At 44.8% G+C, this 64,082-nt stretch overlaps 3 long non-coding RNA genes across 3 annotated transcripts; 1 reads left to right on the top strand and 2 right to left on the bottom strand.

Moving 5' to 3' along the window:
* Positions 1–24,943: 24,943 nt before the first annotated feature.
* LOC143270215 (uncharacterized) lies at positions 24,944–31,363 on the bottom strand. The gene is made up of 3 exons (XR_013047245.1): positions 29,767–31,363; positions 26,457–26,614; positions 24,944–25,102 (listed from the first exon to the last, which is right to left on the bottom strand). It is a non-coding gene; the product is annotated as an uncharacterized LOC143270215 (long non-coding RNA).
* A 1,505-nt stretch (positions 31,364–32,868) lies between these two features.
* On the bottom strand, positions 32,869–35,996 carry LOC121825139 (uncharacterized). The gene is made up of 4 exons (XR_013047049.1): positions 35,847–35,996; positions 34,630–34,763; positions 33,022–33,268; positions 32,869–32,941 (listed from the first exon to the last, which is right to left on the bottom strand). It is a non-coding gene; the product is annotated as an uncharacterized LOC121825139 (long non-coding RNA).
* Positions 35,997–36,091: 95 nt separating this feature from the next.
* On the top strand, positions 36,092–38,958 carry LOC143270177 (uncharacterized). The gene is made up of 2 exons (XR_013047167.1): positions 36,092–36,236; positions 38,647–38,958. It is a non-coding gene; the product is annotated as an uncharacterized LOC143270177 (long non-coding RNA).
* Positions 38,959–64,082: the final 25,124 nt, after the last annotated feature.

The raw sequence follows: 64,082 nt of genomic DNA, 5'->3' as shown, positions 1-64,082 counted from the left end.
GGGTAGCACACGCCTTTAATCCCAGCACTTGGGAGGCAGAGGCAGGTTGATCTCTGTGAGTTTGAGGCCAGCCTGGGCTACAGAGTGAGTTCCAGGAAAGGCGCAAAGCTACACAGAGAAACCATGTCTCGAAAAACCAAAAAAAAAAAAGCCTGAGGAGAAATCCACTAAGCAATGTCCCACCATGGCCTCTGCTTCAGTTCCTGCCTCCAGGTCCCTGCCTTGAGTCCTTCCCTGACTTCCCTCAAGGATGAACCTGGGAAGTGTAAGCCAAATGAACCCTCCCCTGTCTGTGTAGCTTTGTTCATAGTGTTTATCAAAGCAATAGAAACTTCACTAACTTGGGTCAGTGAGGGAGAAGAGAGAGGCAGAGGCGGGAGTGAACTTTGACCGTGGCTTCATTTTGCATTTTGAGATAAAGTCTCCCTATGTATCTCAGGCTAGCTTTGAACTTGTGATCCTCCTGCCCCAGCTTCTGTTTCATCGGGATTGCAGTCATGAGCCCCCTTGCCTGGCATCGTTGTATACTCTTGTGTCTGTCTGTTTTCTGCAGCACTGGGATTAAACACAAGGTTCCTGGTGCTAGGGTGCTGGGCGGGTGCTACCCCAAGTGACACTCCACCAAGACACGCCCATCTAAAAAGTTAACAGCTGTACCTCCTTGGGGCAGGGAGGGGGGCTGGCATGAGAACAAATGAGTTGATGTTTGTGAACCCCTGGATCAGGATAAGCAGGCCAGCACTGCTGAGTGTGGCTTCACAAACCAACACGTGGATATGCTTTCCACACCCCACCGAGATACTGTTCCCCACGGGGTGGGTCACACACTCCAACTCTCAGGGGCCAAGACACAGAAACAGCACCATCTTGTAACCATTGTAGAGATCGCAAATCATGAAGAGGAGAGACCAGTGTACACGAAAAGGTTCTAGCGGGGAGATTTGGTGTCTTAAAGGATTGATCATTTGAAATACTGCAAAACTGATCAAACGAATGTTCACACTACACTTACACAAATGGGGGACACTGGTGAGCACTGGGGTGTGTGTGAAAAGCTGAGCTGTTGGTTAAAGGGGACACAGATCTTCCTCCTTGGTCACCAAGCAGGGCCAGCTGTCTTATCAGAGGCCACCCTGTCACCATTTACCAACCAAGCTCCAGGAGCCCATTCCTTTACCCACACACAGTGCAGGATGGGGAAGGGTTGGGGGGAAGTGCTTTCATCTTAATTTCAGATAGAATTTATCATAGGAAAATTGGAAAGCTCACATAGTCAGTGAGCTGAGACAGGAAGTGGTGTGTTCGAATACAGCATTTAGGATTCATATTTCCATGCTAGAGTCCATCAAACTCAATAATCACAGTGCTGGAATTCTAGATTCTGGCATCATTGAACCCATGGTTTCTTCATGTTAGGGTAATGATAGATGATAGGTAGATGGACGATAAATATATAGATAATGGGTAAATGATAGAAAAAGATAGTTGGCAGACAATAAATGAGATAACAACAGATAGTAGGGAGGTACGTGATAGAGGGATAATGGATAAAGACATTATATATATATATATATATATATATATATATATGTATATACATATATCATATATAATATATTACATATCATTATATATGATAGGTAGATAGGTAATAGGTAATAGATTATAGATAGGTAGATAATAAAAACATTATAGAAGATAGATGGGTGGCAGATAATATAGGTAGATGACAGACACCAATATAGACAAAGCTAGACAGATATACCAAACTGTATTACTTTGCACTTCCTTGAAGGAGCAGGCCTATATAGTTCATAGTGCATTTGCTGGTGTATGTGGCATCCAGATGATGCTCAGCATTCATGACAATCCCTGTGTCTGCCCCGAGCCTGCTCAGGGCCAGGGCCTCGTCCCCTCACCTCTCTACCCACGGGATTGCCATGTACAAACTCACCACTTACATATTCACTTTCGTTTCTCTTTGTCTTACCTGCCTCATTCAGAGGATGCAAGGAGCAAGGCATATCTGAAGGCAGAGCTGCAAAGATGGACAGGATAAGAGATGTAAAACACTCACTGTGTGCCTGGATAAAACGTGCGGGGGAGTCCTGGCATCGTGGCTCAGTTTCAGTGTGGCTTATGGGCTCAAGAGGACATCACAGACACATGAAAGCAGTAAGACAAGATTAGGGGTTACCTAACCTCTAGTGAACTGGCTCATAATGTTCAACTGCTATAAGAGTGTGTTTGGAGGCCGAGTCACATGCTTTATTTCTGTTGATTTGAGTCTAACCGTTCAGGATATGTCTATAAACCAGTCTTGCAATCTCAGACCAGAATGTTATATAAGTATATATTTGTAAAAATTTAATGACAAATTCAAGCAAGCTGATAATCCAAGTCTAATAATTACACTACAATTTACCCAAACCCCTAGTCAAACACAAACCATCCCAGGAGACTCTCACCCACTGGTGAACAGACGCACTCTACTTTCTAAGCACAGCCTCTGACTGGCACTGGTCACGTGAGCCCGGACCCCATGTGCGCTGGTATATGTCTGTGCTCAGGAGCTCTTGTCTTTCTGTAGACACACTTCCTCCACCTGCTAGAGCAAGAGGAGGTCAGGGGACTTTGTTTCTGATCCAAAGTTCTTGATGTCCAGGCCAGAAGGGATTCCAAGGCAAGTGAATGCTTCCCTGGGGAACAATTGCTTGGTGTTAGCTAGACTGGACACTAGATGTCACTGCGTTGCAACAAAATTCAGGTGATTGGTGCATCTTATGTGGCTGTAAATAAGGGACTCAGCAGGCAGGGGAAGGTGAGTCCTCTACAGAATGTACCCTCTACAGGGTCTCTTAGTTGCTCCCTTGAGGAGTTTTATTTTAAATAAATACACATAAGAGATATTTTATGTATGGCCGGTCATATTCAGTCGTTTTGGCATGGTTTTGCTCTGTGGGGTGGAGACCAAGGGCTGAAAGGGGCCCACCCCAGGGCTTCTCTCCTGAGCTCTCCCCAGCTCCCAGTCCCCTCATCCCACCTGGGGTTCCTAAGGGCATCCTAAACCTGTCAATCATGGTGTCTTCTCACAGCTTCCGGGAAGGGGTTATACATCAATTTGTGGTGTGTGTGTTTGTGTGTGTGTGTGTGTGTGTGTGTGTGTGTATGTATATAGTTGATTTTTTGTACCCCCATTTATATCCAACAAATCACTGTGCCCTGATTTTCATTCCATTTTCTCTGAATAAAAGCCCTGTAGAAGCTGCTCTTCTGCCTTCACTTGGAAGTGCAGGCTTTTCCATTTCATCATCTAGGATTATCACTCTGCTAACTGGTCACTTGAGCTGAAAGTTTCCTCTCTCTGTAAAAGAAACAAAAGAGTGAAACATCAGCCATAACTATGACATTCTGAGTCATGAATGCCAAACACACACACACACACACACACACACACACACACACACACACACACACGCACTCACGCACGCACGCATGCACGCACGCGTACATACACACACTGTTGGCCGGGGAACAAGAGGCCCCTTCTCAACACCTAGAAAGTGAAGCGTCACTGTCACCCTTTGTCTCTGGCACATTCCCCTACTTTATAGCCCCGAGTCTTTAGGGCAGCGCCCCCCGCCCCCAAGCTGGGTGTCTTGACTCACGACCTTACTGCTTATTTTCTAGCTGGCTGGTTTGTTGTGCAAAACCCAGCTCTAACTTTCTGTGTCTCCATTGTTGCATCTTCCTGCGAAGTTCTGCCTAGGCCACTCAGTTTCTCCTCCTTGAGTCACGTGTACATCATGGAAAAGGGTGACATCTCTTCCTCTTCACTGCCTTCATAGTGTGCCATACACAGTACAGAAACGGACATGCAACTGACGTTTTCTGTAACATAGAATCCTGCCCCACTCTCTAGTTTATTAACTAAGTGGTGAGTTGTAAAGTTCAGTTGAGACACTCACAAATGGGTATGTGTCCTATTCTAGAACCAGGCACGAGTTCTCCATGCTGGCTTTCAGGTGGATGTCGGCTTATGGCCACAAGAAGCATCCTGCCTAGGCTCTGGGGGAGGCTATAAGAGACTACCAGGCAAGCAACTGAGCCGCAGTTCCAAATCCCACTCTGTGCTTGGCTTTGTGACCCTTGGGAGGATTGAGACCGGAAACACCCCTCTCCTTCTCTGAGGCTTCCTGGTCAGTTCTGCCTTCCTGTGTCACTGTGAGGCTGGGGGGGAATAAAAGGATGGGTTTGTCTGCTCTCGTGGGCAGCATCGTTACCCCCCCACACACACACACCGCCCCCCGAAAGGACCTGCTGGAAACTGCTCCTTCAGCACTGAGGGTCTTCCCATCTCTACAGTCAAGTGCATCATCTTCCTCCTGAGAATCATAACCCCGTCACATGGCACTCTTCCTTCTGGCTTAGATGCTCCTCAGGTCCCCATCCCAGGGCCTGAGCTCTAGCTCTCCAAGAACCGCATTTTCTTCTCCCCATTTTTGTCCAGTGTTTCCCACACCTGGAGTTGAGTAGTCATTCTTGGGGCCGGAGGATGCCAATGCCTTCAAACTACCGTTCTCTAAATTCCACTCTGTTTGAAAAAGAACAACCAGTCTGTTTCTACTTTCCTGTCCGAATTTCATTGGTAAAATGAGTTACATTCCCAAGAGGACTGCAGATGTGGCCCCTCTGGGGTGCACAGACATTGTAAAGACCCTAAGGGCCTTTCAAGGGAGGGCAGGTCTGCTTTGCAGACCTGACGTGCTGAGCATGTGGTCCTCAGCTCAGCGGGGATGGGTGACAGATCTCTGCTCCCCCCTTTCCTCCTGAATGCCAGCCTTTCAGGGTGAGATATGTAAGTAAAGTCTGGAAGTGACAGGTAGCTCCAGGTAGAGAAGGATGAAGACGGATGCCCAACCCTGGGAATAGCTGAGGGTAGGCAGGGTCTCCATTCTGGGGGAATAGTGAGGGGTCTGATGGCTTTTTGTTTGTTTATTTTTTTTGATAAAAAGAAACCTGATTATTCACACACAGCAGCAAAGCCCCCAAAGGCAAAGAGGTTTGCTTTGGTTTCCATGTAGGAACAGAAGGAAGACTAACTCACCAAGCAAGCAGGCTGCAAGTGCAGACAAGTCCATCAAAGGTATCAAGAGAACCTGCCATCGAAAGCTAACTTGTGAGGGCACATCTCAGGGTTTCCTCTGCTAAGTCCGTTCAGGTGATTCTAGGGACCAGAAACCTGGGGTAGAAGATGTAAGCATAGCTGCATTTGGTGTTCATCACCTGCCCGCACTGGGCCTGGGAACTCACTAGATTTGTCAGTTCTATCCATTTCTAGCCGATGGCATAAGGGTGCCGGCAGGGTAGTTAATATGTAGTTTTTAAGTGCTAAGAACTGCCCATCTAAGCAAGACTATTCTGTGCTCTGTGCTGTGTGACCTGTGATAGCAAGGAAGGGTCTTGGACCCCCAAGCTTGCTTTGAGGGCTGCCCAGAGGACAGGGGAAGCTAAGGGGAGAAGTAAGAGTGACCCAGAGACAGGAAGGGGAAGTGGGGAGACGGCAGTATAGGTTGACACCCCAAGTGGTGCTTTGGGTCCCAGCCTCACAGGGAAAACAGACTGGGAATGTGGAGTGTGATGCCGGAGCAGGTGTCCTGCAGAGGATCCACCCGGTCGGTCGGTAGGAAGGGAGCAACCCAGTGGGGTCCAGGAAATGCCATCTGTCCTTCAGCAGGACTGTCCCCACTGGGGCTGAGGCAATCTGAGCAGCTTCCAGCCCCGGCTGGCTCTTGCCACCCTGAGCCTCTGGCGGCTCTGCCCTCTCCGGAACTGTCTTACTCCTCTGACTCTGAGGCCTTATTGATTGCTCAAAGTGAACTCTCAGCCCACGGCTTCCTCCACCCCTGGGCAGCTTGCATTTCCTCTGACGTGGTCTCTGTCTTCTCCCTTCCCCCAGTGCCCTGGGCTTTTTACATTTCAAATATTTGACAGCTGGGTGAACTTCTGCTTCCGCCCAAAGAAGGACTCTTTGCAGTTCACAATGGCCGGCCAGTGGCGCAGGGGCAACTGTCGCTCCAGCTGTGAGAGAGGCTTTTGCAAATGCTCGGGAGAAGCTGCTGTCCAGCTGCGCGCCTCGCCCTCTGGCAGCGGGCTGCATTTTAATCAGCGGGCTCTCACTCTCTGGGAGAAGGACTCATTTGTGGGGCTGGAGCAGATGGCCCCCGCCCCCAGTGCCTCAAGATCCTCAGGCCTTCCGCTGGGGCAGGTGAGGCCTGGTGATGTCAACGCAGGTGTGGACTGGAGGTCCCAGCTCCAATCCAGACACCCAGTGCCTATGTTACACTGCCTTATTCAGCCCACAGCTCTCTAGAGTGCGCTCTAAGGTACATGGCCATGGACCTGTAATACTGGAAGCTAGAATCCTGTAGATAGTGGAAGATAGCACCAGATTTGATGAGAGGTTCCCCATTCTGCCCAGATGACTTGAAGTAATCCAGCTTCTCCTTGGGCATCTCAGTGCATTCCCAGAGAGATCTGTGCACCCCCACCCCTGTGCGTGGAAAACTCCATGACATCATGAGTGTTCCTGCCTGTGGATATCTTATTTATTTCCTCGGGGCTGGTCTGCAGGGCCTGAGCTGTCCAGCCTTGCAGCCTAGATGTCTTCTCTTTGGATATCTATGACATTCCTCTGTGATGTCTTGCCTGCCTTTAAAAGGTGTTCAGTAAATGTCGGGTACCTTAATTTTACATACTCCCCTCAATAACAGATGGATCTAATCCCTGCTTTCATGCAAGGAGCCAGGGTGCAGGCACTTCCCACTGTGGATGATGCTGGTAGGGCAATGCTTGGTGCCAGGTAACCTGCCCCCTCACCTCACACTCACTATTGTGCATACTTGTCTGAGATGTACCCTTGGTCCTCCTTCTGTGATGAGAATTCCTGTGGAGACTGGACCCTGGTATTTATAATAGAACTTGTTTGTAATAGACAAGTAGATGTATAATAGAACTCAATTGTAATAGACAAGGAGATATTTAATAGCACTCAGTTGTAATAGACAAGTAGATGTATAGTAGAACTTGGCTTTAATAGACAAGGAGATATCTAATAGCACTCGGTTGTAATAGACAAGTAGATGTATAGTAGAACTTGGCTGTAATAGACAAGGAGATAATTGTAATAGACAAGTAGATGTATAGTAGAACTTGGCTGTAATAGACAAGGAGATATATAATAGCACTCGGTTGTAATAGACAAGTAGATGTATAGTAGAACTTGGCTATAATAGAAAAAGAGATAATAGGACTTGGTTGTAATAGACAAGTAGATGTATAGTAGAACTTGGCTGTAATAGACAAGGAGATATATAATAGCACTCGGTTGTAATAGACAAGTAGATGTATAGTAGAACTTGGCTATAATAGAAAAAGAGATAATAGGACTTGGTTGTAATAGACAAGTAGATGTATAGTTGAACTTGGCTGTAATAGACAAGGAGATATATAATAGCACTCGGTTGTAATAGACAGTGAGGGGGCATAAAATGAAGCAAAGCTCCCACTCACTAGGGTGTTACTTGCATTGATCTAGTTCATGGTCTGTCTTCACAGCTGACCTCTTCCAGGCTCTGTGGACTTGCACTCAGTTGTCACCCTTACCTTCTCCTCTTCTCTAGAATGATGTGGCCATGGGTGGTATCAAAGTTTCAACGTGGCTCAGCAGAGCAACCAGAAATTGATATGAAGAAATTAAAATGCACAGAGAAAACACAAGCTCATTTTCTTGTTCCAATGACTGCAAACTCATAGTCCTTACCTGGCCTGGAGATGTTTTATTTAGAGCCAGTAAGATCTCCTTTCTTGGCTAATTTGAATTAATTAAAAACATTTAATATTGGACTATTTAACATTTTAAAATCCAGGTTGTCAGTCTCTCTGGATGAAGGCTGGGTAATCTGGAACACAGGAAGTTGATTCCCACAGGGTTATAGCCATTCATGAGGTTTTCCTTGTGCACACCTCCACCCTCACCCTGTTCACTCATTCACAGTCTCTCTCTGGTTTCTGCAGTCCTTGACTTGGCCTGGTTCAGCTTCTGGGGTCACCACCAGCCCTGCCCATAGAGCAGCGTTGATGCCAACACAGCTAGTTCCTCACAGTACTCACAGGGCTGCCTTACATGTGGAGGCAACGTCCTGTCATGCACGAGCTCTGTGTTCTGACAGAGATTTCAAACACAAGACGATTATTACGAAGCTCTGAGAATGGCCAGGCATCAGAAATATCATTAACTGTGAGGAAGTCTCATAACATTTCCATAGATACAGAAAGTTAACTTCTAAAATGTTAGGAACAGTGAGGAGGATGGTGGAGATTTATGGGCTGGTGGGGGTGAGGTGGGGGAGGTAACACTGTCTGGATCTCATGTTGCTTTGCCACTCCATGGGGTATTTGGCTTTTCTTCAGAGTGAGATGGTGTCAGGGAGCAGAGTGCTGTGGACAGAAAATGCTGGAAATGTCTAAGAAATGGTTGCAATAATCTGGGAGAGAGATGTCCGTGGCTTGGGCCAGGAGTGATGCTGAGGAGACAATTAGCTCATGACTCCAGTCTGAAGGGGGAGCTTAAGTTATTTGTGATAGAGGTGGATGTCATGTGACTTTTTAAACTATTAGCTGGATGAATGGAATCTCCAGTTGTTCAGGTCCTGAAGACTGGGGAAAGGTTCAGAGGAGTATGGAGCAAATGTCAGGCTTTGCAGATATTGGTCTCACCTGTGGGTGTCTTCAAGGAGATAGTAGGTGAGCAAGTGTTTCTATGAATGTGACTGCCAAGGCTAAGTCTAGGATGGAGACAGGAACCCACATAATTCTCCTTGAGTAGAGACAAAGAAGAGAAGCCATGTAAGGACTGGGCCATAGGACACACCATCATTCAGAAATCTAGGGGATGAGAAAGAGCCAAACAAGCAAGCTGAAATTAAAGACACTCTCATGCTCTATAGTAGCCATGCTTGCATAAATATCCTGAGACTCTCTAACTTGTGCACAAGGTAATGAGACTCCTTAACTTGTACACAGGTAATGTATATGAATGTCCATTATTTATTGGCAGAACATCTTTTGCTAGAATACACTATGTTCAAAATGAACCAGATGTCTTGTGATGTATGATAGGATAGCATTTGTCATAATTATAAGTTGTAAAATATGACGAAAATGGATGGACTTGTGTTGCAAGTGTGTTAATTATGAATGTATTTCAATAATATAACCTTGAGCATAAACAGTCTGCTCCTCCATCATGCATTTAATAGGGTCCAAATTAAATGGAATTTGAAACAATTCAAAACAATATCATATATTGCTTATGGGCATGTGCCTGTGTGATACCAGTATGACTTGCATGTGGGATGCAATGTGCTCTCGTGTGGAAAAGAACTTGGAGTATGTGTACATACTGCTACACAAGATCCCTCTGCTCTTATTCTTAATGCCTGAAATAGCTGATATTAAATAACATCTTGCCATTTGTGGTGGTTTGAATAAGAATGGCCCTATTGGCTTGTATATTAGAATGCTTTGTCACTAGGAAGTGGAACTCTTTAAAAGGATGAGAAGCATTGTCCTTGTTGGAATAGGCGTGGCCTTGTTGGAGGAAGGGTGTCACTGGGGATGGGCTTTGAGGTTTCAAGAGCCCATGCCAGGCTCAGTCTCTCACCCTCTGCCTGCTGATCCAGACTTAGGACTCTCAGCTCCTCCTCCAGCACCATGTCTGCTTGTGTGCTGCCATGCTCCCCTTCATGATGGTAATGGTGGACTAAACCTCTGAGACTATAAGCCAGCTCAGTTAAATGCTTTCTTTTAAAAGAGTTGCCCTGGTCATGGTGTCTCTTCACAGCAATAGAACACTAAGCCAGCATCTTACTGATAAAAAGCTTCAAATATTAACATAAATCCAAGGAGCTGTCTTTGGTTGACAAAACAGTGCAAAACCATTGAGAGCCATGCTGAACCGTCATAATGGAAAAAGTTGTGAGGGCTGGAGAGATGGCTCAGTGGGTAAAACACATGTTACAGAAGTATGGGGACCTGAGTTCAGATCCCCAGAACCCACTGAACACGGTTGGATACAGTAATGTAAGCATCAGCAATCCCAAAGACCCTTCATGGGGATGGGAGGCAAGGACTCCAGAAGTTCATGGGAAAGGGAGCCTGGTTTAGACATCAGAGACCCTATTTCAAATAATGTACAAAGATAAGTAGTGATACCCAAGGGTTATCCTCTGACTACACACACACACACACACTGTGATACATGAACTCCCATATGCATACACACATATGTATAACACACACACACACACACACACACACACACACACACACTGTGATACATGAGCTCCCATATCCATACACACCTTAAAAAAAATAGTAATTATAACAAAAATGATTAGAGAGTTTACCTTCTATTTGACGTGCATTGAGCCCCGAACTTGGCTAAGTCCTTCTCACATACAGTGTTATTAAAGCCTCACCATGATCCTTAAGCAGACTCGCACATTGTCCCGCTTGCTCTGAGGAAACTAATGCCTAGAGATGAAAAATAAACCCTGTCTCCTCTCACAGCTAGTAAGTGAGAAAGCCCGAGTCTGTCCTGACATTGTTTCTTCCTCAAGAAACCAACCTCCCTCTGGGCCTCCCTCTACTCTCTGAACAGCCTGACTGGGAACACATGCTCAGCTACTGTCTCTTGAGTAGAAGGCAGACCCCAGAGCCGGGGACACCCAGGAAGGCTGGAGGGACAGACGACAGGACATCTGACCGGTTGGAGGTCCTGGGCTACTCAGCAGCAATGCAAAGCCAGCCTGCCTCCCCACATCCCCATGGTGATGAGCCCACTTGCTCTTCTGTCTTCCCCATCTATAGTGGCTTTCAAACAGGTGTCACAGTGTCCCACGGCGTCCCACACGTTCTCTGCGGGGGAAATTGATTTCATTCGAGTGAACTGAACCGGGAGTCACAGACGCAAATGACCGGAGAACTCCATCTCACCCATTTCACAGGGAAGACTGAAAGAGAAAGGCCACCAGAGTTAAATGATTGCCTCTCCCCTGCAGCGTCTTTCATCCTGGGGGCTGCAATTTCATTTTCACAATGGAACCATGGGGGGTGGGTGGCATCCAGCGGTTCTTTAGGAGTTCTGGGCACATTCTAATTTAATTGTTCTGAGTGTGAGACCTTTTCGGACTCCCAAGTGCTCTTCTCCTGTGACCATGGCTTTTGTATCTCCTCCAAACAGCATCTCATCTGCTGATGTTTGACCTTCCTGGCCCAGGGAGTATTTTACGTTCTGCCAGTGTGTTGTTAGGGAATTGATTGAGCAGTATTTGCTTTTCAAAACTACAGCAACAACAACAAAGAACCTGAGGTTAACAGACAAATCTGTCCTGCATTTCTCCATGCAGAGCTCATCTGATCTACTTCTTTCCTTCAATGCGGCTTTCAAATTCATTCTTTCTCTTTTCTCTTTGTATGTCCAGGTGCATACATCTATGTGTGCTTTCAAGTGTGTGGGTATGGTTGCACATGGGTGGATACATATGGAGGCCCGGAGTTGATACTGAGTCATCCTGGATCACCCTTCCATCTTAGTCTTTGAGGTAGGGTCTCTCAGTCAATCCCAGAGCCACTAGTTTGACTGTTCTGTCTAGAGAGCTTGCTCCATGGATCCTGTGTCTCTGCCTGCCAGGCTGGAAACATGCGAGGGCTGCTATGCCCGCCTGGCATACTTGAGTTCTGGAGATTTGAACTCCGGTCCTCATGAATTTGTGGCAAGAGCTTCACCAACCGGGGTATCTCCCCAGGTAGTCTCTAGTGCAGTTTTAAGAGGTAAAGAAAATGAGGAAGCATTATTTTCGGAGTCTAGGAATAAAATATATTCAGATGGATAAGGACTAGAGGAAGCTCTATTCCAAATACCCGCCAATGCCTGACTCTGGCTAATAGAACACTTGACTTGAAGGGGCTCTCAAACTACGAGAAGGGTCTTATAGCAAATAGTTTAAGCTCTTTCGGCTACGTGGCTCTCTCTTCGTGGCTGCTACTCCTCTCTGCCTTCGCAGGGGTAAAAGCAGCCACAGATGAGACATAAACAAATGGGTGTGATTGTGTGCCCATGAAATTGTAATGAGAAACACAAGGACAAGACTGGGTTGGCTCATGGCCTTTGCATGCCATGTCTGAAGGGTCGGACTGGAACTGCTACCGTTTAGCTCTTTACAAAGCCAAAATATGGTTTGTCACCTTGGGCCACAGAGAGTTTCTGAAATTAAGGAAAGTTCCCAAATTTTGTTTTAATATTTTACTCATAGCCTGATGTTTGTAAGAACCCCCAGATTCTGATGCCAACATCTTTTGGTCATCTGTAGATCTTGGTGAAATTTACAAATAGAAATCTTAATTTAAAAAAAAAAAAAAAAAAAAAAAAACGGGCAGAAAGTGGCTGCTCAGCTCCAGAAACCATCAAGCAATTACTTGGAAAATTGAAGGGTTGTGAATAGTAGTCATTTCGTGATTTCAGTTCTCCGGCGGCTTCATTACAGAATGCACACTCACACCGCTTTCCCGAAAGTTGCACTGTCTACATCACAACTCTCAGTTTCAGCCCTAACCACTCCAGCTTGAGTAGACCCAACCTTTAGATTTAGGTCTTCGAGCAAACCCAGAAAGAACCATTACCAGAAGGAAAAGATGTGTTCAACCATCACAGCCAGGATTCAGGAGGAAGACAGAGACGTTCCCTCCACCATTTGCTATTCAGCTTCCAGAAGTTTGTTGAATTCTAATGTCTCCTGTGTGCATGCAGGTCCCTTTTAAGGACCCAATAAGGCAGGCTTGTGATCCCCACTACCATGTCCAAGTTCAGCTCAACCATGAATAAAACTAACCACTACGCTACAAGGAAACAGCCCTACACATGGCTACACATGTAAACAAGTGTCTGTCAGGAGTTACAAACTGCCCACCCTGGAGGGGTGGAGTCAAAGTACACTGCCTGGGTTCTGGAGTTGACAGCGACCTTCATTCCCTGATCTCTGGTGGGCAAATCCAGAAGTGAAGCTGTGCCACTATCAGGTGCAAGGTGTGAAAAGTCGAGGAACTCTGGGTACCACGAATCCCTAATGTTACTAGGAAGTGTCTAGTGTGGTGGTATTGTGTTCCCCAAAATATTGTGCACCCTAATAAACTTATCTGGGGTCAGAGACAGAACAGCCACTAGATACAAAGGCTAGAAAATGGTGGCACTCACACCTTTAATCCTAGCATTCCAGAGGCAGAAATCCCTCTGGATCTCTGTGAGTTCAAGGCCACATTGGAAACAGCCAGGCATGGTGACACACGCCTTTAATCCCAGGGAATGGTGGTAGAAAGCAGAAAGGTATATAAGGCATGAGGACCAGAAACTAGAAGCATTTAGCCTGGTTAAGCTTCTAGCTGGTTAAGCTTCAGGCTTTCAAGCAGCAGTTCAGCTGAGAGCCATTGGGATGAGGACACAGAAGCTTCCAGTCTGAGGAAACAAGACCAGCTGAGAAGTTGGCCAGGTGAGGTTAGCTGTGGCTTGTTCTGTCTCTCTGACCTTCCAGTGTTCACCCCAATACCTGGCTCAGGTTTGATTTTATTAATAAGAACTTTTAAGATTCACGCTACAGTCTAGCAATGCTGCTCTGCCTGTAGCTAAGGCAGTGAACAACACAGCCCTGGCTCTGCTGACGAGAAGACACACTCACAGTCTACACCGGGCAGCATGAGCTTCTGAGGCTGCTACGAAAACATTCTTGAAATGGCTTCTGGAGCACGGTGATGCCACAGCACCCCACACCACCCACAGATGTAAATTTGCTCTGGGGCAGAGTTCTCCCTGCACACTTGCCAATATGGTGGACAGTGGCAGCCTATGCTTTGCTCAGGCTGGGGTTGTCTTGTGCATTAGGGATCAAAGGGTATGTGGCAAGTCGCCTCCACTTCTTCAGTAGGTTTTGTTTGTGGGAGGCTGGGTCTGTGGATAAATTGCTATGATCCATTTGAAAAGAAAAGGGCTATGTGAACAAAATAAATTAAATATATCATTATTTCTTCTGCAGAAAATCCATGTCTCAAATTCAATCCCCAAGGAACAATCCAAACCACCAGGAAAGGGTATGTGTGGTGGCACACACATTTGAGCCCAGCCCTTGCAGGTGGGTCTCTATGGGTTTGAAGTCAACCTGGTCTACAGAGTTTCAAGCCAGCCAGTGGAACCCTATCTCAAAACAAACAAGGCAAGAAAATACAAATGCATGGGTGACTTATAACAGCAAAATTGGAGGCCGCTATACTGTTGTGTTCTTGGGAAATAATGCCTTCTTCCATGAAATGACGATCACCAAACCTTTCTATTGGTAAGAAAACTGCCTCTGAGGTATGAAGTTGTCTGGAAAAGTAGGATTCAAATTCTGAACATCATTTGAGTTCAGTGCAGTGAAACGCCCACGCAGGAGAAGAAATGCCTCAAAGAGAACTCACTGTGTATTTGCTAGCATTCATGAAGTGAGACCTGTGGAATGAATAACAGCATTTTATTTTTCTTTCTTGGCAATTTCCTGATAATTTGGGAAACACAGACTTAAGAAGGAGAAGGAGAAGGAGAAGGAGAAGGAGAAGGAGAAGGAGAAGGAGAAGGAGAAGGAGAAGGAGAAGGAGAAGGAGAAGGAGAAGGAGAAGGAGAAGGAGAAGGAGAAGGAGAAGGAGAAGAAGAAGAAGAAGAAGAAGAAGAAGAAGAAGAAGAAGAAGAAGAAGAAGAAGAAGAAGAAGAAGAAGAAGAAGAAGAAGAAAAGAAAAAAGAGAAGACCTGTCATTACTACCAAGTAATTTCTCTTCTCTTCCTCCCTCCATTTGTTAAGCTTATTAATTAGCATCTTAGTCTTGAAGTCATTTGGTAGCTAAGCATGAAAGGACATCAGGGTCTCAAACAGGAGGGCTTGCGGAAAGCTAAGGGCCCAGAATTAACTGTAGGTCAGACTTGCAGTGACCTCTGGGGTTGCTCAGTCATGGAATAGGACTCACTTCTTTTTCCTGGGTACCCCTTTACTCTACATGAAGGCCCCCACCTGGATAAAATGCAACCTTTTTCAATTTTTTTTTTTTTTTTTTTGTCATTTTACATACCAACTGGAGTTCCTCCTTCCTCAAAATGCAAAGGCTTATAAGTACTATCAGATCCTGATGAACTGGTTCCTGGTTAATTTTCTGGGCTCTTCATGACTGAAAGAATGTTCCATTAACACCGTCCTTGCTCTTAACTGGGACGTCTCCCACCCTGAGACTTCATTGTCCACCTGAGGGGAACCCCACTGACATTCTTTAAACTCCTGTAGTGGTCTAAGCTCTCTTTGGCTCCACAGTTCATCGCCTGCCACTTCATTCCCACAGCCTGAAGCTCTTCGGCTTTCCAGTTCACCCTCGTCTTCGCCCTCTGAGCAAGCTGACCACTCTACCCACCCTTGTTTGAACAATCTCTTAGCACTCATGGAGATCTCGGCCCTCACTATACCGTCAGCGCATCCTCAACAGACAGCCCTGGCGAGGGCCATTTATGTGCGCCTAAGAGGTATCGAAGGCAGCATTCTGGAAAACCCTGTCTTACTGCTCCCAGTTGATTCATTTGCAGCCCCTTCCCTGGCAATCTCCATCCACAATGGTTCAGAGGCTGAGCAGGGGTTGGAGCCTTCCATGTCCTTCTGTGAGGCCTGCTAACAGAGAGTTGGTTCAGGATGTCTTTCTCTATCGTGAACTGGTTCCATTTACAGCTAGAGATAAGGAAGCCCTCAGTCCAGAGGAGGAGGAAGTGGGTGAGGAGACAGCCCTTGGCCCTCTTGGTTATAGCTCCTGACTGCTTGGGACTTGTGGCTTGTAGCAAGAGGAGGTTGAAGTCTGTTTATGTGTCAGGTTAGGTTACAGTTCACTATGCGTGGAGACACCTTTAGAGCACAGTTAAACTATCTATGGCAGCAGTTTTAGGCCAAGCTTGATAGAAGTGTGTAACTGATAACCAGTTCATGCATCTCCACTTGCTGAGACCACAGGAGGCCAGTGAGTTTCGTGACAATGTAAAAAGCACAGGTTATCTCACAATTAAGTTTTAAGAAGCATGGCGGCCCTTCCTACCGAGGTGTCAAATGGACTCCAGAGAGAACAGCCTGTGTGGGACAGGCCCTAGGCAAAGACATCGGGGAAGGACAGGGCAAACGCCTCCAGGAAGGGGAGACTAAATCAAGAGCATCGGGCAGTTCTGCAATGACGCCCCTCTGGCTACGGCATTTCTCAGATGGAGCATCAACGCCCATGCTGCACACAAGCCATCCTGTCCAGTCACCTTTTCAATGCGCTAGGATGTTTTTCTGTTTCTCATGGAAGGTTTTGCTTGGTAAACTTTTTCTGAGAGAATGCCTCCATGCATAGCCCAGGGAGGCACTGCCTTTGAGATCACCCTACTGTGGGGATCTATTCTGTACCCTAATAAACTTGTCTGAGGATCAGAGGACAGAGCCAGCCACTAGATTAGACATAGCGGTCAGGCAGTGGTGGCATACATCTTTAATCCCAGCACGTGAGAGCTCAAGCCTTTGCTTAGATAGCACACACGCCTTTAATCTCAGGAAGTAAAATGGCTGGGCAGAGAAAGGCATGAGGAAACAGGAACTCACGCTCTTTAGGTTGAGGATGTTGTAGGGGTAAGAACTAGTGGCCGGCTGCTCTGCTTCTCTGATCTTTCAGCTTTCACTCCAATATGTGGCTCAGGGTTTTTTATTAAAAGATCATCTAAGATTCGAACAACACCCTATCTTTGCCTCCTGAGTGCTGGGAATGCAGGCCAGGGCCGCCATACTCAGATTTAGATAAACTGTTTGCTTTACATTATTTTCCATACAAGTATACTTCTTGAAATAATACGTGTGAATTTAGTTCATCTCGGGTTTGTGGTGATCAGGTTTCTGGTAAATTCCTGCAGTTTATTCCAGGGTACTGAAATCCACCTGGAACTTTCAGCAGAGTGAGATACCTGCCTTAGAATACCTGCAGGGAGCTACTAGCTGGCAGTCTTCTGTCAAAGGCAGGGCGGGAAGAAGACCCATGGTCTGTGCCACAGCCTCCATCCTTTCCCATCTTTCTCCTTCTGTGGCTGAAAATTGCTGACCATTTCAGGTCAGGGATATATCACATCTTGCAGGAAGCTTGGATCCCCTCCCACCCCAAAATGTACAAGATAATCTACTGTTAAACAGAGAATAAGGACACAAAAATGATTTATGCACATAGCATCCAGGGTAAAGTATATGAACAATTTTTTAAAATAAATTTCTCTCTAGACTTAAGCACCGTATGAATAGATTGAGGAAAAAAATGTTAGATTGGTTAAAAAAAAATACTTAGCTGATGGGGCTTCGTTGTCAAATCTCTTCCCTCTTGTTTTAAATTGCTGTCGTCTACAAGTCAGTGACTTCCGTTGCTATGTGCTTCTGCCTTCGGGATGTGCAGAGTTGCTGTGGGGCACAGGAGAGTCCACCCGCTTCATAGTTCCTGTGCACCGCGGTGCCCTCAGACTTGGGGCTGCCATGTTCGAACCGCTTTCTTTACCACGTCAGTGATGCGGCCACAAGATGATGTAAGTTGAGCTCCCCAGCCTCACAGAAATGAAAATCTGTTTGTCCTGTAGGGTTTGTTTATCCAAACAAGCAAGGCATTTTTTTTTGTTTGTGTGTGTGTGTGTGTGTGTGTGTGTGTGTGTGTTTGAGACAGGGTTTCTCTGTGTAGTTTTGGTGCCTGTCCTGGATCTCACTCTGTAGACCAGGCTGGCCTCGAACTCACAGAGATCTGCCTGCCTCTGCCTCCCCAGTGCTGGGATTAAAGGCGTGCCCTACTGCTGCCCAGCCGGGTAATGCATTTTTAAAGAACTGTTTCTAGACACCTGGGTGTTTAACTCTCCAGACAGTGGGCGTCGGAAAAAAGAAAACCCAACAAATTGCTAACGTTTTTTGACCAACACAGTGATTGACTCCGACAATGTCCCAAAGGACTTTTGTATTAGTGTGTCTGAGGAGGAGCCACCTAGGCCGGGTCCATGGAGTGGGTCACTGGTTATTCCATCAGCTTGAGCCCCGCTGCCTTCCCCCCTCCCTCTTCCTGCCCCCTCCTCCATCTCTGTGTGGTGCAGGGAGAGCTTTTGCTGTCTTGGATGACTAGAGCTGAGAAATTTGTGCATGGGTATGTGGTGTGTGTGTGTGTGTGTGTGTGTGTGTGTGTGTGTGTGTGTGTGTGTCCCTGTCCTTCTTGTCTCACTTTTTCCCTTTTGAAAAGAACTGCCGTGCAATGTTTAAGGTGACCTGACTGTGGCAGTGAAACTTGCTCTGTGTGGTTTGCCTTTCCACCCACACGCAGCACACTTTGCAGGCTTGACAGGGATGGATCAGCCCTGTGGAGGAACAAACAAACCCAAAAATACCCCTCCTCCAAAAAATACCCCACAGTGTGAAACTTTCTGAGAAAGACTGGCCTATTTCTTTAAAGCTGGGGAAAAAAAATAACAAAAATAGAATTTGCTTGTTTATTCAGATCATATCAGTTCTGTTTCTAGAACCACCCAGCTCAGTTGCTACCCAGAGATTTTTAGGAAGTCGGATAATTGCGAACGCACGGCTTTTGCTGAGAGTGAGCTGTGCCTTTCATATCACTTATTAGAAGGTAAATACATAATTACACCACATGCTCGTGTAAGAGCAATAAACTTTATGGGAGTATTTATAAAGTGGTGTGTTTACATCAACGATACTACACCAGCAGCAAATAATAATAACATTGTGGAGGAAATTAGCTCCTTCAATGTATAACATCCGATATGTAGCTCTGTATAATTAATATCCTGCAATTTAATGTGTTATCCTTTTTCCTTTTTTCCCTCCCCTCGACTCAGAAGAAAGCCACAGAATTTGTTTAATTTAATATGGCATTTCACAGCAGCATAGAGCCAAAATGCATCCTGCTGGATTAATCTGATTTCCCACCCTATAAATCTGAAAGCAGGCCTGGGTTTATTGATCTATGGAGTCCTCTCCAGGTTTGTTGATAAATGTTAGCATCCTGTCAATGTCCTCCACGCATAACTCCTGTTCTCTCTCCTTTCTGATCACTCTATGCACTGGTTCTCAATAAGGGATTAAATCTGCCCTGCAGGGAAAACCAGGAGAGCCTGGAGCCACCTTTGTTACAATTGCAGAGGACAGTGTTCTATGGCTTCCCCGTGGTGCAGGCAATCCTCATGACTGGGAATCAATCAGCCCAAAACGTCACCAGTGCTGAGACTGAGAGACCCAGCATCAGCTCACTGATCTTTTTGTTTTTCTGTTATTGGAAATCTTTTTTTTCATATAATATATCCTGATTATGGTTTTTCCCTGCTTCTGCTCCTCCCAGCCCCTCCCCACCTCCCTCCCATCCAGATACACACCCCCCTTCTGTTTCTCATTAGAAAACAAACAGGCTTCTAAGGCATTATAATATAACGATAAAACAAAACATCAGAATGGGACAAGACAAACAGAAGGAAAAGAGGCCAAGAAAAGAAACAAGAAACAGATATAGATGCAGAGACCCCCTCATTTATGCACTCAGGTATCCCATAAAAACACAAAACCAGAAGCCATATGTATATGTAAAGGACCTGTAAGGAGAGAGAGAGAGAGAGAGAGAGAGAGAGAGAGAGAGAGAGAGAGAGAGAGAGAGAAATAAAAATGTTAAAATTTAAAAAATAGAGAAGAAAGGAAAAGCCCTGAGATGACATTATGAGACAAGGAACTTCCAAAAGCTGCCACTGAGTTCATTTTCTGTTGGCCATGCTGATCATGTAGCCTGCCCTAAAGAGCAGTTTTTCTCAAGTCAGATTCCCTTGGGGAACACTCAGTTTCCATTTGCAAGTGGTTATCATTTGGAGATAGCCTCTGGGTTAGAGTGGGTGCTTATGTCTATTTTCCCCTTCAGCTCTAGGACCCCCTCTGGTGCAGACCCACACAGGCTGGCACATGCTGCCACAGTCTCTGTGAGTTCATGTGTGTGTCAGTCCCGTGGTGTTTAGAAGGCCTTGTTCCCTTGGTATCTTCTGTCTCCTCAGGCTCTTACACTCTTTCTGCCTCCTCCTCTGCAGGTTCCCTGATCCCTGTTTAGGGCTGAGTGTTCCAAGGTCTCTCATTCTCAGCATGTTATTGGGCTATGGGTCTCTGTATTTGTTTCTCTCTGCTGCAGGAGGAAGCTGAGGATGCTGATCTTGGACCGTCATTATCTTCCTTTATTCTGAGATGGAATTTAGTCCTGCAGGCACCCAGGATGAGCCACAGGGCACAGGCTGAGGGACTACAGGCTTAGTTCAGGTTTTAGGGAGGAATCCCTCTACCCTGGCTTAGGCGTTGGCAAGAAGTTCTGCTTGAATTTGCTATAGGCCACACATGATACGCAAAAGCATATGTCTGTGCCTGTGTCTGTGTGTGTGCTTCTGTGTGGGTCTGTGTGGGGGTCTGCATGCATGTGTGCCTGGGTGTACATGTGTGTTTATGCATGTGTGTGTCTCTGTCCATGTATATGTCTGTGTCCATGTGTTGGTCTATGTATATGTCTGTGTGTTCACATGTTTCTGTGTGTGTGTGTGTGTGTGTGTGTGTGTGTGTGTGTGTGTGTGTGTACGTGTACACGCACGCGCGAGCGCACGCATCTGTGTGAGTGACCAGGTTATTCTGACATTCACAAGCGTCTATTAAAAAATGAACATAGGACCCAGTCAGACTGGATTTTCTTAGCTCAAGACTGTAAAACAGTCCAATCCACCCTATCTTGCTGTTTGTGTCAAGGCTGACTCTGGGGAAGATGTTTCGGCCTGGTCAGTCCGTCTCCTGGCCAAGAACACTCACTTCTACTCACTCTAATTTGGATAACACAGACAGGTTTCCATGCCTCTGGCAACCAGTTAAGTTAACTGAAAAAGTTCCTGGGCTCATCAACACCATCCAAACTCGTGGGAGGAGCATGCTGGGTCCTACAGACGTATTGTCTCTCTAGAGTGGTCAGGGCCACTCATGCTGGGACGTCTGAACAGACACCTGGTGTCCATTGGATCCAAGGGTGCTTTTTGTTGTTTAATTGCTACGTGAGCTGTGAGTGCTGCTCAGAACTTTTAGTGATGGGACAGCCTGAGGCCAGAGCTGCAGGGGCAAGCAAGCCCCCCACTGGATGTGCTCCCAAGGAACCATCTGCACAGATGGAAGGCAGACAAGAGCAATTTGGTGCTCACCCTGCACCCCTCCCTGGCAGCGCCTCCCATTCTGGTAATGTCTCTGCCTTGTTCTCTAAAAGCCTTACGTTCGTTCCCGGAACACGCGGAGAAGGGGTCCTTCCTCTACACTATTTAGCTGTCACTGTCACCACTTAATAAACAGTTAAAAGTCAGTGACTCAGCTTGCAGGTGCCAGTTTGGCCCTGGTGACTGTCAAATGGACCCGTCCCAGCTAATTTTGGTCTTCAGCAGCGATGTTCAGGATGCCTCGAGGCAGGGCATGATGCCAGCACAGCCCGACACATTCCAGGACCGACCAGGAAGGGCAGGAAGAGAGCAGGCAAAGCACTGGGTCCAGTGGTGTCCCGTGCTGGTGTCCAGGTGTGGGGGATGTGGGAGATGGACTCAGGAAGAGGGGTGTGGTAGCAGGAAGTGTGGCAGTGAGCTCCACTTTCAGCATGTTGAAGGGGTATGCCACGTGTCTGATGCTGTGTTCTTCAGGTGTCTCCACACCTACCCTGAAGAAAGTGAAGGCCGTACAGGGGCACACAGCATTCTTCAGGTATTGCTCACTTTCATCATGAACAACTGACTGGGCCACTTATTCCTTATACCAAGGCCGCTTTCTCCATACTCAGACACATGGTTAGGGCCACGTTGGATCATCTCTAATGACATAAGGAGGCCAGCGTGTGGTGGCATCTATAAGTGTTTTGTTGTTGTTGTTGTTTTTTAAACTAACACTTTTATTTATTCTTTGACATTTGCATACACTTACATAATAGGTCTTTACAAAGTTCAATACACTTAGCAAGGGACATTCCACTGCATTCAAACAGCCCAGGTGCCCAGGTACTCACCATGAGCCAGACACTGTTCGGTTCCGAGGACATTTGAGCAACATCTCCAGGTGCAGGATAGTCAGAGGAAGTAGCCACTTGCAAAATGACTTGATTTACAGAATGAGAGATAACAAGGGTGTCTCCCCTCACTTAGGACAGGATGTGAGACTTAGAGTGAGACCTGGGGAAATGAGCCAACAGCTGTGTGTGATTCTAGAAGAAGTTTTCCCATGACAGCCATTGCTTCCACCCTCACCACCCTCTTATCTCACTCCACAGTTACCATTGTGGCTCATTACTCTTCTGAGCTTAGTTTAGAACGACATCTCCCTGGGTCTTCCATTTCTTGACAGCCCTAAAAAGGATTTCTTTTTCCTTTTTAAAGCCAGAGTAGGTGCCTTCTCCTCCAGAAGCCCCTTTGGAGCGTCCTCTCTGCTCCCGGGATCAGGAAATCCACTCACAGTGAACACGTCGACTCACACATTCATTTTTACCTCATTTAGCATGATAAGAATTAGATTGTTGTTGCAGAGGCTTGTGCATTGTTACTAATCACCAGAAGGGCACTTGTACACAGAATAAGGAAAAAAATTATCAGCTAGGTTTTATTCCCATCTCTAATGAAATGTCACCATAGCTTCCCAGGTTCCCTGTACACTGTCTTCTCTTCTCCACCAGCTTCCTGGAAGGAAACCCTCCTTGCATAGTTCCCCGGGCCGACTCCCACAGAGCCCTTCCTGTGTCAAGGCTCACCTCAGTGTGTACTGTTCTCTTGAGGTCTGAAGGATGGAACCGAATCTTGTCTGTGCAGCATCCCCCACGCAGCAAGGAAAGTTCAGGAAAAAAGAACATCACTAATGCCTGGAGGTACCTGCTAGTCACCTGAGCCCAAACCAGTGCCCCTGCCCTTGTGTGATCGGCTCTCTGTGTTGCCCAGGAAGCCAAGAGGCTGGGATAATATTCATTCAAATAAAACCCCTTTTGGCCCAAATGGCACACCATGAGGAAACCTTGCCATGTGTAGACTGGGACCTCACATGACTCTAACTCAACTTTGTGGACCAGTCTTCAAGTGGCAAGTTTGGCTTTGAGCCTGACCTGTCCCCCATTTGGGTGTTGACAGCCCAGCTAGTAACTAACACTTGAGGAAATTAGTGACGGGTGTAGACTTCAGGAGCACAGGGTCACAGGGCTCCAAAATCCTGATCTCTCTCCTATTGAACCATGGACAGCATGGAGCACGTTAGTGAGCCTTCATAGGCTCTCATTCCAAAGTCACGCCTTCAATCATGGCCTTTGCTTTTTCAGTGTTGTGTAAATAATCACCGCACCGATGCTCTTTTGTGTCTGCTTTATGAAAGTTCTGTAAGTGAGATCGCTCAGTGGGGAAAGGCAACTGTTGCCAAGCTTGGACCCAAGTTCAATCCTTGGCATCCTTGTGGTAGGGGAGAACGAACTCCTGCAAATTATACACACACACACACACACACACACACACACACACACACACACACACGTCGACCAATCAATAAATGTAATGAAACTTTCAAGCTAGACCTCACCACTGTAGCCAAGGCTAGCAGTGTAACATAACACCTGGGAATAGTGAATCCATCAGAGGAATGAGAACTGACTATGGTTCTTACCTAGTGACTAACAGGGAAGATCAATGACAAGGCCCTGGGCTCTGGCTCTCTCTGGGCTTCATTGCATTGTCAAAGACTATAAGAATTGCCACACTCATGAAACCAGGGCAAAAAAAATGATATAGAAAACAGTCTGCATGGCCAGTGTGTGATGAAATATAATGTTAAGCTTTTACTTGGTGCTGAAAGATATTATCCTTTTAGTCAATATTTGGTAGCAGATAATGACGTGAAATAAAAAAGCTGCTTCCTTTCTCTTGTGGCTGTTGGGAGACTTGGTGCAGATGCTCCATCCTCAGTCACAGTGAATTTGTGAACTGGAATTTTTAGCGCATGCATTTTTCTTTAGTTCTTACAGTATTTTTGTTTTTCTTATACATTTAGATTTTTGAAGTCAGTATTTTATACATATAATACATTTTTGGAAGAAGATAAAGTGTATTCTGCAAATACTTTTTCACTTGTGGAAACAGAAAATACATGCTATTGGTCATTTGCATCTTATAATATTGCCAGAATAGGAAAATAATACAAATAAAGTAAAGATCTAGGTGTGTGTGTTCATAAACACAAGCACACAAGTGTACCCATGCAGAATCACGTGCTTATGAATTTGACAGCAGACTTGCCAAAAGCGAAGACAGCAAACACATAAAACCTTTGTGTGCAGGGTTTCCAGCCTCCCCAGTACAAGGACTCCTGTAGCTAGAGTTTTCCCACCTTGCCCACAGTCAGGACAAACTTTGTCACCCGCCAGTCCCACAGCCACTCAGACTCAACCAAGTAAACACAGAGACTTATATTGCTTACAAACTGTATGGCAGTGGCAGGCTTCTTGCTAACTGTTCTTATAGCTTAAATTAATCCATTTTTATAAATCTATACCTTGCCACATGGCTGGTGGCTTACCGGTGTCTTCACATGCTGCTGGTCATGGCGGCAGCTGGCAGTGTCTCCCTCTCAGCCTTCCGCTTCCCAGTATTCTTTTCTCTCCTTGTCCCACCTATTTCCTGCCTGGCCACTGGCCAATCAGTGTTTTATTTATTGACCAATCAGAGCAACAGATTTGACATACAGACCATCCCACAGTAGACTCCTGTCATGGCTAACTCTAAACCATCAGTAATAAAGCTATGGCTTACACAACTCCACAAGGACACCTCTCACAGTTCCCTGCTGAACTGACGTGCAAAGCAGGATCAAAAGGCAGGAAAGAAGTGAAGTCAGCCCAGGTCCATTCTTAAAGGTCCAGACTCCTGAGAAGAAATAAAGAATGATGACCAAGCTCTCACATCCTTATGAAACCAGACTTCTTATATGCTATGGATTCATCCGTTTATTCAACATGCTTTGTTTACAGTCACAACAGGCACTTGTTATTAGGTTTTCAAGCAATGGATTCCTTAGACTCATGGAATGGGAGTCAGAGATGTTGAAGGGAGATAATGACGATGACCCAGGTGAGAGCTGGGCATAGGAAGCCAGTGGGGCAGCCGACCACTCCCAATATGGATGGGATGATCAGGGAAATTAATGGAGATTGTGACTCAGGAAAGAGGACTTCAGAGGGCAAAGGTAGCCAAGAGAAGGGCCGCCCAATTGATTCATAAATACACAGCTTAGTTGGCAAAGTGCTTGCCTAGCATGTGCAAGGCCCTGGGTTCAATCCCTGGTACCCCATAAAACAGTTCTGGTGTCACATATTGGTAAGCCCAGCACTCAGGAAGCTGTGGGTTGAGGCAAGAAGATCAGGGGCTCAAAATCATCAATTAGGGCCAGGCTAGGGTACCTGAGACATGATTTCAAAACAAACAAACAAAGAAAAACGTGTTTAAAGAATATTGAAACACTTGAAAATAGTCTGAGTTTATATTCACTATAAAATGATTAGAGTTTTCTGTCCAAAGAACATTTTTCTTTTTAATGTTTTGTGGAATGCATAATTGATTTTTTTGACATGATCACGATTTTGTTTACAAATGTGTTTCCCACCATAGAAATCAATACAATTGCAATTCAGAAGGTTTCTGAAAAGCCAACAATAATTCTGCTTTAGTGTTTATTACAGAACTTTGTAATAACAAAACAATTACAACGTCAAAATGCTCATCAATAGAGGAATGGTAAAAATCCATGGGGTTTGAAATGATATGTAATAAAAAAGATCACTATAAAGTATATTGATGTGGAATGTTTTTAAAGTCATAGTTTTGAGAACAGCCATGAAGAAAGAATGGCCTGGGGCTGGAAAGATGGTTCAGTGCTGAAGAGCTTGATGTAGAAGCATGAAGAACTGAGTTGGGACCCCTAGCATCCATGTAAAAGCCACATTGGTGGAGTGATTCTGTAACCCTAAGGCTGGTGCATAGAGACAGGTAGATCTTGGTAGCTAATTGGTCAACCAGCCTATACAAAATGGCAAGATCCAGGGCAAAATGGAGATGTCAACCTCTGGCCTTCACACATGCCTTCAAGAATGAGTGTAACCTCAGGCACACTTATAACACACACACACACACACACACACACACACACACACACACACAAAGAGAGAGAGAGAAGAGAGAGACTAATGCTATTATAAATGCATAAAATAGAGAAATAACTCACCTCTAGGATGTTTGTATATTTGAAAGAGAGATGATGTCACCTTGTTATGCTTAAAATCCTCATCACGATGTATGTATTTACTATGGTGTTCATTGCATACTTTCTAATAATGTATCAGTCAGAAGAATGAGGGTGTGGGGAGTCTTACACTTCTGACACTGTGACAGAAACCAGGTAAATGATTCATATGTTTTCCCTGTCTTTTATTTGTGAAAGAGACACATATATGGATATAATCATAGTGCACACAGAGATTTTCTCATTTCCTTCAGCCCACATTTAAATTATTGTTGCCTGGTTACTATAACTAAGGATAAATTAAAGTATATATCATGGAGAAACAGTGTAGTGGTACACAAGCACCGGGACTTGTGTTTGATGCACAAAACCCACACAAATATAAACTCGACACAGTTGTACTTGCTGTATAATTACAGCCTTTGGGAGGCAAAGACAGATGGATCCTTGGGGCTCACAGACCAGTTAGCTCAGTGTGCTAAGGTCAGTGAGAAACCCTATCTCAAAAAGCAAGGTGAGTGGCTCCCAAGGAACTACCTGAGGTTGACCTCTGGCCTCCACATGCACATATTGCACACACACACATTTGCATATGTACCTGCAAAACCTTGTACCTCCAGGAACACCATACTTGCATGCACACACATGTAATTTGTATAATGGCTTTCTTTGAAAATACTTTGTGTGCACTTTGAATTTATTATTGACTATGGACATCTTTGTGCATGATTTGATCCCAAAACTAAAACTCAAAGAATTGCACACACATGGTAGTTTTCTTGTTTATTTTATAGCTTTTTGTTTTTCTTCAAGAGTCATAGATTATTGACCAGCCACATTCTAGCAAAAAAGACACAAAATTGAGGACGAGCCAGAGGCAGTCAGTGTCCACTCCACATCTGCTGACTGCCTCTGCAAGTAGCCACAGGACACTTGAGGACTTGCCCAGCGTAACTGGTGTCCAATGGCTGTGAAATAAATTAAACTGAAGACAAACAGGAGACATGTGAGTGAGCTCCAGCTAAAAAGTAACAGGCAATGGGTGCCCCAGCAGCCCAGGGAGCAGCTGACCAGGAATCTGGTATTTTGTTGATGGCAGCTCTGCTCCCATAGGCACCTTTGGGTGGACAAACAGGCTCAGTAATTGGAGACGTGCATCTGGCCTTGGTTCTAATGTGCCCAGGTGTGAAGGTCTTAGCTCATCCAGGACCAGTCACAGACAGCGTGTGCATCTGAACATCCAGAGAGGCTGCCCATAAGCACAGCTTGAGTGTAGTTGCTGCATCAGAATGCGTCCATGCATCTGTCTCCTTTTTAAAGATTTAATTTATCATTTTATTTTATGCATATGTGTAGAGGCCTGAGTGTTTGTACACCGTATATGTGGAGATGCCTTCAGAGACCAGAAGAAAGCACCGATCTCCTGGAGTTGGAGTTATTGGTGGTCATGAGGCACTTGGTGTGACTGCTGGAAACTGATCCCAAACCTTCTGCAAGAGCAACATGTACTCTTCTCTTGACAGGGAGATGTCACCCCAGCCATCGATGTATGATGTATTTTATTCTCCACTGGTCAGAGGCTCCATAGCTCACCACTTGTTTTACTTTGAAATAACTCAAGAGTTGTAGGAGGTGCTGTCCAGTGCTGACAGCAGGATGTGGTACATCTCCAGTATCTCCAGTCTCTGTGTGGGGTCCATTCCCTCACACACAAGCTCAGCAGTAACATGCAGAACTCTGCGCCACCAGGAACTCCTTCAGAGTCACCCATGCTAATCCCGATCCCCACCCCTGCACGGTCTCTAACCCTAGGCCCCAGGAAAGGCTTATCTTTTTTTCTATCCGTAAACATTGTCATCTTAATAATACTTAATGAATAGAATCCTAGCCTGTATGTTTGTGATGGGCAGTGCCAGTTGTCAACTTGAATTTAGAATCTGGGCACATCTGTGAGTAGATTATTGAGATAGGTTAACTGAGAAGGGAACACTCAGCCTGAATGTGAACACTCCCACTCCATGGGCCAGGAACTCAGAATGAATATAATGAGCAAGCAAGTTAAGCACCAGCATGCATGTCTCTCTGCTTCCTGACTACACATGCCATGTGACCAGCTACATTGTGTTGCTGCTACTATGTGGCCATGATTCACTGAACCATGTGAGTGAAAACAAACACTTCCTGACTCCAACCAGGTACTTGGTCACCACAACAGAAGTAACGGGTGCAGTGACTGAGGGTTTGTTAACGGCATCCACAGAACCCTTGAGATCCACCAAAGTCAGTCCATGTGTGTAACTCTCTTGTTATCGATGTGTACGTATACCCATTGTGTAGTGTGGTGCTGTGGAACAATCCTCTTCTACACTATGAATATGTATTATTCTCATTTGCTAGGGAAAAAAAGCTGATTTGCCAATAGCTGGGCAAGGAAAAGATTGAGTGCGAGAGCCAGACTAGGAGAATTCTGGGAAGAGGAAGAGTGGAGTCAGGAGTTCCCAGCAAACTCAGAGAAGCAAGATGAGAATGCTGTACTGAGAAAAGGTACCACGCCACATAGCTAAACAGATAATAATTATGGGTTATTGAAGTGTCAACTAGTTAGTAAGTCTGAGCTATCAACCAAGCATTTATAACTCATATCCCTGCCTCCAGAGTGTTGAAATCACGGGTCAGCTGCCATTTGTGTCAGCCTTTACGTTGGCCCGGGGATCTGCATTCTGATACCCTCTATCATCTCCCCAGCCTGTTCTTAGAACCCCTCAGTAGTCATTTGAACTTACACTCTCACTGGGGTGCTTTCTGATGAAATCTCCCCAGGTGGCTTTATGCTTTCTCCCAGCCCGCATGCTGTCAGCTCTGGGTTTCTCCCTCCATTCTGTCCTATCATCCTGAGTAATGGTTTCTTAAGCAAAACAGCAAGACTGTCTCCAGCCTCAGCTCTCATTTCAGGAAGGCAGAAGATGAAAGTGGATTTTCTTTTTATTTTTAAAGAGGTGGCACTCATTCCAGGAAAGCAAACTTTCACAGAAATCCCCAGCTGACTTATGCCTTCATCGTCTCAGTCATAATAGTGTCAGCCAGCTGCCCGGACAGATTTTATGAGTGCCGTTTTGTCTTCTTTTGTCTAACCCACGACTGCCCTGGGGGAAAAGCCATCCGTGTTAAGCAAAAGAAGGGGAGAATGATTTGAGTTAGAGACCGAGTGACATTCATTGCTACACCAGGTTAGACCTGCTTGATGTCTGTCATAGTTAATAATGACTGTCAATTTGACAGGATCTAGACTCACCCAGAAAGCAAGTCTTGGGGAATGCCCGTGAGGGAGGACTTAGATTAGGTTGACTGAGATGGAAGAACCCTCTTGACCGTGTGCAGCACCATTCCATGTTGTGGGTCCCGAACTGAACAAAAACAAGAAAGTATGATGAGTGTCGGCATGTGCTGCTCTCTACTTCCCCAAGTCACTGATGCCCTGAATTCCCCACCCCACAGATGGTGCCATCAAACTGGGCACCAAAATAATCCTTCCTTAAGCAGGTTGTTGTCATATGTCCAGCCATACAAGACAAGTAACTACAGCATCTGTGGACGACCATGACTGCAGCCCTTACAACACTAGTTGCCAATGTCTGATCCTCAATGTATATTGGGACTCTCCTTTGGGACATCAGGGCCCATGAAGCTCTATGTTTTGTTTTGTTTTTTCCCTTGGATGGACTTGTTGACATGTTTCACTTGTTCTGGGAGTTTACCCTGCTGTCTACATCACCTTTCTATGTCACCCTTCAAAACAAATGTCATAATTTACATCTGTAGCTTGATGCTACATTTTGGGTCCAGGAACCTTCCCTGTGGTTTCAATGTGGATACCATCCCCATGGGTAACTCAATGTCTCTGAGATTGCTTGGGCATGCTTACAAGCACAGTAGATGAGGAGTTCTGATTTTAATCACAGGCTCAGCACACAAGGGTCTCTCTTTTGCATACGCTGTACTGTGGAAACACCTTCTCATGGCAGCTTATGTGTGTAAAGTCAGTCTCAAATCAGACGGAGAGAGCTCACCACCAGCCTGTGCTCCACTTGGACCACTGAGTGTTCCATGGTTGTGGCCAATAACCTATCTGCATTAAAAATGCCTCCTTTTGTCAGTGTGTGGCTTTTGTGAGCTTTTTTTTTAATAGGAGGGAGGAAAAGTTTCTCAACTTAGCATAGCGAAGCCCATTTTCTAAAGGGCCTATAAATAATCTTGAATTCCTGGTGCTGCCTCAAAATGCGGCTCTTCTGAGCTGCAATGTCCGCTCTTTCTCTGAAACTGGAGTCGTCATTCAAAAATAGTTTCACTCAATTTAACTGCCTATTGAGCCCTCTAAATTACAGATATTAAGCCCTTGGTTTCAAAACAAACTTAATGAACAGTTCTGACAATCTATAAGCAAGGCCACTGGAAATTCATGGGCCAGATGGAATCACAGATTACACCATTTTCCTACTGGGCTGCAATTTTCGGCACCTGGATCGACATTCCAGGGATACATATTATGTCTGCTGCAGTAATTCCTGATAACCGAATTTGTGCTTTAGAAAGCTCAGTGCCAGCAGAGAAATGCCTTTTAACTCCACTGGCAATGCCTTGAAATGTCAGGGCAGAACTCAACCTGACCATGGTGGTGACAAGGTACTCTCTTCTCACGAGCTTAATTAGATGTGTTTCGATGTGTGTGTGTCACTGAGGACTTTCCAAGAGGAAATTCTTTGAGAGAAGCAGCAGAAATAGGTCATTAGGTAGGGGCAGCCACCCTAATGGCATGGAAAGTTCTGGATCTTTCAGAGGTATGAGATAAGGAAGAGGAGGTTGTGTCAAATGATAAGGAAAAAAGGAGAGAGTGTTAAGGTCTCCATTATTCCTAGGAGTTAATCTGTAACTCACTTTAAATATTCCACTATCTGCTTTATGGATGAGGGATGCTGGATGACATCCTTACCACAGCCTTCAGTGTGGTGGCAACAGAAAGCAAGACACAGGGAATTGAGGAGTAGGGGGAGGGGAATTGGTTCCCTCATTCAATATACCCCACCAGACCCAAACCCTGGCCAGGAGTGCATCTCCATGGCTGTTTTCACCACAGGCTTGCTCTCTTTCTTCCCCCACATTTGTATTTGTTGTGTCATTATGTACATACTTTCCCCATCTGTCTTCCTGAGAGCAGAGGAAAAGGTTACTCTACTTGTAGAAGTTCAGCAGATTCGCCTCCATGTCCCTTGTGCCCCAAACAAACAAACAAACAAAAAAAAAAACCTTGAAATGTTTTGGTTGACAGACTACACACTCCAATTTCCCTGGGCAAATTGAGTGATTTCCTCCTATGATAATCAGAAAGCAACTGACAGGTGGGTTTTTATTTAAAGGCAAGGAGTCACCAGGCAAGAAGGCAAAACTCAGCTTCAGGTACTGAGATATGGGAAAGACAAGACTCGCCTGGGTTGTCAGCAGGACTGAGCCTTTGTGAACTTGCAGATGCTGTCTCAGCCTCTTGCTTTTTGCTCCCTCATCACAGATATCAGGAAGGCTTACTACAAAGGGACCCAGAGGGGCTTTCTTCTGGAGTTCCAGGGACAAAACCACCTTTGATGTGAAGCAAAGAAAATCCCATCAGCTTTACACATCCTGCCCAGAACTCTAGGAAATACTGCGGCCAAATGGCTATGTGTTAGAGGATAGGAGGTCCCTGGGGAGTTCATAGTCTAGCTACTTGGCTTTGCAGACATGCAGGGAAACTCCAGATAGGCAAAATAAGTCACCTCTGGGATGCTGCTTGTCACCACAGGTTAGTGTCATGTTGTGTGGCCCCAGCTCTTAGCAACCCTAAAACACTGAGCACTTACTAATAGATGACTCATGGGGGTTTGCTTTTATATTTCAAGGGTCTGGTGGGAATCAGATGATTATATCCAGTAAGCCCCCAAATAGCGAAAAAGAAAACCAATCTGTTTTGCAAGGAGAAGGTATTTCTTTACTTTGAGCTGAAATCTGGTGACATAATATATTGTTAATTCATTACTGGATGAGGGTCTGGTAGGTACGGATATATAATTCTCACCATCATCAGGCTAAGTTGCCTCAGTATCTGTGGGAGACTTGTTCTGGGACCTCTATGGAACCCCAAATCTGTAGGTGCTCATGTACGCAAGAAGATTCAGTATGTGCACGGAAGCTGTATGCATCCTTTCATGTATGGTTCACAATCTCTACATGACTTCCAATACCTAATATGCTGTGAATCCTATGGAAAAGTCCTGCTGCTGGGCTGTTTACGGATCAAGGGGGAAAAAAAAAAACTATACTTATTCAATATATAACCTTTCTTCTTCTCCTCCTCCTCCTCCTCCTCCTCCTTCTCCTTCATCCTTGTCCTCTTTTTCTTATCTCCTTTATCACAGCTGGTTGAATCCTTGGGCACAGAACTAAAGGTCACAGTGACCAATTGCACACATAGACTCTTGTCATCTCCAGCAATAACAAACAGCAGATCACTCTTTCTTACCTCAGATTTAAACTTTGGCAACAACGGCACTGATCGTCATGCCACCTTAACCCCAGCCTCAAGCTGTTCATTGCAGCTTTTCCAGTAAGACACATCACAGAAGATGCAAGGAGGCAGGCTGCATACAGGACACTGGTCATCTAAAGGGATCTTCCCCTGCTCTCCCCTCTCCAGCTCAGGGTTGTCTTTTTTCTTTACCTTCAAGGAGGTTGTGCATAGAGAGGTTATCCCTTCGAGTCAGCTGTACCTGCAACAGAGATTCTTGTCTTAAGGAACCAGTAGATCTGCTCACAGGCTAATCAGGCAGTGGCTTCCTCAGGAGCACGGGGAGACTAGGATGCATGCTTTAGCATTCGAATGCGGCTTTAGGGGCTCATTTAAAAATATAATTCAGGCCATAGAGGAAGCCTTTAAAAATGATGGGCAGCTGTCTCTTTGCTCTCCTTGAAGTAGAGGACAAAGTGGCCTCCAAGACAAATGAAATCCACGGGATGGTTCAGCATCCTCCCTGTTCCCTGGCTCGCTGATTCATTTGAAAAGGGTGTTATTTAAAGTGAACTTTTACATCTATTTTTATTAGTTGTTATTGTAACATCACCCCAAACCAGACTCAGAAGTGTCGTTTCAGACTCTACCTTCTTTTATGAACTTTTTATTCCCTCTTTAATTCATCCATCATTTATTTAGAACCTGCTGTTCACAGATCATGCCATGAAGATTTCAGTGGCAAACATGGAAATAGTGCAGGCTAGCCCATTGGAACACACTTTGCTTTTTTAAAATCTCACAGCGCTGTCCAGGGGATTGGTCCTGGGAGATCATTTCTCATCTAAATGCTCCCGTTTTCCACTTGAGCTTATGATGGGGTGAGAAAGGACAAAGCAGCCATTGTTCTCTCTAGCTTCCCCCAGTGATCTTTTATCAGGCTCTGAATTCCAAATCGGTTTCCCTTTTTCCTGATTCTCCTATTTTTATGTCAGTAATGAGGAGTCCAAATGCCCAGCAAAGTGCTGATGGGTGCAGCGCTTGCTCTGTCTGGAGACGAGCTCGGAAGATTTATGGTTTGGGGAGGTTTTTGTGATACTCAAGTGGAGAAGCTGGCTCAGAGCACTTAGTCTGGGGAGATGAGAGGATTGCCAGGGCCTTTCTCTTACAGCAGGATTCCCGCTGACCTAAGGGAAAACATTCTGGAGGCAGTGGCTGCTGACCTGAGTGTTTGAGGGTATCACAGCACCCCTCGGACCCATTACTTCTGTCTTTGATGAGATGCTCTTTCTGAAAGACTCACAGAGAGTGACATCTTTAGGGCAATCCCCTGGACAAACCTGACTGGGCACAGTGTTTCTCAGAATCCACACATACCCTTCACACCATTAGGAACAAACAGAATATAAGAATTCATATTGAGTGTGTTTTCTCCTCCGCCTTACTGTTTTAAATCTAGGGAACCTTCCTGGATGGTGAATCAGCAAGCTGAACAGACCAGTGATTCCAATTCTTAACAAAATCCTGTTTCAAACTATGAAAGGCACTAGAAAACGGTATATCATTAATGTAAAAATATACAAATAAATTAAAACTTAGGACCAGCTTTACTATGCAACTCACTGTGAAGTGGGCACTTGTAAAGGGACAGTCCACTGTGGTTCAAGGTCGGGGGAAACAGTGAGGCCAGGGAGATGCTTCAGTCAGTAAAGTATTTGCCTCACAAGCTTGAGAATATGAGTTAGATCTCCCAGAACCTGTAAAAAAAAAAAAGCCAGAAGGAGCAGCATGCATCCTAGGGCAGGGAAGTGGAGACAACCAAACCCCGAAGCTACTTAAACCAGTGAGCTCTGGGTTCAGGATAAGATTTGGTCTCAAGAAACATGGTAGAGAACAATTGAGGTCAATTCCCAATGTCAACCTTTCCTCCATGCTCATGTGAAGGACCAAGAGTTAGAACCCAAGATGAGGAAAGGGGCCAGGCTGAGTTACAGTTCTACTGCTGTGAGGGGACATGACCACAGCAACAATTATAAAAGAAAGTGTTTGATTAGGGACTTGATCAAGACTCCTAGATGGAAACACATGTGCACAGGTGCTCACGTTCACACATACACCACACAGTAAAGTGTGGAAAGACCAATATTGATAGTCAGAGTCAGAGTCTGTAATTCCCAGTACCCCATTCTCTGACCTCTGCTAAGTTCAAACCCACTCATGGCCTGAGGTGTCGTCTCTGTTCTCAGAACAATCCACGGACCTCTCAACACTTACTTGGATCATAGGAAAAGCTGCTGTCGCTGTCTACCAAGTCCATGCGGGTCTTCAGCCCCACCCTCCCTGGAATTTGCCTCCTGCACTTTGAATGTGTACATGTGTCTCTCTGTAGACAGGGCGTGACACCTTTATATACATTCTGTGCTCTGTTGAGGAACAACAGAGTACTGAGTCTTTTCAGATGAGCATGCAGGGACTTCGTAGACAGTTGGGCGCACTGGCTGGGGAGGTTTCCTTTTGAACACACCTGAGGATAAAGCCACTGGGCATACAGTCTGTATTTCTCCTGGAAATTTTTGTTTGCATGGATCAAAGAATCTGAGAATTTAGAGATTGCATACTCTACCCTGACCTTTATGTCAATGTACACACATATATATGATCTATAGCTGATATATCATACATATTATATATACTATATATTTAATACATCATATATATTGCATATATATCATAAAAGAGTTCAAAATATGATCTGTTTTAGGTATTGTTTTTGCAGAAGAAAGAGAAGTGTGGTTGACACTGTAGCTCTAAGCTAGGACTGATGTGGAGTCCAGGGTTACCAGGGACATGAGCAGAAAGAAGGGCCGTTAGTTCTGAAACTTCAAAGGCAGGCGGCTCTCCACCACAGCACCTCCTAGACAAGAAACAAAGTTCCTCAACCTGAGCAGGGATAGAAAGGCCTATCTCTCACTACACCTGGCCCAGGCAGAGCAGTGATGCAGAATGAGGGAGCCAGAAGCCAGTCAACAATAGGACATGTTCTGCAGCCTGGCTGTGATGTCATAGAGGACTGCTCTTCTCCTCCCTCTTCCCTGAGTGGCAGACAAGGAGACCCCTGGCTCCGTGAATACACTGGATACCAGACTTCTGGGCAGAATGCAGTTCCAGGGCCTGAAGGCTAAGAACAGCACAGGACTTCAGGCTTAGCACTCCTTTCTCAAAATGCAACAGTGAGTATCAGAAAGATGCTCCGAAGGTTTTTGTTAACTGTCTTTTTAATAAACTTCTAGAACTATGTCAAAACCATGCTAAGTAGCCTACAGTAAAATAAAACCCTGCTTAGACTATGGTCTTGAGGATTTCCACATCACAATATCAAAATCAACACCCAAAAGCCCCTTTGCTACTATCTCTGGCACATCATTCCAGGATTCAAGAGTTAAAATCAACCCCTGACCCTATCACAGGTCGACCTGGGGTGCAGTCTCCAAAGGCGATTCTTTGCCAGGAGCCGACTATATACCAGGTATTAGAACAACAAAAATTTGGCCGGGCGGTGGTGGCGCACGCCTTTAATCCCAGCACTCGGGAGGCAGAGCCAGGCGGATCTCTGTGAGTTCGAGGCCAGCCTGGGCTACCAAGTGAGTCCAGAGAAACCCTGTCTCGAAAAACCCAAAAAAAAAAAAAAAAAAAAAAAATTGTAATAGGAGAAGAAACAAAATTGTTTACACGTGTTGAAGTAGCCATTCCCTATGTGTGATCCGTATTTACATGTGTCTAGACTTAATTATGACTGACATTTCCACAAAGGTATTTGACAATGACGGTCGGATCAAAGGCCCACATAGGCAGCACAGGAAGCAACTGATAGCGAGAATCCAGTAAGGCATGAAAATAAAGCATGGAGCCCGAGCACCCAGCCAGCTCTGGCCAATACTGAAACTCAGGAATTATATAACACCCTTTGTTCAGCAAAATAACTCATTGCATTTCAAGACAGACAGAACACAATCACTTCTAGCCCCAATGCTCTGAGATAGATAAGTTCTGTAAAACCATTGTGCATGTGACATTTACGATATGAAACAAGCCTTCCCTAATCCTTTAAAATGTGGAAGGATTCAGGGCTCAGGAGTTAAGACCTTTTAGTGTTCTTGCAGAGGACCCAGGTTCAGTTCCCAGCAACTCCACGGTGGCTCACAGCTTCCTCCTAATACTAAGTCCAAGTGATCTGCACTCCTCTCCTGGCCTCTGTGGGCACCAAACATGCACATGGTGTACATAAAGATACATAGGCAAAAACTCAGAACCATAAAATGAAAATAAATAAAATCTTAAAATGTGGAGACATCTTATGATTCCATTTTTGTTTCTTTTTGCATTGGTGCCCAGTGATGATCAGCAGATGGCTAGGGCACAACTTAATCCTATAACAAAATCCCAGTGTGGCCGTGGGTAGAGCTGGAGAGACTTGCCCCACAAGTGTAGATGTTTCCTAATGTGACTGAGGTTACTAGGAAAGCATGGGCAACTCTGAGAAGTGGGTACTTTGCACAGTTCTTAGCTCACACCTTTCTAGCCCCAGTTGTCTCCAAAGCAGTGTGACAAGAAGACACACCCTCCTGACTCAAGTGACCGTCACCCTGGAAGGTAAAGGTCGGGTGTTTTACTGACTGAGGATGATCAATGTGTTCTGCCAAACTTTGAGGTTATCTACTGTTTTGGTGGGAAACAAGAGATTCTGACAGTCCCTGCTTGATCAAATGTTTCCTAGGGTCTGAGGTGAGGTGTCTGAAGAATGGGCCTGGGCATCTCTAGAAATGGGGTCTCACATCTGCTCCACAGCACAGGACCAGTGTGTGGATGGGCAGCTATCGGGAGTACAGACACACAGACACACAGACACACAGACACACAGACACAATGGAGGACATCAAAGGGAACCCATCGGAAGGCAGTATGGAAGAGTGAAGGAAGACCAAACTGGACACTGTCCATCTTGACCTGAAACAGACCCAAGGGATGAAGCAAAATTTATTGAAAGCATGTGCTAGTCTTTAATGAAAATTCCACCCCAGTAAGTCAAAAATACAAGGGCTTGGAAAGAGTGTCTGTCAAATTCCACAGCAAACATTATATCACCCCAAGAAAGAAATCTTAGGAAAATCTCATGAAAGGGAGGCGGGAAGAAGAGGATGGCCATTATCTGCCAGGCTGGGAGGTCTGTGTGGTACAGTTGTGAAACCCAAGCTCACAGGGTGAGCACCTGTAAGTGTTTCTTACAGACACTGCTACACGTTCAGAGAACAGAAACAGAATTGCTTAAATAAAAATGAACGCGCCAGATAAGACCATTTCCATAAGGTGCAGGATATGGGGAACATAGAATCGTTTTCTTTCCAAAACCAGTTACAGAATTAAGTAGAAGAGTAACAAATGAGGCTTATTAGCATAGTGAAATAACTTTGAAGTAGACAGTGTCAAATACAACGATAAATATGTAAATCCCACACAGAGCCAACTATATTGCATGCAAAGACACAAAGAAAACAATTAAGAATGGTGAGTTTTATTCCAAATTAAAATATCAATGCTCCCAAATAAATAATTAAGTCTAATAAAATGTCTTTTACAAATTAGGGTGTATTTGGAAACTGTACAAATTGAATATGAATTTATACAGAAGAGTAAATGTGTGAACATTGCCAAGGACAATGTGGAACGTATGCATAACGGAGGTGGATCTGTGCTATCAAATATTAAAATATTCTAAGGAGCTCCTATTGTAACAGCAGTCTCCTCATAAGAAGACAACAGAGAAATCATAAATACATCAAGAACTGACAGGAGACACTGACAGGCTCAGTCGTTACTGCAAATAGGTCATGCACGGGAAAAGATTTTTTATTTCCAGAAGCTTCTTACAAAAATAAATACTTGTGGGAAAATGAAGTTGGCCCTTACTGTGGCCCCCCTCTCTCACAAACACACACAAATTCCTCCAAATAGAAACTTTAGGGCACTGTGAGATTAAGAAAAGCTAAAGCTACTGAGCCAAGATCAATAATAGTCAGACACTTAAAGAATATTCTGCAGAGAAGATGATCTCCACACTGATGACAGTTTTGTTTTAATGTCACTAATGTGTATAAATTCCCCAGGATCACCTAACATGCAAGGACAGCCGCGGGGGGGGGGGGGGGGACGGGACGGGACACCAGAGAGATCTGAGGAGGTGGACGAGGCAGACAGGCAGCAAACTGAAAACCTGCCTGTCAAGACCGTCAATTACCCCGAAAGTACAAATGCCCAAAGGATCGGCAACATTCATGTGTGAGGAGTCGGCATTTCCAGGCATGGAGGGGTATTCGTGTTGGAATCTTCATGTTCATGTGGATATGAAGAATGTTCGCTAATAATGAGTCAGATCTCCTGCTGCTCCTCAGGCAAACCTCCTTTATAATCCACCTGCAGAAGCCCCACACCCTCCTGGAGTCCAAGTCGCTGCCTACTCCATGGCTGCTTTTTCCAAGGAGGCTTTGCTAGGTGAAATACACACAGCATATAAGTAATCTGATTTATGTTCCCCATGTGAGCCATGGTGCAACACTAAACACACACACACACACACACACACACACACACACACACACACACACACACACACACGATAGCTCAACATAGAGAAAGCAGGGCCATCCAAGCATGGACTGAGTCACTTCACATGGGGTCTAAAAAGATTTATATTCAAACTTGAACTCCCTTCCTTGCTCATGGGTTTTTTGTGGTTCTTTTTTTTTTTTGTTGTTGTTGTTGTTTTTTACTTTTCTTCTATCTAATTGATATTTCTCTCTGTGTGTCTGTCTCTCTGTCTCTTTCTCTCTCTGTCTCTCTGTCTTTGTCTCTCTCTGTCTGTGTCTTTCTGTCTCTCTCTTTGTCTCTCTCAGTGTCTGTCTCTCCCTGTGTCTGTCTGTCTCTCTATTTCTATCTCTCTGTCTCTCTCTCTGCCTCTGATTCTCCAGTCAATCACCTTTTCTTGATTGCTCTGGCATATATCTTCAGCAGATTCTTGGGATTTTTCTGAGCATCTCTCTCTCTCTATTAGATCATTTTTCATCTATCACCCATTGCCCCTTTTGTGGATCTTGCACCCCTTTCAACCCACCTCAGCGAAGCGTGTCCTTCAGTGGCTTCCTTGCAAAGGGCCGGGGTTATTGTGGTTTGATCTTAAATGTGCTTCAAGAACTTGTGACCTAAAGACTTGGTTCTCAGCTGATGGTGCAGTTATAGGGTGGGTGGGGGATGAATGGAGGGAACTGGACACAGGGGACATGCCCATGAAGGGACCGTAGATTTCCCCAGCTCCTTCCTCTTTGCCTGTACGAGTGGCCACTATGAGGCAAGAGGTGTACATGTCGATGTCATGGTCCACAATTGCAGATAGCCCAGGATGCTCCATGTGCTCTGTCTGTGGGTGGCAGTGCCATTCCCTCTCATGACAACTTCTGCTGGGCATGCAGGCTGCCTGTTCTCTCTCTTAGGTGACTTTTTTTTCTTTTTTTCTTTTTTTTTTTTTTTTGGTTTTTCGAGACAGGGTTTCTCTGTGTAGCTTTGTGCCTTTCCTGGAACTCACTTGGTAGCCCAGGCTGGCCTCAAACTCACAGAGATCCACCTGCCTCTGCCTCCTGAGTGCTGGGATTAAAGGCGTGCGCCACCACGCCTGGCCTTAGGTGACTTTTTTTTTCTTTTTCTTTTTCTTTCTTTCTTTCTTTCTTTTTTTTTTTTTTTGATGTATCTTCCAATCTTCCATGATTCTGCAGATTTTTTGTATCCATTCAACAATTCCCTCCTTTGGTGTTTGCTAGCACACAAACCCCGAAGAACACTAATGCTGCACCTTCTCTGAGGTCTGATGTCACCATGGAGATGCTGAAGGGGGCTTGTACACCCTCCTCTGCAGATGGAGACCCTGAGGTCAGAGAGGACACATGTGATTCGTGTAAGTCATTCAGTTAGCACTTACTATTTATTGCGCATTATTAGCAACCAGCAGGATGACAACATTTCAAGGAAGTTGCAAGATTAGCAGATGTCCCTGGATTTCAGTTTTAAAAAATAGCAATGACAGAGATGATCTTTCCAGTCCAGAATCAAACTTATAGTCAAAACCAGGAGTGATAAAGCTTGCTTTGCTTGGGTTTCCTAATGTGCCTTAAAGGAGGCTGGGAAGGCCTCTATTTTCTCTCATTCAGAGACTAATTATGTGTGAAGGAAGAGAAAGACCACAGAAGTTGTAGTTCGGAGGGACACGGCACCAAACAGTGTCCAGCTGGCTCTCTATGCCCCAGCGTCACCAATAACAGAACCAGGTCTTGTCTAGTGATCAAATCCATTCTTCACCATGTGTACTGAAGAAACAAAAACAAATGAAAAACACAACACACACGTCCTCTGCATTAACACTTAGGAAACAGTTCTTAATGAATCGTTCTGAAAAGCAGTCGCATCCCCTGCCAGTTGACTGGGGCAGATCCAACCAGGAGCAAGAGGCCATTTGGCCCTCCACTTTGTCAGAACCCTTAGCAATGCCCAGTCCAGTGTCCGCTCCAGAAAACAAGCCTCCTCTTCCCACGGTCTCAGAACTGGAGGGTCAACAGACGGAGCACAGTGCGCGACAAGTGTGTCGCAGACACAAGTGTGCCGCAGACAGAATCACAGATTTCAGATGGGGAGGGGAACAAAAGTTGTCTATTTTTAAAGCACAAATTCCAACTGCTCAGAATCCTGTCATGTCCAGGATTTAATTAATGGTCTCTCTGAAGGTGTTAATGAGGTATACAGAATTCTGGGTTAGCCTTGATGGGCTTCCTAATAATGTTTAGTACCTATTTCAGGAGAATTTTGGAATGTGCTAATTTTCTCAATTTCTGAAAAAGTATCTGTTTATTAAAGGAGACAATCTTCTGTTGTGGATGATTCCATAATTGTGCTTCAAACACTTACCCCTAGCAAATAACAGCATGCTGTAGTATGGGTGTCTGAGTTCATCGGTGTCTGAATTTACTTGCTGTCGTAATAAGGTGCCGCAGTGGAAGCCACACGAACCACTGGCGTGTGCCGTCCCACCACTCTGGAGGGGTTGGTTTCTCCCAGTAGCTTCAGGGCCACTGTTCCTGGCCTCCCTCATGGCAGTGGGCAGGTTGCTTCTCTTCCAGGAGAAGAACCACGCCAGGCTCTGGCTTTACTTCTTGCCTATTCCCCTGTGACCCACTCTGTGTCTTCTCTATTCACCAGCCAGACTGGGTGAAGCAAACGGCCTGCGCTCGTGTGACCTCGTCCTAGGTGATCGTGCCTGTAACACCCTGTTCCTAAGTAAGATCGTGGTCTGAGAAGCTGAGGGAAGGGCTTCAGGGTGTGAACACAGATGGGATGGGACCCAATTCACGCCATCATTTACACTAGAATTGAAGCAGTCCCTAGAGTCTGGGCCCTTTACCATCTCCGACTCTAAGTAGAATTCCCTTTCCAAATTTTAATTCCTGCTCCCTGCAGTACAGGAAACGGAAGAGGGCCCCTCTGAAGTGAACTTTCTTAGCTTGTCTTCCAAGCTTCCCAGCAAGCTACAGACTAATATGGTCACCCATTTTCCCGTCCGTTCATTTCATTAGTGCCTTGTAAGCTCATGTCACGGCTCGCCATTAACCACTCAGTTGCAAAGGTCGCTTGCAAATGTTCTCTACTAAATTTCCCGGGCCTTACAATGTGCTCAGTAAGATGTGGGATTTATAGTTCTAGACCTTAGGGGGGCGGGAAATGTTCCTGTCCTGTAGGCATGCGGCAGGCTTTTGATATTTGATGGAGGGGGGGGGCATAAGACGGGGAAGGGAGAGCAAAGGATGCCTGCACAGTTTCTGAGGCTGGTGTTAAAGAAGTTGCTGGACATATGTTCTCTGGAACATTCTGCATCTCATTTGCGAAGGTGGCTGTTGCAGATGAACAGGGATATATTTAGCAGGAGAAGCCAACTCCTGCATGAAAAGCGTCTGCTTGCAGCAAGCAGAGGGTAAGGTAATTCGGAGAGCCGCTGTACCACACCTTTGGCCTCACTCAGGGCGTGAGGCTGCTACCTGACTCTGTGATATTTCTATCTTGTGGGAAGGCTCTGTGTAAGACTGCTCACATCTCTTCTCCCAGTGAGTTCTAGGCAGTATTATCACAGACTTATGCCACTATGGCACCAGCCAATTCCAGAGGACCCTCCCTGTTCCCATGGTCATCCTCGGTTACCACAAACTGATGCATTCATGACTCTTCACCCTCTAAGTACTGTTAATTATAGTGGCATTCTCCTATATTGCTCAATGTTCTAGAAAAATTTCACAAGACTATGAGCTTGCAGGATGATGACCCTTGAGAGGATAGGGCTCTGTAAGGGCATGGGCTGTGTCTTGTTCACATTGTGACCCTCAGCAATAAAACCACATTTGACATGTAATGGGTTTAGGGGTCATTAACACCTTGTAATAAAATTGATCCTATAATAAAAAACAATGTTAAAGAAATAAATAGATGGAAGAATGCTTGGATGCAAGGATGGATGAAGGAATAAAACCATGACTCAGTTTTTCAAGAAATGTGCTTCCTAGATTTGAAGGTCTTCTAATGAAGGACACATATACCTGATATTTGTATGGAGACAGAGATTTATCATATGAGCCTCTATATAACCCCAAGAACAAGATGCTTTGGGTTTAAAAGCTTAAACCCAAAGTTGTCTTTAAAGCTGGTAGAATGGGGGAGACACTTTGATAACTACACATCTGACAGAGGACTGCTATTTAGAATATTTAAAGAAACTTGAAATTTAAGTATCAAGAAGTCAAAGTAGTCAATAAATGAGTTAGTGAAATGTCAACTGCTCAAAAGATGAAATATAAATATCCTGAAACATGAAAAATATTCAATATTACAGTCACCAGAAAACACAAAACTTCACTGAGAATTCAAATCAACCAAGTCAAAATGACTGTCACTAGGAAAATAAAACAAAAAGCAACTGCTGGGAAGGATGAGGAGAAAAGGGATCCCTTGCACACTGCTCATGGTACTGGAAACTATTCCAGCCACCAGGAAATCACTATGGAGGTTCCTCAGAAAACAAAACAAGACAGAAATCATGTAAAATACTTCTACCAGATGACCTAGCTACAGCGCTCTCGGGCGTTCATCCGAAGATCTCCAGATCTGACCACAGACATCCTTGAATGTTAACGCTTGTTGCATCACTATTCATGATGGCCAAGTTATGGAACTATAAAACAAACAAACAACAACAACAAAAGAAAAAAAGCAGAGGGATGGACCAGGGCAATGCAGTCTACATGCACAATGGAATTTTGTCCAGTCAAAGTTGAGTGAAACTGTTTTAGGGAAACTAAGGGGGCTAAGAGAAGGAGAAAGGAGGGAGACAAGAGAGGGCTGGGCCAGAAGGGAGTGTGTTCAATGTACACTGTACACTGTAATGAAAGTATCTTTTTGAAAACCAGTACTGTGTGTAAGGAGTATCCGCCGATAAGATGTTAATAGTCTTTACATCTCTGGTCTTTTATTTTGGCACCAAGTGTAGCTGGAATTTCTACCAAGAGAGGTGAGGAGAGGGGTGTGAAGGGAGACTGGGAGAAGGGAAACACCAGTGAAGAAGATAGCAAGAATATGCAAGAAGGAAATCAACAGAAAGAGAGAACGACAGGGGGAGGAGGGGGAGACTCTGGGACCTTAGGACAGCGTGGTGGTCATAGCTTAGCATTAATTCTTCCGTTTATGCTATTGAGGTTTATAAGGTATCTACATAGGAGGCAGAGTGCCGACTCCCTGTTATTACAGAAAATTTTCCCACTGGCAGACAGTAGTGTCTCAGTAGATACCAAAATAAAGCAGTCCGTGTCTTGTGGCTTACTCGAGAGCAACATGTTCACAGGATTTGTGGAGTTGTGAAATTTTGATCTTAATACAAAAATATAACCTGCGCTCTCCAGAGAATAAGCGTTACTTTATCCGACAGCTGAATATTTAAGGTGGAGCTGGGAGATGTGATGGATCCTGAGCTGGTAAGTGCTGCTGCGCATTGAGATCAGCCTTAATGGTAAAGCATGGATTTTCTGAATACTCAAGTCTCCAGGGAGACTTTTTAGGGAGCTTTTCCTCACAGGGTGTGGACAAGGCTCTGTCTGAGGCCCCTGCACTGGGACAGATCCCCTCTCTTCCAGCCAGTTCACGGAATTCTCACTCCACCCTGATTATACCACAAAGAATGTTCACTTACCACGAGTATGGTAGAATTCCAAAGTTACAAAACAAACTTTAACCTGCTTTAATGCTGTAAAAGTAAATTCAGGACTTCAATGGGTTTTAAGATTTGCTTCTTTTTATTTTGTAGGTATGAATATTTTACCTGCATATGTGTCTCTGTACCTTGTGTGTACATTTGCCCATAGTGGTCAGATATGGACATAGGTCCTCTGGCAGGAGATTTACAGAGATCTTCACTTTGTGGGTGCTGGGAACCAAACTGGGGTCCTTTGGAAGAGCAGCCAGTGCTCTTAACTGCTGAATCATCTCTCCAATGTAAAATGAGAGAGAAAGAGAGAGAGAGGGGGGGGTACAAAAGTGTTGGCCACAGCACACAGAGTGATGAGATGTTGTATGCAGAAAGCCAGCAGGTGCACAGAAACTAGACACCTGAGTCCCTTGAGAGCCCATGAGGGGTTAATTCTGCACGGCTCCTATTGTCTGGGCTTTGGACAGCTCTGATTTAGACATGGATCTATTTGATTTCACCTAAGGCATTCTGAAAGAAGAGAAGCCTGTTCAGTGTAACTGCAAAGTGTTGACTGCAGTATTGTATTGTATGTATATGTATTGTATGTATATATGTTTGTATGTGTATGTGTATATATGCACATGCATGTGTGTGTCACAATTCACACAAGCACATACTGTGCCTCATTCTAAGTCCAGGGAAGAATGACTGAAGTCGTTGAGCAAATTAAATCTGAAGATGATGTTGCTTGTATTTTTATGATTCTATACTCTTTTGTCTCTGTAAAACAGCCAAAGCCATCTCTTGCTGACATTCTATAGAGTGAGCTCAATTATGCCTGTACTGGAAAGTTCCATCATTTACCTGGAACACAGTTTCAACCCCTTCCTGTTTATGTACATAATCTTGCTTGTCAGGGTCCGGGTTGTGTGAATTTCCTCCTTTTCTTTGCTCCTTCTGCATAGATATCTCCTTTATCTTATTTCCATTTTTCTCCAGTACTACCACTGCATATTTATCAGAGTCCACACTTGAGTGGGTTCGCCTTCTCAGAGGACAAAGGAAATCTTCGCTCCTCTCATGCTCTGGTTCCCCCATCCTCCTTCCACCTCAGGATTGGATGTGATTTTTGTCCTGAATATAACTTTCTCAGAGTTTCAGCCATAAGATATTTTTTTTAACTCGACATAGTTATTGTTTCATTTTTTCCCTGTCATTCTTGATATGAAGTCCTTTCATTGGTGATAAAATTTCTCTCTTGCTGAGATGCATTCTCTTGGGCTTCCTTAATAAAATGATAACCATTATCAATTTTTGAACTGAAAATCCCATTGGGTGTTTGAGTTGTTAAAAATAAGGTTCAACTGAAGTAGCTCTTCCTATTTTCCCATTTTGCTCTGCTCTTAGTAGTTTTTGTTTATATGATTTCACCACTTAGGCATTTTTATCTCATCCCATTTTAAAGACACATTCTCTAGTCTTTATGTGTGGCTGGTAGACAACTATCAGTCTAAGCTGCTGTTCCGAGGAGCTGAATTGTCCGTTTTCCTCATTGTTTTGAGAATGATGAGTAAGCTCTTCGCTTTAATCTTTTGCATGTGCTTAGCACATACATCTTATAGAAGTTCTCTTTCTTCCAGTTCTCCCTAGCGGGTGCTACATTTCTGCCTTCGGAGCATTGCAGAGACTTGAGTCTGAAAACTACATTCCATCCTTATCAATGGTGACCTTGCCCCTCCCCACTCATTCTATTATCAGCTTTTCTGGGATGTGCCAATACAGCCGTCCATGGAGAATGCTTTTATCTCTGTTTTCTCCTTATGTCACACTCTGCTAAACTTGACACAATGCCTGCATATCTGCCTTCACACTAGTTAGCTCCCTTTCTGTGCCCAATCATCAAACCCTTTCCTCCAGCCTGCATTTCACTTACTGGTCTCTGTGCTCTTTCTGTGTGGTAAATTCCAGCACAGCTTTGTTATTCCCCTTGATGCCTTAGCTTTGTGAATTATGTTAGGCTGGTATTCACTTTTGTCTCTGAGCAGGGCACACACTTGAGGAAGGGGTTCGCTTTGAGTCAGTTTGATGGCTATATGTTATTTGTTATGTTGATCATTTTTTCAAGCCCAGGCTGGCACTGAACTTGCTGAACAGTTAAAGATGACCTTGAACTCCTGATCTTTCAGTCCGGATATCCTGAGTGCTGGGATTACAGGCAGGTACCAACATGCTTGGTTTTATGAACTGCTCGGGAATGAACTCAGTTCCTATCTTGATGTTTTAGAATTAAGACTCCCAGATTGCTCACAAGTACCATGAATTCAAAATCTATGTATCTGGCCAGTGTGTGCACATTCTGATAGGATCTCTCACCTACTTCCAGAGGGGAGGTGGATCATTGTCTAGTCAGTTACCTCTGTAAACTGCAATTGCTTTTACCTTTTCTTATTTCAGGGTATAGATTACTGCTGATTCTCATGAAGGACTTCCTCAGAACCATCAGCTACCCTGGCCTATGGCCTCAGTCCATCTGGTGTGTGGATGGCATCTAACACCATGTATTAACACTATTAGAATCAATGTCAATAGATTTTTGATATTGAACCTGAAAATGTTTGTAGTTACTTGCAAACTCACATATATAGTCAAATATTATGGAGTGAATGCTTAAGGAATTTGCAAGAGTAGAGTTTCATTCTATTCTGGGCCTTACTGTTAGAAAACATGTGGACTCACACTGCACCCCTACACCACTGTTATAGGGATCCCACTGGAGATGACCACTCAGACACAGTTTATAGCCAACTGAAAGTCTTAATTCTAGCCTGCTACGACTACATTAAGCTATTCAGGACCTAACTGTAGGACTGAACTTTTAGACCAAGATATACATTTAAAGGCAAAACCCACATGGCATCTCAGCAGCTACATGGGGAGGTTTGCACAAGCAAGCAGTTTAACAGAAGCTAATACAAGCAGTTAGCTGAATGAGGTGAGGGATGTTCTTTATAAGCAGGCATTTTAACAGAAGCTAAGATAAATTAACTGGGGCATCTTGGCCTCTGATCCTAGAATAGAGTTGGGTAATTTTCCTTGGGATGCTCCATCAAGGAGATAAAATTCTAGTTAAATCTGAACTGGCCTCAGCAAAGATACAAAATGAAGGAAACCTTCAGTGTCTTGCCTTGTTACACTACTTTCTCAAATGAGAAATTTCTTCCCTATGAGCTGTTCCTTATTTGTTGTAAGTATGAACTATTGGTGGGGTTGACCTAGTGTGCCTCTGAATCTCTTGCAGTTCATCTTATGTAGGGCCTGGTTGACCACTCAGTAGTCCCAAGCTTTATGTAGCCCTCACTTTGCATTGAGATCCTCTAAGAATCAGAATCCAGGTTCTGTAGTAAGCAGAACTAAGTTTGGTGGCTAAATGACACAGAGGATTATTTCTCTCTCCTGTGTGAGACAAGCTTGGGCTGCAGCAGCTGCTCAACACAGTCACTCAGAGATTCCTCCCATCTTTGTGTTCTCATGCTAAGATATTGGTTCTAGAGAGATGGACAGACACCTGGCTCTGTAGCCACAAGGCCTGTCCAGAGCTCTCTTCTCATGGAACAAGAACACTATCCAGGGTTCTCACCCTGCCTCCATGGCTTTTCTCACAGCTCATCATAGGGAAGGCATGTGTAAGGACCTCCGAACTTGTAAGTATCAGCACTTCCTCAGGGGCATGTTTATGTTCTCCCCTTCCCCAACCCCCAAATTCTTGTGACAAAGGGACCACATGTTCTTGCCCAGCATATTCTCCCTTCCTCAGCCCTCCAAAAACTGGCTAGTCTCCAGGAAAGCTCCTTGATACCCTTCACCCAGGTCAACTGAGCTTGGTTGGTTCTGGGATCTCCGGCTCAGTCAGAACTGACCACATGAGTTATGCTTGCATCAGATGCATTATGCATTTGTAGGGAAACCAAGTTGATTCTGAACTCTTTGACAAGCAAAGACTATGATAGACAGGTGACAAACTCTGGGAATTGGTGAACCGGTGACTACTAAATGAACATCAGACTCTGGAAGTAGGGATGTGCTAGTCTTCAGATCGCCTCCCAGGAGCATACATCAATACTTTCTTACCCCAGTCTTTAGGTGCAAACTCTACCAGATCATAGATCTTTCTTCTGACTGACACTTCAATGTAAAATTCTTTTCTATTAAAAAAATCTCTGTGAAGGTAAAACATAGTTATTCCATGCCGGGTAGTGGTGGTGCACGCCTTTAATCCCAGCACTTGGGAGGTAGAGGCAGGCGGATCTCTGTGAGTTTGAGGCCAGCCTGGGCTACAGAGTAAGTTCCAGGAAAGGCGCAAAGCTACACAGAGAAACCCTGTCTCAACAAAACAAAAACAAACAGACAAAAAACAGTTATTCCTGTACAAGTCTTATCATACCTAACATAATTCTTAAGAAAATGATCTTAGCCAATCACCCCTAGAATTTTCCATCAGTGTGACTCTGTCTTGCTTCGGGAGTGAGGAGTCTTGACTCTTTAATTTTTTTTTTAATGATTCTGTGTATATATACATGTCTGCGTGGATACATACAACATGTGCACAGTTAACTGAAGAGTCTGGAGGGCATTGGATCCCAGGGGTTCAAGTAACTGTGAATTCTGCCTTATGCAGGTGTTAGGACCAAACTCAAGTCCTGTGTAAGAGCGGTGCATGCTCTTAAATGCTTAACCATCTCTGTGGTGCTGAGTCTTGACTCTCAGTCTCATCCGTGTCAATTCTTAAACACATGGTCTGATGTTCACACCTCCATGCATGACAGGTGTGTCTCTTCCAGCAGCTCTCTGAAAGCCGAGAGAGAGCAAGCAGCTTCCCTTCTTGTGTTCCTCTAGCCCTGCATGTTCTTGACACACATGAGCTGAATGAATGTTTAGGAGCAAGGGAGTAGGTAAGATCTCTTTGTTTAGGAAGTATGTATGCCTATGTATGTACATGCCCGGGAGTTATAGGGACATGTGTGTTCTATGTTCAGGAGTGTGTGCTCATGCACATGTGTCCGTGCATGTAGAGGCCAGAGATCCACTAGATTTCTTTAGCTGCTGTCTTGGTTAGGGTCACTATTGCTGCAATGAAACACTATGGCCAAAGCAAGGAGCAAAGGGTTTATTGGGCTCACACTTCCACATCACTGTTCATTGTCTAAGGATGTCAGGACAGGAACTCACACAGGGCAGGACCTGGAGGCATGAGCTGATGCAGAGGCCATAGAGGGGAGCTGCTTACTGGCTTGCTCCTTATGACTTGTTCAGCCTGCTTTCTTATAGAACCCAGGACCACCAGCCAGGGACCATGGGCTGGGCCCTTCCCATCAATCACTGATTAAGAAAATGCCCTCTAGCTGGGTCTTATAGAGGCATTTTCTCAATTGAGGTTTCGTCCTTTCAGATGACTCTAGCTTTTGTCAAGTTGACATAGAACTAGCCAGGACACCTGCCCTCTATGGTTTTGTTTTTGTTTTTGTTTTTGTTTTTGTTTTTTGTTTTTTGTTTTTGTTTTTTTTTTTGAGACAGGGTCTTTCAGTGACCCAAGATTGGTAAATTATGCTTGGCTAGCTGGCCTATAAGCCCCACGGATCCATCTGTCCATGCCTTCCTAGCACTGGGATAGCAAACACAATAGGTTCCAGAGATCAAATTCATGTCATCAATGCTTATATAGAGGAAGAATTTTAATGACTGATCTGTCTCCTCAGCCAAGGACTCTTAGAGTTCAGTCCTGTATTTACACTTAACACCAATACTTACAAGTGTTGGAGAAGACACTATTTTGGCAGGAAAAGAAAACATTGAGAAAGTGTGTGTTCAGGGATTAAAACTAAAATCGTGTTAAATAGTTTTGCGATGGTGTCTCAGGAGGCCAGAGGGCAGGAGAGCTCGGTATATTCAGAACACTAGTGGTGGACTGTGCCCTACTTCCTAGCCCAGGTAAGTCCTCAATAATAGTTCTGTTCTCCTCTCTGGTTCTTCGTTAATCTGTTGAAAAAGAAGATGGGAACAAGACCAGTTGCCCGTAGTGTGACATGTGGCACCCAGCTACTTAACCATTTCCTTCCACCCATGCTAAGTTCAGGATGTGATGGGTTAATTATTCCATACAGCAAAGATGGCTGGAGCTTGGGAATGGATCTTCTCTCTTGCTTATATGTGTCAGCCTTTATTTAAATAAATGACATACGTTGCTCTTCTATTGAATGATGAAGACTTGGAGGACTAGAAGTGTGAACCCTGAAAGCTTGCAACCTCTGCCATGAGTCTAGCTCTGACTCGTCAGTTGAATGTGGCTTTTAGGTGGACCTTGAGACACTGACAGCAAAGAGGAGATTTTGAGATGAGCTTTATCCCTATATCCAAAGAGTCTGAAATGTTCTGGTGGAAGATCCACCTCAACTCCCCTCCCCCATCTCTTTCCCCAAACCCGCCCCTTCAAAGCCTGCCAAGCACAGCTCCTCCTCCAGAGAGGCTCAAGACCACTCCCACAGGGGATATAAGCTGCATCCCGGAAAACAGATGCGTGGTTCTTCTGGTCTCTCTTCCCCGTCTCCTCTCTGCAGGGCCTGGGATCACCAGGAACGCTTTACCCATTAAACCGGGCCTTTTCCTAATTTGGTCTGATTTGGATTGCCATGAAGTGGAGAGGCTTATTGGGATGAAAACAACAACAACATTGCATTTTGTACATGTGACACCTAATGTTGAACAAAGTAGATAAATTATGAGTGGATCCCATGGGCAAATACTTGGTCTTTTTATTTATTTATTTTTCCTTGTCCTATGTATGGAATGGTTAAAAGTGGTCTATTCTGAGTTTACAGATGTGTAAAAGTTCATAAATAATTCACACAATAGGACAATTGAGAATAATTTGGAGTCTATTACATCAAGCACTATTGTTTGTTATAAATATCTACATGACATTGAAACTCTATTTTTTTCCTACGACCAAACATTGGAATTATTATTTGGTAATTAAGTCAGGGCCTCACTGAAGTTTGCTCAGACAATACTTGTAAAATAAGAATTTCATGAAAACCAATATTCTCAATGGCAGCTGGGAATTTCTTGCCTCACACTGCAGTTGCTTCAGGGAAGACCAGGAGGAATTCAGCACTAAGATTTGAACACCTGCTGTACTCACTGGAGCCCATCAATGTTCTCTCATTTCCATGGACTTACCCTTTCCTTGTTTCTCACTGTGTGACAGCCTCTGTTGGAAGATTCTGCACTGCATCCATGATGACAGCAATGTGCCACTGACTGTTCTTATTGCAATGACCAAATACCTAACAAGAAATTCTTTCTGCAGCAGAGAAGAGTTCATCTTGGCTCATAGTTCGGGGCTAGAGTCTGCCATGCCAGGGAATGCCTGGCAACAGGAGGAGCTCATGGCTCTCGTGGTGGAATCTGGCTCACACCTAGGAAGCAGAGAGAGAGAAATGCTGGTACTCTCCTAGCTTCCTCCTTCTTATTTATTCCAGAACCCTAGTCTCTGAGGTGGTTCCGCCCACATTTATCAGGAGTCTTCCCTTTTCACTTAAACCTCTGATACACTGGCCCAGAGACAAATCTCTTAAGATGCCAAGGCCAACTGAGGATGAAGATCAATCATAACAACATTGTTTGTTTATTTGTCTTTTTCTCTTTCCTTCCTTGAGCTCCTCAGGTGGAAGAACGTGTCAATTTCCACATCCTTAATTTCCATTTCTGGTCTAGTGCACCTTTCATTGGCTTTCAGAAAATTACTTTAGTTAAAAGCGCTGGGGACCTTCAGGTATGAGCAGACATTAGGAAAGGAATTTCAGGCTATGACAAGCTAAACTAAATGGGTACAATGAAACAAGTTAAGTTTAGAAGGAGGGTGGAAAGCTCTATCTAATATTTGTTATCCAGCATCTATATTTTAATGTAATATTTCCCCAGAGTCATTGCTCATCAGTGCTGAGAAAGCAGAGTTGGTGTTGGTCACAGTCTTTGAAAAACACCAGTGTTTCCCAAGCTCACTCTACTTGGCACATGGAACAGGCAACAGGAGTCCCCAATACTTGTCTTTAACTCTCTAACCATAATAGACCAGAGGTGAGGGATGCTGCATTAGGATTATTAAGTCAAGTAGCCAAGTATGAACTCTTCATGAAAACATGCAAGACATTATGATCATTGCTACATGCCCAGGCCTCTGTAAATAACCAGAGACCATTCTGATAATGATAAGAGACCATGATTTTGATCAATCATATGTTATCCCATATTTTGCACAGTCCTGCAAACCATAAGACCTCAGAGTTGACAAATATCTGGTTAATGAACATCTAAAGTACAGGTGGTTGTGAACTTCCTGATATGGGTGCCAGGAACAGAATTTGTTCCTCCAGAAGAGGAACAATCACTGTTCAACATTGAGCCATCTGTCTCACCCTACACACACACACACACACACACACACACACACACACACACACGTTTTATTGAACCACATGGTCATGATTCACAGGCAGTTCTTTTTTTTTTTTAAGACAGGGTCTCTACATAGCCCTCGCTGTCCTAGAATTCACTATGTAGACCAGGCTAACCTCAGACTCACAGACATCAGCCAACCTCTGCTTCTGAGTGGTTATACACACAATTCTTAACACCAACCTTGATCCCTTTGCTCAAGACCTGCTCATTGCTGTCTTTTCTTTTTTCTTCCTGTTTTTTTTTTTTCTGGATGTTTGAGGAATTAAACACATTAAGCTATAGCAAAAAGCAAAACTTAAGATTGTTTGTTGTAATTCTTGTTAAACAGATCCTCTTCCAGCAAACATATTCAAGATGTTACTTAGTCACTCATACAATAATATGTGCCGGCTTTAGTAACTTCATGGTACCATCCAGAGGTTAAACTTACGGGTTAAATTCCTGTTAGATATTGGAAGAGCTTGTGCTCCATGATAGCTAAGTCCTAATAAAGGCGTTTGAGGAAGAATTTGAATGTTCTCTCAAACCCAGACCTGACTTTAAGCCTAACACCTTGTGACTCATGTAAGAATTGAGTTGGCTATATGAAACTTATTTTGTATTTTACAGCTACACCAAACACTTGAATTTTTGTCAAAGTAAACTCTGGGCTCGGCTTTCCCAAGATTGTCATTTGTGTGTAGATAGCTGTCTCTGTTGTAACCACCTTGAGGTTGTGATCCTTGAAGTATGTGAAGCTGGAATAGCTCACTGGGTGTCAGCTCATGCCTTAAACTTCTCAAAAGTAGGGTGTGGCTATTTATCCATCATGTGCAGCTTTCCGTTGACCTGACTGATGCTGTTGGGTGACAAAAACGCCAAGCAAAGACAGAAGCTCAGCTCCATCTCCCACACATATCACTGCTGGATGGCATGGAAATGAATATTTGTCTAACCAAGAGATCTAATGCACTGAATGTGTGTAGACATCTTCAGGGAGGGTTGGAGAGATGACTCAAGGGTTAAGGGCTCTTACGGCTCTTCAGAGGACCAGAGCCCACGTGAGCAGTTCAGAACTACCTATGAGTCCAGCTCTAGGGGATTCAGTCTTCTGATTTCTGCCGGCACTGCACTCATGCGCACACACCCACACACGGAGGTCCCCAGGGGAGAGGTCCAAACAGTAGCCGTGTTATGTGCGCCTCCCTCTGACTCAGTGACATCTGTGAGGGACGAGTGCACCAGTGTCTCTTCTCCTTTGTGGGACCGAGTAATAAACCCCAGTCACAGACGCCGCGGCGCTTACAGGGCCGGTGGGATCACTAGAGGAAACAAGGCTGAGGAGATCGTCTATGAATTCCGTAACAGGAGACAGACAGAAAGACAGCTGAGCACGTGCCGGTCTTTCTGTCCGCCGGATCCTCCTGGAAATCACGCACGTGGTCGTACAGCTCGTCTCTGTTTGGGAGTTACGCTTTCTAGCCTGACCATGACAGTGAAAGCATGGGAAGAAGACATGTCCAGGACTGTCTGCGGATCCTATTGAAAGTGTAGATCAGAGACCCTCGCCTCAGCGTGAAAACAGGAGAACACAGGGAAAGAGGCAGCAAGGCCACACAAGTCAGGAGTGGAGATGCAGGAGCCGGAGAGGAGGCTCAGTGCTGAGCAGCACTGGCTGCTCTTCCACAGGACCAAGTTTGGTTCCGGGCAGCCGCGTTAGACAGCTCGGAGCCAACCACCTGTAACTCCAATGTCCTCCTCTGCATCTCTCTCTCTCTCTCTCTCTCTCTCTCTCTCTCTCTCTCTCTCTCTCTCTCTCTCTCACACACACACACACACACACACTCACACACTCACACACACACTCACACACACACTCACTCATTCACTCACATACACATATACTCACACATATACACACGCACACTCACACACTCACACACACAAATAAATCTTCAAAAAAAACCCAAGAAGCTATGGAGCACTAACCATTGGTCACTGTGGACAACAGGAATATGAGAAGATTCATAGATGACCATGACTTTAGCCCAGGTGACAGGATGGCTGTCTTAGTCAGTAGAGAGAGGAGAGTGCTTTCAAGCCTGGGAAAATGGTGAGGCATCGGGACGTCCATGTGAACATGCGTGGACATTGCAAGAAGAGAGCTCAGGAGAGAGGCTGACGGTGAGGAAACAACTTGAGGACTTAACAGTATGATTATTTTTAAGTAATAAAAAAAATAAAACCCAAGTCTCAACAACCCGCTGACAATGAGAGCACCTCAAATGGGACTGTGTTCTCCTTCTGCCTGTTTTTGCTTTGGGGACCAAGCTTTGTAGTGTAACTCCAGAGTTGTAAATTCTGACTTCACTAAAAAGGGCTGCCTTTTTTTTTAAAGATTTATTTATTTTATGTATATGAGTGCTCTATCGGTATATATACCTGCATGCCAGAAGAGGGCATCAGATCCTTCTAGAGATGACTGTGAGCCCACCATGTGGGTGCTGGGAACTGAACTCAGGACCTCTGGAAGAGCAGCCAGTGCTCTTAACGGCTGAGCCATCTCTCCAGTCCAAAAAAGGGGTGCTTTTATTGTATAGAACATGACTGAGGAATTCACCTTTGTAAAGCCCACACCCTAGAGAGCTTTTGAGGAGGAAAAGTCGGGAGAAATGGGAGACTTATGCATGCACTGGTGAGGGCCATAAGGTAGGTGGACAACTGGTGATGGATCCAGGGCCCGTGTGGGCAGGGCTGTGACAAGTATGAGGTGTCTCAGCTTCAGACTGAGCATCACGGCCGCAGAGCTGCATTTGGCAGTCCTGGGCATCGCTGCTCACTTTGAACTGAGCTTTCAGTGGGTGACGTGGGTATCCGTTCTTGGAAGTACCTGAGCACTATCTGTGAGTGATACTCTCTGGGTACAAGGGACCAAATCTGGCCACGGATGAATGTCTGGTTTGAGTACCAGGCAAAAAAGAAATGTTTGCCTCATTTATAAGCTGGGACAAGGTGTGGACCAAGTGTCTGATCCAGGGAATGCTGTCTTCACGCCTAGCCTGGTGCTCAGGGGGCAGTGTGTGAATGACAATGCTGTCTGCAGCTCCCGAGGGAGGAAGCAGGAGGCAGGAGGCCATGCCTGGGAGTGCCTTCCAGTGTGGACCTTGTCACACAGAAGTTAGGTTGCTGGTTATCATGGGGCATTAGAGAGAGGTGGGTAGGTTGGGTCCAGAAGTGTTTGAAAGGGGAAATAGCAATAAAGCACGGAGGAGTTTAGATCAAGGAACAGAAGCAGAAAAATTACTTAGTGGCTGGAGACAGTACCCAGTGACTGGAGGAAGTACTCATTGAGAGTACTCAGTGATTCCAGTCGCCACTCTGTGACTGACTTCATGAGGCCTGCTAAGAACAAGGGAAGGGAGAGTGAAGTCATGGATGGCTTTGAGCTGAGAACTTTGGGAAATAGTTGAATCAATAACAAAATGCTCAGAGGAACATGGCTTTTCATGGTCAAATGCCTACAAAGATGTGCAACAGTCTTTAAAAAGCATCAAACCTGAATTCCAATCAGTTCTTTGCCGTGACTTACACTGACATATTATCTAATAGTAATTAAGCATTCTGAGTATTTTAAAAAGTCGATCTAAACAATCTCCTTACCACAAGGCCCAAAGAGAGCTGCTCCATTACATCCAGCTTTCCGTGGCATACGATGCAGAGCATCACGGTCCCTGAGAATCAGTGCGAAGGGCTTTAATCAAAAGTGCTGCTTTTACTTATGTTTAGAATGGCTAGGGGGTCGATAGCACCCATGGAGGACAGAATTTCCATTTTATTTTTGTTCTTTCCTGTCATTTCATGACAGCAAGGGGCGGGCTGCAGACAGAGGTGTCCTCATAGCCAAGGTAGCAGGAAGGAAGGGAGGTGCACCCCCAACAAATCATTGCGTGGACTCAACTTTGGAGGACTCCAGCTCTCCTGTGTCCCTGATCTAGGGCCAGTGGGCATGGCGGTCTTATCCTCTAGACTCTCTTAGAAAATCAATCGGCCTTTGAGCTTCTTCAACACAAATGACAAATGCTGTCCCTCTATCTGATTGAACTCCTGGAGCTTAGACCTGAGCTACCTGGAGAGTTGCACAAAGCTTCATTTGTGATAAAGATCAAAATTCAGGTGCCCCTCCTGAACCTTGCAAGTCCAGGCCTGGGCTCTAAAAGCTGCCTTGATTGACAGTCTTCTTGACTGACAGCCTCCTTGCTTGACAACTTTCTTGATTGACAGTCTCCTTGATTGACAGCCTCCTTGGTTGACAGCTTCCTTGATTGACAGTCTCCTTGATTGACAGCCTCCTTGATTGACAGCCTTCTTGACTGACAGCCTCCTTGATCAATAGCCTCCAGAGAAGAGCCACAAAAATCCCAGATGCCTGCCGACCTGCTCCAAGTAGAGTCCTGCAGTCAAGCTCATCCCCACTCTGAGATACAAGGATACAAGGCAAGCATAATATTAAGAAGAAATTTAAATCTCTTGACTGAAAATATCCAGAAAGGAAAAAAAAAAAACCACTGTGCAAAAGCAATATTTTAATGCCAGGACCATTCCAAGAAGAGGCGAGTGGGCAATGGCTGGATATTTTTAACTCTGTGTAGTAGTTATTAAAAAGCACTCTGCTGGCTTGCAGTGCGGATTCTTCTCCAGTTTGGGGAAGAACTTAGGAATGATGCCAAGGAAAGACCTCAGTTCACTGGGTCAGCAGTGCTTCGCCCTGACCTTGGTGTGCGTGTGTAGGGTGGGGAAGGGGAGGCTGTGTTTGGCTGGCCCGTGGTCTAAGGCACTGAGGAATGGAGCAGACAGAGACTGCTTTGTGAATGCTTTAATTCGAGCCATATTCCTTTGGATTCCATCCATTGTGTTTTTATTTCACCAAATTGTAATTTATTACAGTGACAATATGAGTTGTCATATTTTTGCTTTTAGTCATTGCAAACAAGAAAGCTGACAGAGAGTCAGCCTTCTCCAGAGTTAGGATTTAGTCTTCGATGCCCTCATGTTTGGCTTCCTTCTGTCTTAGAGTTCCTTCAAGATGTAAAATTTTTATAGAAAAGCCATCAGAGTCTCACTCTGGGCATAGACAGGGATGTGTCCACCGAGCTTGCTCTCCTGTAGGGTGGGATAGGGTGATCAGGAGTCTCTAATCTGGTGTGCTCTGGGTTGGTGGTAGCAATGGCAGAGGTCCCACCAGACTCAACAGAAGAGTCCTCAGGCCTTGTCTCTGCTGAGGCGACATCTGAGAGGCCCCTCTCTGCAATTCACAGGCACTGGCCTAGACTTCCGTGGTTACCCTTGTTCTGCACTGACAGCTGGAACCATCCATTAAATGAGGATCTGGTTGTGTTTACTGCCGTCTCTTAGCATCCAGAGCTTGAGTTCTACATCTTTGTTTGGCCCTCATTTCTTGTGAGCTTCACCTGCTAGCTTTCTCTGCACCAGCTTTTCTCCATATATCTCTTCCCTGGTCCCCAAACTATGGCGTTGTTCATGCCTCGGGCCTTTGCACTCACTGTTTCTCATTCTTCTCTCACCAAACCTACACAATCTTCTACCCATGTGCAAATTGCTCTTTATCCTTCTAGACCCAATGCCAAACTCCCCTCCACCTCCTTTTGACACTGCAAGCCTGCTTAGCTTTGTGTACACTGTCTCTCACACTGTTAGGGAAGCTGCAGTGAGCAGTGGTTAAGAGACCCATGCCTGAGTCCTGCCTCAGCCCTGAGTTAGTCACGTGATCCTAGCAGTTCAATTATCCCTCTGGTGTCCTTAACTGTACAGGTTGAATACTCTTCATCCAAACTGCTTGGGACCATAAGTGTTTCAGATGTGGTACTGTTTATGAGTTTGGAATATTTGCATGTCTTGGGCAGGGGACCCATTGTGAATACAGTATTCATTTATGCTTCATACACATCTTATACATAGATCCTGAAGGTAATTTTATCCACGATTTTTAAAAATTTTGCCCATGGAACAGTTCCGTGGTATGAAGTGTTCTATTTGTGGTCTTGTGTTAGCACTCAAGAAGTTTTGAATTGTGGAGCATTTTGCATTTGAGGGAATAGAGAGGTCCAAACTACAGTAGTAGTCAGGGTCTATTTTCTGGGTACTCTGAGAATTGAGTGAATTATATGTGCCTTAGTACCTAGCTTGAAATAAGTTCCCAATAACCAAAACTCTAATGTCCTTGCTTTGTAACATTTTAGTATGTCCATTGACCTTTTTCACATTGGTATGTCGTCTCTCTCCCTGCTATGTGGACTTTTCCCTGGGGAAGGCAGATATACCTTACTTACCTCTCCATCTCCATCATCCAATCCACACGTCATGGGGCTGTTTATAAAGTTGGCATTTGAGTTGTAGATAAAGAATAAGATGCCTAGTTATATTTGAATTTCAGATAAATAAAGAATAATTTTTAGTATAAGTATGTTCAAATATTATGAGACATGCTTTTACTAAAATGAGTTTTTGTATATCTGAAATCCAAATTTAATTGGGTGCCTTGTATTTTTATTTGCTAAAGCTAGCAACCCTAGTTGATGTACTTCAGCAAAATTGCTTCCCACTTCAACATTTTTTTTTAAGATTAGGATTGATGATTCTCGTGATGGCTTAGAGTGTTTACTTGGGACAATAATCTGCCAGGATGCCTCTCCTGTTCCTATGAGGACATGATGCTCCCTGGCATCACTGAGTACTCACTGGAGATCTCGCCATTACAAAACCAAGACAAATGAGCAAACTAGGAAAGGAGTATGTGTCACTGTTACCATTCCCTGCCTTGGGTTAATCAGGAACCAATAAAGAGGTGGATGAGCAGAGGGCAAAGTTCTTGGAAGATTAATATCCACAAGGCACCAGCCAATTCTGGCCCATTCTCCTCCTCAAATGCAAAATGCTCCACAATTCAAAACTTCTTGAGGAGGGAATGAAAAAGGTAGACATGACAGCCCACCCATCAAGATCAAGGGTACCACCCATTGCTAGAGCTATTGGATGAGAAGTGGCCGGCATGTGGAGGCCCAGGAAGAGGGAGGAGCCAGGACCTATTCATTGGAAATCTCCTTACATATATGCAATGGGTGCCCAATAGTATTACAAAGGACAGCAACACCAAGAGAGATGCCATGTCATGCTGGCAACAGCACTAAGGGAAGTTATTTGCAGACCACTGGCCAGTGTAGAAATGATGATGGGCACTAGAGCTGAGACAGTTCTCATCCTTGTGTAGGCAGTTGCAGTAACAGGGTTGGGATGGGACAGGGAACATTATATCTGGAGCATAACATCCTATAATATCTGGAGGATGCGCTGTGAGCTACTGGGAGGCTTGAGCTGCTAAGAATAACTGGGAAGATGTTATTCAGGAGCAAAGCCAGTATCATTAACTAAGGAAAATCACAAAGTCTGCATCAGTACCATTTTGGGATGCATTTCTCATCCCTATCTGCTATAATATCAGCAACAAACAAAAATTCTTTGTCTTTGAAGAAAAACATACAGAGGAATGCTCTGGTCAAAACTTTCAAGGGGTTGAGGCTAGGGAGATATCTTAGTGGTTGAGAGCACAAATTGCTCTTGCAGAGGATATGAGTGTGACTCTCAGAACCCTTGCTAGGCAGCTCACAACCACCTGTAACTCTAGCTCCAGGGGATCTGATGCCCTCTTCTGGCTTCTACAGGAAACTACACTCAGGTAACACACACACACACACACACACACACTTTTTAAAAATGAAAAGCTTTTGGGGTTGTATGTTTTCTGTTTGGTTGGTGTTTTTCCTGAGGAGTGTTTTATTTTGTTTTTTTTCCCTTTGATTTTCATTGTTTTCCTTTCTTCTTCCTCCCATTTTTCCCCTCCCACCTTCAAACCTCTGCTATCTCTCCCCAGCCCCTCACTTGATTTTTCTTTTGCTTTCAAGTCAGCTGAGAAAACAAAAGAGACAAATCAGATTGGGTCTTTGTGGGATAAAGTTGTGGAGGGACATTTCCTGTTCCTTCTGAGTCATATTACCACAGAGGTAGCAGCCTAACACAACATATCTTTATCCATGAACTTGGGAAAGTTGGAAGTCTGAAATCAATTCAAAATTAGTTAGTTAAATAGTTATGGAATTATGTCATTAAAGATAAAGTAAACCTGCGGGCCTCAGTGATGGTCCATATTGACAGTCAACTTGATAAGATCTAGAGTCACCCAGGAGTCAAATCTCTGGGTAAGTCTGTGAATGAGTTGGGGTAATGGAGGAGGGAAGATAGAATGGAAACCTGAGTAGCACCATGCACGAACCAAGAAAGTGAGCCGAGCACCAGCGTTCATCTCCCGGATTCCCAGCTGCAGATGCAATGTGACCAGCTGCCTCACTATGCTTTCTCAGCCATGATGAATCGTCTCATCAACCACGAGCCAACACAAACTCTTCCTTATGTTGCTTTTGTCAGGTGTTTTGTAGCAGCAACTAGGAAAATAATGAATGTAGGCTCCAGCTGGGTCTTGGCAGAAAGTTCTCCTGGAAGCTCCAGAGAAAACTGTTTCTGTACCTTCCCATTTCTGTCAGTGGCAGCATCCATCGGCTTCTGGTCTTGTCTCTCCAGTTGCTGATTCCAGACACACGTAGGCTTCTCTGACCTTCCTCCCATCCTTGTAGAAGTCTGTGTGGTCTCAACGATATCTCCAGAGAGTCCAGGCCACTCTTCCCAACACAAATCCCTTGACTGCACTGGCAAAGGCCCTTGCAATGTGCATGCTGCCTTCCGAGGTGCTGGGAACTGGGCATGAGTGTCTTTGATAGTGCCGTTATCAATTAACCACAGATACTAAATTCCAAAGACAGTAAGGTCAGAATAGCCAACCTGAGATCAGCTTTGCCCTGCTGGAAGTCATGCCTCCTAGCCCCATTACCCTCTGGAACCCTTAACAGAAGTACACACTGCTTCCTCCACAGTTTCACAGGGGCCTCCCTTGGTCTCCATACCCACATTAACCCTTTCCCTCCTTGATAGTGCCTACGTGCTCTGTGTCTACTGTATTCCACCATTTCAAAAGGACTGAGTCTAACAACCCACAAACCAAGTCTTTGCTGGATGCCAGCAGTCCCGTAAGTAAGGGAGGCATGTTCCTGCAGGACCGCCCCTGAACTGTGCAAGGCTCACAGTCCTAAAAACATGGCGCATCATTTTTCTACACCGTTCAGCCCTTTGTACAACCTTTTCATAACAATGCTGTGGATACTGCAATGCCAAGTACTTCATTAACGCTCTGGAAAGTGACCTGATGGTAATTTAATCAGAGATGCTGACTTCTGCACAGCCAGCCACCACCCCTGCCTGGGCCCCCCCTCCCTCACACAGCATGCCCCCCGAGTGAGAGGGATATTTCTAGCTATAATGGGATGCTCATTGCAGCTGTATTTTAAACTCACTCTTCCCTCCTCTTGCTGGCCCTCTTCAGACTTTGACCATGATGTCACCTTCACAGCTTGAGGAGTAGCTAAGAGAAAACTCTTGCATCTCCACGAGGAGCCCGCAAGCCCGGACGTCCCACTTCAGAGAACGTGGCATCTGGTGAGCGTAAAGGGTTTGATGGATTTCTTTGAGAGTCAAGGATTCCATTACCAAGTTTTGTGTAGCTTGAACTCCAGAGCCTCTGATCTCTCATCTGTGCAATGATCCTGACTAACACGATGTCTCTATGTTCCTGCTGGGAACAAGGGCAATTAAATACAAGAGGCAGCCAGGCACTCAGGAGTGTGAACCTGGGACCCCAGCACAGGAGGGGCTGAGGCAGGAGACTCTTGTACGTTCCAGACCTGTCTAGGCTGTACAGTAATTACCATTCTGAGGACTAAGAATTCATCTGTAAAATTGTGTGTGTGCATGTTAATAAATAACATGTATATCGTATATATGTTACATGTGTAAAGTATGTATATATAGGTACACAGTTTATGTGTGCATACAATGATAGAAATAAAGGAACAATTGCTTACAGAATGCAATCTTGCTTTTAAAACAGATACTCTTTTTAGCCACATTATCCTGAAAATAAGTGTGGATGTTTCTATTTGTACTTTTCTGTGCACATACAGTGTGATCATTGTACCTAAGTACCCACCCTAGGCCATGCAGAGAACCTGGACTGTGGCATTTGCAAACTCAAGGTGGAAGAATGTCAAGCTGGGGGATGAAGACCCCAGCAGTAGTTTTAAAC

The sequence above is a fragment of the Peromyscus maniculatus genome, chromosome 22 (genome assembly GCF_049852395.1).
Source record: "Peromyscus maniculatus bairdii isolate BWxNUB_F1_BW_parent chromosome 22, HU_Pman_BW_mat_3.1, whole genome shotgun sequence".
Classification (NCBI taxonomy): Eukaryota; Metazoa; Chordata; class Mammalia; order Rodentia; family Cricetidae; genus Peromyscus; species Peromyscus maniculatus.
This window is presented reverse-complemented; position numbering and strand designations above follow the sequence as displayed.